The following is a 72,089-nucleotide window of genomic DNA, read 5'->3' as shown; positions in this document are numbered from 1 at the left end:
CCCAATCAATCAATGATTCCAGAACCATTCCTGAGCATCTACAGTTCTTTCGGTGGTTTGTGCAGTGATCATGCTTAGTAATGTCACCCTCAGTGATAAGGGCAAGAACATTTTGGGTGTCTTAGTGGAACAAGGAGCCATGGTGATGGTTGTAGTTCTTATTACATGTGGACATTCAATATGAATGTAGAATGTGTCTTTAGTGGGCATGTGTTCTTTATGGCCATCCAGGGGTTACTTTTCAATACTTTCATCCATAAGATCAAAATGGATTTCTTGGTCACTTGTTAACAGAACAGCCACTCCTTTGCAGGACTATTCAGGGCAGAACCTCGCTCATTATTGATTGCTTCCTTTTTCTTTATCATCTTGTGCCCCTTTACAGTTTTTGCTTATTAACAAGACTGACAGTGTATTTCTGAGTACAGGCTTAGCTCTTTTTCAAATAACTATGTCCAAAAATAGCCTGACTGACAGGTAACGGGAACAGAGAAAGGGTTTTGTGCCTGTGGGCATCATGTTAAAATTATATACTGAATATGTGTGCAAGACCACAGTAATTTCTCTAACCTGAATTTGTCATCCATCAAATATATTCAGTTTGGTTGCCATAATTACCTGTACACAATCTCCTAGTCCCATTTAACACAAAAGTGGTGATTCTCGTTTCCCTTCATATCATAGATCCAATTAAATGTGGTGGATATTTTAGTGATCAAGGTATTATTAGATTTAGATGTGGGAATAAACTAGGCTCAAATACTATCTAATCAGGGAAAATCACCTAGTGGACTTAGGTACATCAATTAACCTTCTCAGCTTAATCTAATTTAGAAAGACATTGCCAAAACAAACAGTCTCTACTGCTGTTAGCCTTTGAAGAAAAGCTATGGACTTTCTGAATTAGGTAAATGGAATATTGAAATTGGCTATACTTAACAATTTATTTCACTTGTTAAAATGTATTATACTGTATTTACAAAGTAGAATTAATTTAGTGTAGTTTAGTGTAAATAATTTCCATATTCCACCCTGGTTTCTTTAATTTTTAATAGACAGAAAGACAGACAGACAGATTTAGTGTCAAGACAAGTAAGAACATCAAAGGTAAAGATATAAATTTCTGATGAGGAAGAATAATTTGCATTTCAATAATAATATCACTTTTGTTATAACCTTGTAAGAAAGTGAATCTGATGGAACTTACAGGAGATTTTCATGGGCATCATATGTTCTGGGACTCTAATGCTCAGATTTCTCAGCCAATATAATTACTGACAAGTCCATTTCCTACAGCCATTGACCCAATTTATTTGAAAGATATGAGATTCAGAAAGGCCAGGTTTGGTGTTGTCAATCAGAGTCAAACTGTACATTACATTAGAAATGTAGCCATGACATTGCAAAAATTGTGTGTGTGTGTGTGTGCGTGCGTGTGTGTGTGTGTGTGTGTGTGTGTGTGTGTGAGAGAGAGAGAGAGAGAGAGAGAGGCATTAACTATGCTTCTCTTTTTTTTAAGCCCATAGTTGTACAGGGAAATAAGTAATTATTAGTATGACTTTTTGTAAAAAGGGAAGTACACAGTGGGAAGCCAAATACAGATGTACCTTTACCAATTGTTTTTAAAATACAGTTCTTAAGTCAGTTATGATCCATCATATAAGGCAATAGTTCTGTATGTAAAGTCTACCAAAGAATCTGGGACTCTCCAGAACAAAATCTATTCTCCCTCTACCCCTCATATATACTGATTCCAGGAGACACATATTATTTTTTATTTAAATATTTTCAGCATTGAGCTTCAAGGGCTTTACAGGGTTGCATCATAAGAGTTATAGATTATCTTGTAACTATGCAACTTTAAACTTCTGTCCCTCAATTAGGTTTTGTGAGATAAAGTGACTACCCTAGGAGAATATTTTAAAAAACTGAATAATGAGAGGTTTGTACATTTGTTGTTGTTTCTTTTCCTTTAACATGCTGTAAGTTTGATATAAGCAACTTCCTTTTGAAAAATTGGCTTGCTTTTCACAAAATGACCCATGCATTCAGTGCACTGAAAAATAAATAAATCACTAGCAATATTACTTAATGCCCCATTCTTATGAAGTCTTGCAAGGGCTATCATCACATACCAATCATGTGAATCCACTATAATCTCATTTTTCTAAATGTTGATTTGTCCATTAATGCAAAAGCAATTCAGTCTTGCAAGTTGTACAAGAAAACAATAGCATTGCTGCTGGTGACTTACCAGCCGGCATGGGTTGTGGCGTGGCCGGGGAAGGAGGCCGCCATGTTGGGGCGGAGCCTGCGGCCCCCACGTCATCCCCAGGGGCCGCAGTGATGGCGTTTGGGTGCGCTGGGCACCAATTGGACCGGGCAAGAGGGAGGCAGCCCTATAAAAGGGGCTGCCTCGTGGCGCAGTTCCTCTTGCCTGGCATCATGGGACAAAGCAGCAGCCCCGGAGACAGCGAAGCGTCGAGCACAAGGCCTGAAGGCCGAAGATCGAAGCGGACGGCCAGCCGGCATTCGGCTTTTCCACTGAGACCGGCAGCGGGCCGAGGGCGAGCGGTTTGGAGGCTATTGGGTCACATTTAAGGGTGGCTGCTGCGATGGCAAGGGGCGGTAGGGCAAAGTCGGCCCAGCGGCGGGCAGCGGGGGAGCAGGCGGGTGAGCAGGGCACCCCCCCATCGAGCCCCGCCGTACGGGGAGAAGGAGGGCTCCCAAGAGGGCTTGGATAGAGGCCCCTGGGGCCAGGCAGGCCCGGACGCCTGAGGGAGAGGGCAGCTCCCGGGGGGAAGGAGGACACAGGGGGCGGGCAGCAAGCCACCGGGGGCCGACCTCGGGGGCAAGAGGCCGCCGCCAGGGGCGGGCCCCATCAAGGGGGCCACGTGGTAATTTTGCTGAGGTCTCTGGAACGGAGGAAGGGGAGCCCAGCGGCTCTGAGCTTAGCAGGTCTGAGGATGGGGCCCCTGCTGTGAGGACCGCCAGGAAGGAGGGTGCAGGGGATGGTTCACTTTCTGTTTCCTCACAACTGTTATCTGCTTTGCTCGAGAAACTGGATAAGAGGCCGAGAAAGAGGGGCAGGCCCCGGCATGAGGGTGCCACGGGCGGCCCAAGCAAGGAGGGGACACGGAGCTCCTCGGAATCGGCGGAGAGGTCCCAAATGGACCGAACGGAGTGGCACGCGAAGAAGAAGCACAAGAGAAAGCGGGTCAGCAGGACAGCTTCCTGCTCTGAGGATGCTGACGACGACTCTTCGCATTGGGGTGAGTGCCCTGTACCTAAGCATCGTTGGTCCCGTCCAAGGGGGCCACGAGGCAGATTACAGGCAGCTAAACGCACAACACATAGGGCACACAGGACATGGCGTTCGCGCATGGCTGCCCAGGTTTGGGGGACGGGGCGCAGACGGGAGGTGGCAAGACGGGGCAGGAAGAGAAGGGACAGGTCGAAAGATAGCTCCGAGTCATCCACAACGGAGTCCACTGACCCTTACGAGGGTGACAGTGACAACCCTTTTGCCCCTGGCCTCCCTGACACCCCGCTGAGCATGCATATGTCGCAGGCCCTTAAGCGAAAAATTTGGCGCGGGGCTTATGTGGACATCTTTAGTATATTGTTACCCGAAAAGTCCAAGAAGGACAAGGACAAGGAGAGTAAGAAGGGGTCTGACGACCCAAAAGACACTAAGATGGATAAGGGGATATTAGCGTGGTCATATGCCTTTTTGGCTTACCATTCAGTGGTAATAGAGGATGATGTACACAAGACCCACGAGCTTATTCTATATATGAATATGATTTTGAAGGCGTACCAGGAGTTTGGGGGTGAAGCATGGAAACAGTACGACGAGACATTTCGTAGATTCACCGCACGCAATAGGCATTGGCCTTGGGACATGAGACACAACGATCTGTGGCTTCAGGCTACGCAGCAAGCAGCTACCCCGGCTAGCGGGCGGATGCCCACTGGCCACTTGCTGCTGACACAGGGAAAGGAATCCACCCTCCCCCGCCCTGCAGTGGGTTCAGGGACCCAGGGCTCTACACAGCGTAGTGGGTCGGGTTCGTCCTTTCGGATCCCGCCGTACTGTTACGAGTACGGCGCTAGGGGGGCCTGTTCAAGGCCAGTTTGCCGTTTTCGCCACGCCTGCACTTTGTGCAACGGTAGGCACCCAACCTCAGCATGTTACAGGGGCAGGGGAGGAGGCGGCAACAAGGAAGCTGGGGGCGCCTCCAAAACCCAGCCAGGAGGAGCTCAGAGTAAGGGGCCCAACCCCCATTAGGTTGGACAGGTTAAAGGACAGACTTACCGGCTATCGACCTAAGAAAGGTGCTGAGTTTTTGATCGCAGGTTTTTCCGAGGGCTTTAGGATACCATATGAGGGGCCTAAGAACGCCTGCCTTGCGGATAATCTGAGGTCAGTAGCTAGCATGGGGCATGTGGTACGCGAAAAGATTATGAAGGAGGTGCGGGAGGGCCGGGTGTTGGGCCCCTTTACGGAGCCGCCCCTGCCCTCCTTGCAAGTATCCCCCCTGGGGGTGGTGCCCAAGAGAGCAGCCGGGGAGTTCAGGCTCATTCATCATCTGTCCTTCCCTCCGGGTGAATCAGTAAATGACCACATCCCTGAGGAACTGTGCTCAGTGCGCTACACACCCTTTGAGACGGCTGTCTCGATGGTCCGAGAGTGTGGAGTGGGGGCCCTGATGGGCAAATGTGATATTAAGTCGGCCTTTCGACTTTTACTGATTCACCCCGAGGATTTTGATCTCCTGGGTTTTCAGTTTGAGGGGGGCTTCTTTGTGGACAGGGCCCTACCGATGGGTTGTTCGGTGTCATGCTCTTTATTTGAGAAGTTTAGTTCGTTTCTCGAGTGGGCCCACGTGAAGGGCACAGGGATTCGGTCAATTGTCCATTATCTAGATGACTTTCTCTTCGCAGGGCCGGCTGGCTCTGACGAATGTCAGCGGGGGATGGCAGGATTTCAGGACTTATGCGTTGACCTGGGCGTGCCTCTAGCCCATGAAAAAAACGAGGGGCCCACCACCAGGCTCACATTTCTAGGCATCAAGGTAGATTCGGTAGCGCAAACATGTAGGCTACCTGAGGACAAGCTGGCTAGACTTAAGGACACGGTGAAGGTTGTTCGAGCCGCCAGGAGGGTGACTCTCAAGCAGGTTCAGGAGCTAGCTGGACTGTTGAATTTTGCTTGTCGAGTGATAGCGCCGGGTAGGGCATTTATGTATAGACTTTACCAGGCGACGGTTGGCCTGAGCAAGCCGCACCACAGGATTCGCTTGACGGCTAGTGTTAGGAAGGATCTAGGGGTGTGGCAACAATTTTTAGACACATACAATGGGGTATCTTTTGGGAGACAAGACATGCTGTTGAAAGGGGACTTGCAGGTGAAGTCTGACGCGGCCGGGACGGCTGGTTTTGGCGTCATATGGAAGGATAGATGGTTTCGGGCAGACTGGCTGCAGGAGTGGCGGGGTACCGCGGTTTGCAGGGATCTGACATTCCTGGAACTGTTCCCGATTGTCGTGGCCATTGAGCTTTGGTCCCCTAGTTTCACCGGGAAGACGGTACACTTCTGGTGCGATAACATGGCAGTGGTACATGTGGTCAACACACTTTCCTCCAAGAATGAGCGGGTGATGGGGTTGGTCCGACATATGGTAGTGAAGTGCCTGGCCCATAACATGCTCTTTCGTGCGCACCATGTCCCTGGGATTAGGAACGGGGTGGCTGACGCATTATCAAGGGGGCAGTTGGCTAGGTTCCGGCTGCTTGCCCCACAGGCCGAGGAGCACCCGGAGGCAGCCCCCCATCACCTGTGGCTGATTGGAGGGCCGATGTAAACAGGGCAATGGATATGTCCATAGCAGCAAGCACCAGGAGGTCATACCAGCGGGCAGGTAGGGAATTTTGGGCTTTTCGTCACCTCAGGAGATACGAACAGTTATGGCCAGCCCCGGTGGAGCACCTGCTTGAGTTTTGTGCGCTTAGCAAATACCGGGGGTTGACAGCCCGAACAATACAGGGCAAACTGGCAGGCTTGGCTTTTATAGCCAAATCAAGGGGTTTCTCAGACACCACTGGGGATTTCAGGGTTAGGAAAACACTGGAGGGCTGGATCAGGGAGAGGGGTCCGGTCCAGGGTGACAGCAGGCGTCCCCTTAAGCTAGTTCACCTAATGGGGCTGTGTGACTTGTGGGACGGGCTGTGCCGCTCTCAGTACGAGGCAGCACTTTACCACGCGGCTGCGGTTACCTTGTTTTTTGGGGCTTTTCGTATCAGTGAGGTTCTTGCGGCATCCAGGTTCGATAGCTCCGGCCGTGCCTTGACGGTGAGGGATATTAGATTTAGGTGGGGCTCGGTGTTCCTGCGGCTGAGACGATCCAAGACCGATCAAAAGGGACGGGGCGTTACGGTTAAGCTTTCCCGGACTAACAACAAGAGGGTGTGCCCCGTGGGGGCAATCTCAGCATACTGGGCCCTTAGGGGCAGAGAGCCCGGCCCGTTTTTCTGTCATTCCTCTGGGGAACCTCTCACCAGGTACCAGTTTTGGGCAGTAACGACTAAGGCCTTGTCCCGGCTGGGCTCGGACCCCAGGCGTTATGGGACTCACTCTTTTAGGATTGGTGCAGCTTCCTTTGCAGCTGAAGAGGGTTTCAGCACACCAGACATACGTGCAGTGGACCGATGGAGATCTGCGGCCTTCCAGACATACATCCGCCCTTAGGTGAGTAGGGCAGGACAGGGTGCAGTCTGCGCCGCCACTTCTGACGCTGATTTGTTTCCTCCCTTCCTTTAGATAACATACAGGGTGCGCACCACAGGATCCTGATCTGTGGCCACAGCATGGTATACTGGGCCGAGAGGAGGGCCCAGGAGACGACGCACGGCACGCAGTTGGAGCTGGACCAACATGTGATTGTCCAATGGTTGGGCCGTAGAGGACTACAGTGGTTTGATTTGCTTCCCCTGTTATTCAACAGCGGGAAGGTGCAGGGGGTGTCGGGATGGTTGGTTTTACATGTGGGAGGTAACGACCTGGGATCAATGACGGGTGTCGATTTGTTGTGGCACATTTGGGATGGCTTACAGGTGATTTGGAATCAGTGGCCGGACACACGCGTGTTGTGGTCCAATATCATGCCACGAAGGTGCTAGAGGCATGCCATAAACCCTAAGGCGGTAGATGGGGCCAGGAAGAGAGTCAACAGAGCAGTTAAGAAGTGGGTACTCCAGGCGGGGGGTGGAGTGATAGACCACCCCGACATCAGAGCATCCCAGATAGAGTTATATAGACAGGACGGGGTACATTTGACAGACAAGGGGAATGACAAATTCATAGCGGACCTGCAGAGGTGCCTGCACATTCATGTGCAGGGCGGGGAGCAGGGGGAATAAATTATAATTTCACCCCCTGCTGTGGCCGATAGGGGGCGGAAATGGGCGTAAGCAGCAACTGTGTGATCTCCTTTAGGGGCACCTCTACTGAGGTGAGGGGCGATCTCCTTCTCGGATTACAGGGCTCGACCGGCTTGGGTTCGGGGAGGGGGTCGCTCCTGTGGCTCGCTGCCTGGGGCTTATCAGAGACCAGTGGCGAGCCATCCCACACACTGTGGGGGCGTGGCAAGGGGCAGGGGGCAGGTGTAATTTTACCATGACCCTGCACCCAGGCAAGGAGCTTTCGCCCTAGAGTTGCTCAGTTTAGGTTGTTGGAAAGTTAACTCCGCCCCCATTTGATTTATGCACCCCTGCAGGTCACATGGTTTAATTGGTTAAATAGTTAATTTGAGTTTGGTTTAATAAAAGTGACCCTATTTATACCCATATCTTTGTGTCCGACTGTTACTCCGCCTGCGCCGCAATAAACAATTGCTCTTTTTACCCTTATCACACTTTGCCAAGATATGTGTAAGGCACCTTTATTCCTTACTTATTAATATGAAAGTGGATTATTCTATCAAATCATAAATACATTGTTTGGCAAATAGAGGCTTTTAGATTTAATTCTTGTATTTCCTTACAGGAATAAAAACTGATTTGGATAAAGGAGGTATTGGAGACTGAACTAAAGAACTTGACATTATGAACTAAGCCTGTGATATTCACCTACATTATTTCATGCTAGATGATTAATTAGTTTCTCCATACATTTGCCTCGATTGAAAAATACAAGTATCAAGTATATGTAAAAGGGAAAAGAACTCATAGCAATTAAGTAACACAATATTTATGTCCACAAAGGTAGAATTGGAGATGCCATTAAATCAGCATCCTGTTCATAGAGATGTCCAAATTGAAGCATTCTTGACTTGTCAGAAGTTGTGGGAGTTTCATCACTGGGGGCTTTCACCACGAGATTGTACTGCCATTTGTGAATGTCTGAGGTGTGTGAGAGCTACTGGAATTGTTAGGCAGGCAGGCAGGAAGCCTTGACTATTCAGCTGGTTTGTAAAACTCCACAAAGCATTAACAAACCATTCTCCTGAATTGTTGAGAACCAGCTGAATCCCAAACCTAGCTATGTATATCCTACCAATAGAAGAGGGTTTTTTTAAAAAAAAGAAAATGTGATTTGTTTGAGCAGAAGACAATTATTTCAGAGTAGCAATCCCTTAGACAAAGAACAGAGTGAGGACAAAGATGAAATACAGAGTAAATCCATAACTATCCATCTGCACTTTATTGCTCCTTTGTCGCCACTAAGTCATGTGGTATAAAAGAGGCAATGCTATTGGATTTCAACCTTCAACAGTTTCTATAGTCAAGAGATCTTTCTTTTCAGAAAAGTGGCTATTTCTAAAATTGATACATAGCAAAACAAAACCAGTACAAAAATAAAGGAAGGGAGGGAAATAAATAAAATGCCTCCCTTACCAAACAGAAGAGTGGCATTGTCTTCCTATCCTTCTTAGATGAAAGCAATTTTAGTTTAAGTATTGCTAAGTAATTCTAGTCAATTTAGTTTTATGGTTGCTTATCTGGATTAGTGCACAAGGTTGGAATAGAAACAGAGAAGGTTAGACAAAAGTTGGCTAGTCATATGAGCCAGAATCAATCTCAGTTTTTCTTGTGGATTGAGAGTTGAACTGAGAGTTGGGGAAAAGAAAAGCTGTTGATTTGACTATGCTGTAAGAATTAACATAATATTCTGCAATCAAAGACTATCCATTTTAATTGGGCCCACTGGCCTGAATCAAGGATCTCTGAACAACCTTTCTTTTGACTCATAATCTTCAACCATTTTCACATTGCTTTAACTCCAAAGCATGAAAAAAGTGCAAATAGAGTCGCAGCCAATTAAACATGAACCCAACCGCACTGTGAGTTGAGGAAGGCCATCTGTTTATCTGGCTTAAACTGCTTTGATTGATTCTGTCTTCACTACAATAGGATTTCTTTATTTAGAAGGCACATCCAGCTACTGTCACACAAACTTTAGTGATATTTGGATTAGGCTATTGCAACATGCTTCAGTTAGGGCTGCTTTTGAAGAGTATGGAGCTTATTACCACAATAAACTATTATGTTACTGGTATCTATTTACATGGTGCATCTATTACTGAATGATTTTTCTTATACATATTTTAAAGGAGCTGAATAAGATCTTTAAATCTTTAATAGTTTGGCTCAAAGGTATTTAAATTACCGGTAACTGTTATTATAAACTGATTTCTAAACTGCAGATTCTAGCTTGCATAGATTTGTGTGAACAGACTTTGGGTAAAATTAGTCGGTAATTGTACCAACATGTGCTGACACTGAACGATACTGTCATTGTTATTCAGGCATATTGCATATAACATGGATGTGAGTAAGCCTAGTAACAGTCTATACCTTTTATACCTACAGTATATCTGACTAAAAGATTTAAATAGGCAGTACTTAAACCTGTGCTTTCCAGTGACTTGTGATAATAGAAGAACATGAGATAAGATTTAGTTGTTTTTAAAAAAAATCAAACTTTTTTGAAATATGTGAACCAGCCTGGGTGAGGTGGGAGAGATTATTGAATTAGGTGACATGAATGAGAATGAAATGAGAAAATATAAAAAATAATAACAACAACGATTAGATTATTAAGGCACTATGAAATGAACAAGAAAAATGATCATTTGGTGAATATCTGCTTAGAAAATGGTATCTTCCTTTCAAGTAACTGGTTGAAGGAACTCTGTTCATTCCTACATATGGCAAAAATGAATAAAAACCTATGATTTATTTCACTGTTAAACATAAAAGAGTGAGAACATTAGAGAAAGATATAAAGCCAATCAGAGATTATGAATCTGAGGCAGACTACTTTTCTTTTATTATAGTTTTCCCTTAAGTTCCAATTTTGATTCTACTGAAAAGAAAGTGAAAATAGAATGACTACAGGAATAAAAAGTATAAGTCCTCTATGAAAAAGTAATACAAGATAAATTAATTTCCCAGCATGATGAATAGAAAGTAGATATAAGGAATGACGGTATGTGAACAGCTTAAAACTGTGACAAAGAGAACAGTGTGTGTGTGTGTGCGCACGTGTGTGTGTGTGTAGGTCTTGGCATATTCGAGTTTCTTCCCGTGTACGTTTCAGAGATTCCTGACAATGTTTCAACGATTCCTGACAATGTTTCAACAAGGTCCTAGTCATCATCCTCAGGTTGGTGCCTTGTGCTTTGTGTCCTTTGTTTACCCAAGCACAAAGCCAAAGGCACCGCCCTAAGGATGATGAATGGGACCTCGTCGAAACATCATTGGGAATCTCTGAAACTTACATGGGAAGAAACCCGAATATGCCAAGGCTTACATACCTGTACCTGTGAAAATCTGGAAAACACACACACACTCACTCTCTCTCTCTCTCTCTCTCTCTCTCTCTCTCTCTCTCTCTCTCTCTCTCACACACACACACACACACACACACATATGTAACATATTTTGCTGATAATGAAAAGGAAGGGAGACTACTATAGATCTATTTTGGGCATATAGTAGTCTCCCTTCCTTTTCATTATCAGCAAAATATGTTACACTTATAGATTATAGTTGTCAACTATAAAAAATATATCTGCCTTGGAATATGGCCCCTGGTGGGGCTGAGAGGCAAAACATACATACGGCACTATCTAACAAAATGAAATTCAATGATGAAAAAAGTAAGGTTCTACATTTAGGCAATTAAAACAAAACACACAGGTACAGTATATGTGGTACATTGCTCAACAGTAGTAATTGTGAGAGGGATCTTGGAGTCCTTGTGAACAACCATTTAAATATGAGACAGCAAGGTGCAGCAACTGCCAAAAAAGCCAACACAGTTCTAGGCTGCATTAATAGAGGGATAGAATCAAGATCACATGAAGTGTTAATAACATTTTATAAGGCCTTGGTAAGGCCACACTTGAAATACTGCATTCAGTTTTGGTCACCACAATGCAAAAAAGATGTTGAGACTCTAGAAAGAGTACAGAGAAGAGCAACAAAGATGATTAGGGGTCTGGAAGCTAAATCATAGGAAGAACATTTGCAGGAACTGTGTATGTCTAATTTAATGAAAAGAAGGACCATGATAGCAGTGTTCCAATATCTCAGTGGTTGCCACAAAGAAGAGGGAGTCGTCTATTCTCCAAAACACCTGAGGGTTGAACAAGAAGCAATAGGTGGAATCTAAACAAGGAGAGAAACAACTTAGAAGGAGAAATTTCCTGACAGATAGAAGAATTAATCAGTGGAACAGCTTGCCTCGAGAAGTTGTGAATGCTCCAAAACTGGAATTTTTAAGGAGATGTTGGATAACCATTTGTCTGAAGTAGTGTAGGGTTTCCTGCCTAAGCAGGGGGTTGGACTAGAAGACCTCCAAGGTTCCTTCCAATTCTGTTGTGGTTGTGGTTGTTAATTTTATTGAATGTGATGAGAGATGCATGCATATGATGAAATAAAGCAAGAATGAGAATAAATGGAATGCTTAGGAAATGGTTTAACAATGAGCAAGAAGAAAACAAAAGATGTGATGTTCCTTGGTTGTTTAATTTATTTATGGACAAATGCAGAAAGAACGTGGCAACATTAAAGGTGTATTGATTTGGATGTCAATGTTGTGTACTTTTCTATGCAGACAATACCTTGTGTTTGGCTAGAAGCTGGATAATGTGCAGTGAATTGATTGTACAATGCAATTGGAAGAATAGATCTGAAAATTAATGTTTCAGAGATAGTTATACTGGGGAAAGATAACGGAGTGAATGATTTGCCAGTTATTTACAAAAAAGCAAGAAAGCTGAAACAAATTGATAAGTGTGTATACCTTGCTCGAATGTTTACTGAAAAAAAACTAAGTAGAGAGAAAAAATTTAAGATATACAAATACTATTAGAAACAGTATGTGGTCTGTTGAAAAAAATGAATGGTCGTCAAAAAATTATAAATTCCCGTATAGAGGTGATTTCTTCTACTCATTGTTATATGGAAGTTTAGAGCTGGGTAAAGCAGGAAACAATAAAAAGATGGGACTGATTACTTACGAAAATGTGTCATAAAACAAAATATAGGAGCAAAAAGAATTGATACTAAAACAATGTAGATCGAACACAAAAGTGACTGATCAAAACAATTGAAATGTTGTTTCTATTGAGGTGCTTTGTCATATTGAATTTATTAGAATGAATAAGGTACAGTTCATACAACAAATATATGAAAGAAAAGTGAATGAGTTGAGAGCAGTGGTGGGATTCAAAAATTTCTTACTACTGGTTCTGGGGGGTGGCTTGGTGGGCAGGGGGTGGCTTGGTAGGCGTAACAGGGGAAGGATACTATAAAATCTGCATTTCCTTCCCACTCCATGGGAAGATTACTGAAAAAGCCCTGTTTCCTCCCAATGAGCTGGGACTCAGGAGGCAGACAACAGATGGCCAGTCAGACATGGAATTTACTGGTTCTTCAAATTATTCAAAATTTCTGCCACCGATTCTCCAGAACTGGTCAAAACTGTTGAATCCCACCTCTGGTTGAGAGGAAATGGTTCTCACAAATCCTGCTGACTTCCCTCTGAATGCATCCTCTGCAGGCGGGAGAGGTCTATTGGATCCACTTTCTCCCCAGGGAGGATGATTCAGGAAACCGCTGCTGGCCCAGGATTCACAATTACTGTATTCTGCCCTCAACTACAATTGTCACCTTTCTTACCACAGATCACCTCTCCTATAGAAGCTGAAATGCAGTCTACAAGCCAGAATTCAGATGCAGTTCTCCCTTCAAGAGCAGCACTGACTCTCCAGCCTTTTCCAATTTCCCTCTCCCCAAACTGCTTCTCTTTTTCCTTCCCTTGGGTTGATGGACCCTGCAGTTGTACTTCCTGACACTTTGATTCAATCCTTATTTCCTCCATCTTGCAGAATCCCACTTCGTATTCAGAGTTGAAAGGAAAGATATCCAGCCAGCCAATCAAAGGCTGCTGGTTGACTGGTCTATCAGAAAACAGCTGGTTGCAGTGGACACAGAGTAAGCACATGGACACAGAACTGGGATTTATGAGTCACTTAATTAATTCTACCTGGACTTGCAGAGGTAACCAAAAGGGGGCGGAAAATCCATTCCAATCATTCCTGGGTAACTATTGGGCGAAGGCTCCCTGCTGAGCAAGGGAAGGGTCCCTTTGACCTTGAATTTGAACTTGACCTTCCCTTGCTCACCCACCCACCCAGGTTGACGTCTCTGGGCATGCGGTGGGTGGCTCATCCACCCAGGTTGACATCTCTGGGCATGCGGTGGGTGAGCCCCAAAGGCATTATTATTATTACTTATTAGATTTGTATGCTGCCCCTCTCCAAAGACTTGGGGCGGCATCCTGTCTCCATAACCCCAGTCGGCACAGCCTTGTAATCCTGGCAAGGAGTGGCCCATCACCTTCCAACAGGTGTCCAAAGGAGATCACATAGTTGCTGTCTTCCTCATTTTCTGTCCCTTACCGCCTATTCCCAATGACCAAAGGGATACGAGCATGAACTAATCTTCCAAATTTTAGCCAAATTAACCTAACCCTATTGTAATGAAATGCTAGACACCCTTTAACTATCCCCTCCCCAACTACCAGTGTGGAGTAAGTGAAAAAATGGCCGGAATCTACCAGTCACACTGTGGCTAAGGGGAGGGCAGATGGGTGCCTGTAAGCCAGGCCAGTGATACTTGCAAGAAAGGGCAGGCCAGTTAGCTTGACATCAGTTATAGTTAAAATGATAGAGATTCTAGTCAAAAAGAGGATAAATCAGCACCTAAAAACCAATAACTTATTGGACCCAAACCAGCATGGCTTTACTGAGGGCAAACCATGTCAGACTAATCTCATTGATTTCTTTGACTATGTCACAAGGTGTTGGATGAAGGTGGTTCCATGGATATTGCCTATCTGGACTTCAGCAAAGCCTTTGATACGGTTTCACATAAAGAGCTGATAGATAAATTAGTGAAGATTGGACTTAATCCCTGGATAGTTAAGTGGATTTGCAGCTGGCTAAAGCATAGATATCAGAGGGTTGTTGTTAATGGCAAGTATTCTGAGCAGAGACAGGTTACAAGTGGTGTGCCACAATGGTCTGTTCTAGGTCCTATTCTTTTTAATATCTTTGTGAGTGACATAGGGGAAGATTTGGTGGGGAAGGTTTGCCTATTTTCCAATGTTGATATTCCTGGAGGCGTCTGTAATATGGCAAATGATTTAGCTTTACTAGATAAGTGGTCAAAGCAATGGAAACTGCAGTTTAATTTTCCAAATGTAAAACAATGCACTTGGGGAAAAAGAATCCTCAATCTTAGTATTGTATTGGCAGTTCTGTGTTAGCAAAAAACTTCAGAAGAGAAGGATTTAGAGGTAGTGATTTCTGACAGTCTCAAAATGGGCAAACAATGCGGTCAGACGGTAGGGAAAGGAAGTAGAATGCTTGGCTGCATAGCTAGAGGTATAACAAGCAGGAAGAGGGAGATTGTGATCCCGCTGTATAGAGCGCTGGTGAGACCACAGGTGGAATACTGTGTTCAGTTCTGGAGACCCACCTACAAAAAGATATTGATAAACTTGAACAGGTCCAAATACGGGGTACAAAAATGGTGGAAGGTCTTAAGCATAAAACCTATCAGGAAAGACTTAATGAACTCAATCTATATAGTCTGGAAGACAGAAGAGAAATGGGGGACATGATCAAATCATTTAAATATGTTAAAGGGTTAAATAAGGTTCAGGAGGGAAGTGTTTTTAATAGGAAAGTGAACACAAGAACAAGGGATCACAATCTGAGCTAAGTTGGAGGAAAGATTAGAAGTAATGTGAGAAAATATTATTTTACTGAAAGAGTAGTAGATGCTTTGAACAAACTTCCAGCACACATGGTTGGTAAATCCACAGTAACTGAATTTAAACATGCCTGAGATAAACATATATCCATCCTAAGATAAAACACAGGAAATAGTATAAGACAGACTAGATGGACCATGAGGTCTTTTTCTGCCATCAATCTTCTATGTTTCTAAGGGGGCGGTGAGCAGTAAGCCATACCCTTTATACTGGGGGGTCACTGCTCCAGCCCCTTGAGCATGTCGTGCCCTGTGACCAGCGCAGGGCATGCTGGGGAGGGGGAGTGCGCTCCCTCACATGCTGACATCCCCCCTCCCCTCACACCCGGCTGACTGACTGCGCCCTCTGTGTGCTCCCGCCACCACAACAATCTCCACCAGCCTCTAAGCGGCTGGTCAGTCCTTTGCAGCCAGTTCAAGAGGTTTTTACCTATATAAAAATACTTGGTTGGTCAGGGAGATCAACAAACAGCAGCAGCTGTAAATCTTTCTGTGAATTTCAGGTATGAGAAAAAAAAGCTGCTGAAAGAACAGGATTACATTTACGTATATCTTATGGCAGAAAAAAAAAATTCAAAACACTTTCTCCCTCCTATTTTTCCTAGAACAACAAACCTGTGAGATGGGTTGGACTGAGTGTGAGTGACTGTCCCAGAGTCACCTAGCTAACTTTCATTGCTAATGCGCAACTTGAATTCATGGTGTTCTGCTTTCTAGCCTAGTGTCTTACTATGAGACCGAACTGGTTCTAAGTTATGTTATATAGTAAGGCTTATTTCTTTTCAAATGCTGATCATTATGGGGTATAGATACAATTTATTCTGCTTCATGACCTGGTTTCAAGCTCTGCAAATGGTAGAAACTATTCAGCACTTTTTTTGAAAGCACTGTTTTCTGATTCAGTTCTCAGATCAGAAGCTCTATCCTCCATTTATTTACTATGGGTAAAAAATTCATAGCTATAATTTTTGTTGGCTTGATTATCAGAATAGAATGACAGTTGTGGGAAAGTTATATAGGAAAGAAACAAGTCAGCTTTCATAGCGGATTTCACAGCACAAAGGTTTTCAACCCACATGCCCTTTAAATTTGCTTTTAAAGTGCCCGTAACACTTTTCTCCCCCCAGTAGAACACAATGAATTTCAGAGGGCAGTTAAGTCACTTGTCACTTTGAAGGAAGAAAGTGTCACCAAAGTTCAAAGAAACTGGTGCTGGTGTTTTCAAGCTGAACTCCTTTAAATCTAATTTTTGAAGGTGCCCATTTTTTGTTTGTTAGTTTTGCTTTGAGAAGAAGTGTACTGACAAGTGTAAAGAAAATGGATTTTACCAATAAATAAGAAAATAATGGTTCTTTTTGTGTAAAGTGGAAATGGTGTTGATAAAGAACATTTATTCCCCTTCCTGAGTGTGGTCAAACTCTATGTTGGAGTGATTAGCTAAAATGTAGAAAAGGAAGGAATGGGGGAAGGAAGGAAGGAAGGAAGGAAGGAAGGAAGGAAGGAAGGAAGGAAGGAAGGTTGAACTCATTTCCTCTGCCTCAGTTAAAGAAATATCTGTTACAAATCATTCCAATCTGCCTCAAGTTTTCCCACTTCTATATAACACTGCCTTATTAATCAAAGCTGCACATTGTGCTGTCTGAGAAACAGTATGGCATGTTAACTACCCAACATGATATAATAAAATGTGATTATATGTGGCATAATACGTGCTATGTTGTCAGGTTAGTATGCAGAACTGGTAGAAAGATTTTGATTTTTTTTTCTTTTTTTTTCCTTCTGGGCTCTGGATATGTTTTTCCTATTACAGTAAATGAAGTTGAATGTGTAGAATTTTAGAAGATCTGTGCGTGTGTGTGTGTGTGTGTGTGCACGCGCATACATAAACTTTATATAGTAGACAATGTATATTCTTGTGTGTCTGTGTGTAATATGTAGGTACATATATAGCATATATGCATAGTATATTTTTAGTATATTTTGGATGTTCAGTAATAGTAAATAGGGAAATTTTATCTCTTCGAGGTGAGGAGAGGCCAGGCACTCTAACCTTAACCCAAACCCTTGATATGAGTGATGTCAATTTGGCCACCTTAAGCCAGTCACATGACCTTTAAGCCCCACTCATATGGTCACCAAGCCACTCCCACCTGGTCACATGGTCAGCAAGCCACACCCACAAAATAAGCCACGGCCAAAGTGTGGTATTAAAAAAAAAATCAGCCCTTCACTGGTCACAAGAATTGTTAAGTGTGGTGTTCTAGTTCAGGTAGTATCTATATAAATTGAGCATTCATGTCCCAAGTTCCTTTGCAGTATACAAAGATTTAGATATTCTCTGGGAGTGGTTGAAGTTTTCCCCGGAGAGAGTAAAAGAGAGAATTGCATAGTAGCTATCAGCATTGTTAAATAATGAATGTACAGTTTGATCATACTATGAAGATATTCCCAGAAGAACAATGCTTTAATTGCGTAAAATGCTCATATTTTGAATTAATTAAGAGCCACAAAGAAAAGTGAAGTAGCTTCTCTTTTCTCTTTTCTTACTCTTACTCTACATTTCACTTCTATTACACACCTATGTATCACTTACACAATGCTGTTGGGAATTCTCTCAACTCACAATGATGGATCACCTAGATATTTGTTAAGAGAAAATGTGAGAAAAACTGTATTTGATCAGATTTATACCAGCAATCTCTTAGATAATAAGTGGTTGTCAAGTTTCCTGACTTTTCTTGAACTCTTCTCACTTCTTCCTTCACTATGTTCTTGAGACTTGAGTATAAATGACAAAATCCAACACCAGTATTAAAATCAGGAAATCATAACTAGTATTCTATAGCTTTGTGTAATTCCCAAAAACTATTAAAGGAAGTTGAGAGAATAAAACAGCTGATCAAGTATTTAATGAACTGTAAGACCATGAATTTGCCACAAACGTTTCTCCAAAAATAGGGGGTTGCTCATTCTTAAAAAAAAAAAAATTAAACTTTTTTATCGTCTTGTGGACAATAATGTTTTTAAAATGTCCATGATTATTTAGTTCCTAGTGCTTCTGAACAATCCAAATTACTTTCTACTATTTCAATATTGTGTCCAGCCTGATTAAATTTAAATAGCTTTCACTGCCCTAATCTTTGCTCTTTGCTGTTTGAGAAGTGCATATAAAAGTGACCAGTGACATATTTTCCAGAATTACCCATAATAATAATTATCCATAATATAAATGGCATCTGCAAAATCTCTTTTATATGTGTGATTTCATAAGGGCTACTAGATGTTAGGTTGAAGAAAAAGGCTTCTAGTTGGCAGCAAAGCCCCTAGATGGCAGCAAAGAGTATATCTACTGCCATCTAATAGTCAACCAGATTTTTGCACCCCAAAACTGGTATCCCTTGGTATAGTTGATACATGCAGTATTTTTGAAAATTAATTCTTCTGTAAAATAATAAAAAGAAATATTAACCATTCATGGTTAAGATTAAGGCTGTAACCAGCTCCAATCCAATATGATTTAGTTCAGATTATCGATCTGATCTGATTCAGAAAAATTGTTCCGTTTAGAAATTTGATCAAACAACTTAATTATCCATTTGAATCAATGCTTTGGGAAATCTGAAACAGGGTGTTATTTAAAATGCTTCTGATGTTAAATTGAAAAAATATAGCACAAGAATGCTGTATGTGCTATAAAAGCCAAAATAAAAGATTTATTTATAAAATTTATTGACTGTCCATTTTACTATGGTAACTCTAGGCAGTATACTGTCAAAAGATATATATGCACTAATAAATAAATCAATTAAAAGTAAAAATTAAAAACCAAGATCACATGAGAAGGGCAGAGGCAGAATGGGGAGAGTGGGAAAATTCAAATAAAGAAATATTTTATTATATTATTATTATTATTATTATTATTATTATTATTATTATTATTATTAATTAGATTTGTATGCCGCCCCTTTCCGTAGACTCGGGGCGGCTCACAACACAATAAAAACAGTTCATAACAAATATAATAATTTACAATTTAAAATATTTAAAAACCTCATTATTAAACAGACATACACACAAGCATACCATACATAAATTGTATAGGCGCAGGGGAGATATCTCAGTTCCCCCATGCCTGATGACAAAGGTGGGTTTTAAGGAGTTTGCGAAAGGTGAGGAGGGTAGGAGCAGTTCTAATCTCTGGGGGGAGCTGGTTCCAGAGAGTCGGGGCCGCCACAGAGAAGACTCTTCCCCTGGGGCCCACCAACCGACATTGTTTAGTTGACGGTACCCGGAGAAGGCCCACTCTGTGGGACCTAATCGGTCGCTGGGATTCGTGCGGCAGAAGGCGGTCTCGGAGATATTCTGGTCTGATGCCATGAAGGGCTTTAAAGGTCATAACCAACACTTTGAATTGTGACCGGAAATTGATCGGCAACCAATGCAGAAAAGCCTACATTTTAATGTATCCACTTGGTTTGGCTAGCATAAGCTATCAACAAAAAGAACAATTTCTAGCCATCTCCCCCTTTTTAATACGCCTTATAACTGTCAATTAAAACGTACAGAAACTTCATTAGCTGTTGTTTAGCATGCTGCCCACAGACATTATTAGTAGTGCTCTCTACAAATATCAAAACGTACTATTTAGCGATCCAGGTAGATGTCATTCATTATACTGAATTCATATCCATAAATCAATCTCCTGGAAACTACATATTTAGATTATAACTGGGGAAGATGTGGAAATGACAAGCCATTTAAAACATAAATGGAAAAGATGTCCAAGCAAGGTTGCAACATAATATTTTTGTTTTAGAATATCTAGAAATCAGGAGGAAACAAAAGTTATATCTGACTATAACGTTTGGGATCTGGCAAAGTGATAAAAATGAACTTAGCACCTTATCTTAAAATTATTTCAACTCTTTTGAATTAATAGTTGAAATCAATATAAATAATCATAATCAGATTTGGTAATTCTTGGAACTTTCATGAAAGCTTATAAGGTATAAGCTCCTATATAAATGTTATGATGCATACATGCATTAAACTTGATAAGAAAGTTTTTAGCATATCTTTTCTAACAGCTCTTTGAAACTGTTGTCAAGTTTCTTCCTGAGATTTTTGTCAGCTTTGGCTTCTCAACTTGGCAAATTTCACAGTTTGTTTTGACATCCAATTTCCTTTCTTCTCTTTCTTTATCTTTGACAGTCTCTACACATTCATCCTTAACAACTCCTTTAAATTCATTCCACAGATCTTCTAGCTTTTTATCAATGAGGTTAAGACTCTATTGCAATTCCTGATGCTCTCCTTGAAAACTGTGGTTATGTGAGTTAGATCATATTGTAGAAACTGGTTGACATTCTCCTTTAACTTAACTTGAAACTTGCAAATGAACAATTGATCACTTTTGAAGAGAGAAATTGGTGGAATGTAAATTTAATCTATGATAGCTAGACAGAGATATATATTTGTGATTGGTTCCACAGTCTGTGGTGACATGACTGAGTTTCCGTTCCTGTACTTTGGATATCTTATTTCAGCAGTAATTTATTTATTAGGCAAATTTGAATAGCCACCCATCTCACAAAATGTGACTTTGGACAGCATGAAATAATTAAACAAGAAATATAAAAAATAAATACAGTACAAAAACAAAATATAGTCAATTTGATTTTTATTTGGTGACATTTAATTACAAAATATCAACTAAATACATTTTTATTGTAGCAAAATACTGTCCTTGCTAATGATAAAAGTAATGCTGTTTTTCCTTTACTATTTTTCCCTTCAGTAGTAAACTGAAGGATCAATCTCAGTCCACTAATTGATGCCTAAGATGTCAAGGTGAAGTTGATAATGCCATCTTTTACTATGGTAATCTTTCCTCTGCTCAAGCTTCTAATGTTCTGTGTTCCAAAAGTAATTTGTTCTTAAGGTTCAGATTTTCTTTTCCTGTATGATAATATCAGCAACTAGATATCCCAAAGGTTTTAGTTGTGGCACATCATAAGCACTTTTAGTACCCAAAAAGATTGTCAGTCTTTACTCACTGCATGTTGAGTGCCATCTGACTGGAGGGACCATTATGCACACCCATGTTATTAATTATTTTGTGTTTTATATCTATGTGATTTTCTTGGTAAAAATACATTCCACTATATTCTCCTGAGCAGTATGAATTGATGACTTCATCACTGCCACCAAAACTTTCCTGTATTGCTGCTGCCCAATATAAGTTACTCCTGGGCAGTTAGGATGACTGGGCAGTTGGGATGACCATTTCCGCTACTGGAACATTGTCCCCCCCATAGAGGGCAGGAGTGGGGCCCACCCCTGCCTGGAGCTGACAATATCATATATCCTCAGATAGCTGACCTTGCTGGTAATATATATTCTTGGCATATAGCATTCCTCCCCCATTCCTGTAAGGAACACCCCACTGCTGGAATGTTAATGGGAGGACAGATAATGACATAGTAAAGACTGCTAAAATTATATTTGGTGCTTTCTTTAAATACTACATCAGTGATGGTGAACGTATGGCACGTGTGCCACAGGTGGCACATGGAGCAATATCTGAGGATATATGATATTGTCAGCTCCAGGCAGGGGTGGGCCCCACTCCTACCCTCTATGGGGGGGACAATGTTCCAGTAGCGGAAATGGAGCAGTGCTACGTACACACCACATGCTCCGGTTGCATGGCTTGCTCTCTGCCCTCTGGTGCCGCAGGCATCTCTCAGCTTATGTGGCAATGGTACCCCGAGCGACTCATGGCCTCTATGCTGAGAGATGCTTGCGGCACAGGAGAGCACAGAGCAGGCTGCATGGCCAGAGCTTGGGACCCCCTGGCCTGCGGACTACATGCCATATTCATGGTGTGGTCCCTTTGTGAGCAAGATGGAAGATGCCCCAAAAGGTAAGGGGCAGGCCATGCAGGCTGTTAGCAGTGGAACCACTATGAGCAGCAGGGCAGGGGGGCATGAGCAGCAGAGCCGCTGTGAGTAGCAGGGTGGGAGTACACAAACAGCGGAGACACTGCGAGTGACAGGGTGGGGGCAGCAGTGGAGCAGGTGACTTACCTTATTTTCAAACTTTTTTGCTTCTGTGCATGCGCGGAAGCAAAAAAAGCCGGAAATGGGCAAAATCTCACATGCGCGAGTGTCCTCACATGAGATTTGGCTTCTGTGCATCCAGAAAGGTACATGTGTGTGCTAGCCAGCTGATTTTCAGCCTTCTTTTTGGCCGTTTTTACTCTCCCCAGGATTCAGGGAAACCTCCTGAAGCCTCAGGATGGTAAAAAATGGGTCAACTAGAAGTTCATTTCGAAACTTCTGGTTGGCCTATTTGGTTGTTTTAGCCATTCCCAGGCTTCAGGAGGCTTTGCTGAATCCTGGGGACAAAGACAATGGACCAATGGGAAGTTTGTTCCCGAACTTCCGGTTTGCCTGTTTGGCCATTTTTTCCTATTTCCTGGCTTCAGGAGGCTTTAGGAGCAGGGCGGCAGGTGGTCAGGGAAATAGTGCAGGAACAGGCAGAAGTGATCCTACCAGTACTGCACTGACCCAGGAGATTCAGATTGGCAGACCTGGTGGCTCTTTCCGTAGTATCCCCTTGTAGGACCCCAATGACTGAAAAGTTGCTGTCGCGGGGCTCCATCTCGCATCCTGATCCCAGCTGGTGCCTACTGACCGCTTGGTGCTTGAGCGGCTCACACTAAAGCTACACAGGGCTCCAGAGGACTTCTCTAACATCAGACTGTCAGCCAGAAGGCCGTCCACTGAGTGCATAGACTCTGCAACCTGGAGGAGCCTCTGTAAGTGGTACGCAAAGATGGCTCACTCTCCTTTCCATAATAGTCATTCCTAGATTCCTAAATGGGGCGTAGGCTTAGACCTATCCATTAACACATTCAGGCGTCAGATAGCGGCACTGTCGATAGTTCTGAAGTGTCGCCCGCTGGAATCACTGGCAGGTTGCGATTCCCTTTAATTAAATAAAAATAAATTTAAATAAATAAAGGCATCTCCAAGCTACGCTCCATCCCATGGTGCACAGATTCCCCATCTGGGACTTGTCACTGGGGCTCATGGCCTTCACCAGGGTCCTGTTCAAACCGGCAGAGAGTACACCAATAAAGAATCTACAGTCAAGGTGGCCTTCTTCGTGGATATCTCCACTGCCTGTGGAAGTTCAGAAGGGACCTCTGCACATCCTATTCATAGAATGGATCCTACGTTTAGACCCCACCTTCTCCCTGAAGGTGGACTCCTCCTTTACAGAAAGCAGAAGGGGATTCTCCCCTCCTTCTGCGGGAATCCGAGATCAGAACAGGCACTCCCCTGACACATGCTAGATGTAGGTGGGCCTTATTTATATATATATAGACCGAACAGCGGCCTTCCATAAATCAGATGCGCTGTTCATTTTCCTTGGCCCGGCCTCTCTGGGCCGCAAGGTTTCATCCACTTCAGTGGGAAGCTGGCTGCAGAACACTATTTTCCTTGTATACCAGCTGGCGGGGCACCCCCCCGCCGCAGGGAGTCAAAGATCACTCAACTCATAGTACTGTCACCTCGGTGCCATGGCTGTCTAGCATCCCCATTGAGGAGATCTGCAGGACAGCTGTGTGGACATTATCCACGCCGTTCATCAGACACTATAAGATAGATGCCTTTGCTAAGAAGGACTCAGGATTCGGCCGTGGGGTATTCCGACATGTTTTTTTTCCAATGAGGCGTCACTTCCAGGCCCTAGTATCCCACCCATAGAGAATCCTTAACTTTGGTATGTCCCAATCTATTGGAGGATAGCTCCGCCCACTGGAGAAGGGGCATTGGTATACACTGATATGCCCTTTCTCAGGGGTGGAGCTATTCTCCAAGGCCCACCCTGATCTAGGGCCAGCCGTGGCACACGGTTTTCGGACTTTAAGTCTGGAGTTAGCATGCAGAATCATTACTTCCCTCATCAAAAAGAGGGGTTGGTCTTGAGGGGTTTTCCCTTTTAAGTAATTGATTCAGTCTTATCACGTCACAAGACTGTCATAACCCAATCTATTGGAGGATAGCTCCGCCCATGAGAAAAGGCGTATCAGTGTATACCAACGCCCCTTTTATCCTTCTTTTCCTTCCTCACTAGAATTCCTGCCAGCTTTTCAATTTACTTTACTTGTAGGATGTTTGCACAAAGTCAGTAGGGAAGCCAGCTGGGATTTGCAAAGCCAACAGGCAGAGGTGGCTGGTGCCAGATTGGGGAAGGGCAAGGTACAAGCATCCACAGTCAGGAATGGAATATGATGTGTATCAGAAATGCTGCATGGACCATGGACACCAGCACAGATTGGGTTAATATGCCAGGAGATTGTTGTGTGGGTTGGATAGAACATACGGGAAGATGGTGAAGATCAAGAAGAATGCATGCAGGTCACAGTTGTGTATAACTGATGCAACACTGGCAATTCTGTTGGGGGGATGGTGTGCATTGAAAAGTGGTGCCTGGGGGTATATCAGAATGTGGAATATGCATCATGCAAGTTGGGAAAGATTTGTGGGAAGGCACAAGAGATATACCTTATAGCAGGGATGGGTTCTGGATTCTTCTACTCCTGGTTTGCTCAGGGATGCACTGCGTGTGTGGGTGCGCATGCACAATACTAAAAAAAAGAGAACTGGATCGGTGTGTGGCAGGCCTGGGTTGCTGGCAATTCCAATGACCCAGGTTGCCAAGTTACTAAAGGTTTTATAAAACTGATCCAAAATGGTAGAAACCCACCTCTGCCTTATAGATTCAAGAAGGCACATCACAGGAATGCATTTTGGTGAAGGTGCACAAGAAATGAATAAATGAAAAATGAATGAACATCTAGATTACTAAAGATACTACTTTCATTTATAATCTTGAATGCTTGTTTTAGCAAAATTATTTGCCTAATAGTAAGTCTCACTGAATTTGAATGGATTAATTTTGGGGTAGGCTGGTATAGAATGGTACACTAAACAAGTTTAAAATTGCTCTCATGTAGGAACATAAAAGATTTAAGTAAAATAATTTATTGCATATAATGGAATATAAATATATGAGGCATAGGGGAAATTGTGTAGAAAGTATCAAACAGCATGCATCAACAATTTGGCATGTGTGACTGAAACCTGGCTGGGCCCAGAGGGAGGAGTTCCTCTCTCTGAAATTTGCCCAGCCAGGTTTCAGGTATGGCATCAGCCTCGACCGCAGGGAAGGGGGGGGAGGAGTGGCTATAATAGCCAGGGAGAGCCTTTGCCTGCGTAGACTCGTTGCTCCAGAGATTGCGGGTTGTGAGTCCCTTCTGGTGAAGTTGGACTTAGGGGTTCAGGTGGGCTTGTTACTCACATACCTGCCTCCCAGCTGCTTATCAATAGCCCTGCCTGTGCTGCTTAAAGAGGTAGCCGGGCTGGTGGTGGGGTTCCACAGACTTATTGTCTTGGGGGACTTTAACCTACTGTCGCTTGGTGAAACCTCTGGGCTAGCGCCGGAGTTAACCCTGCTGTTCTGTTCGGGTCTGTGAGACCCGAAATCAAGGTTTGAGACCCTGTAAAAAATTTTCCCTGCATATCTGAAACTTGAAATTTCATGACTTTTCATCATTTCAGGGGTTCTCTCTATGAGAATTTTTTTTGGGGGGTGGGAGGTTTCTTTCTTGCTGAAAAAAAAAAACTCCCTAATGTTATGTTCCCGGGTCACCCTGACCCGGACCGAAAACTCTTCATTTGCAGTGCTTATGTTTGGTCTTTTTGAAAGCTTTTTTCACTTGGAAAGTAGTCTGAACATTTCTTCACACAATGGAATGAAAATTGAACTGAAAAAATTAATCCTTATTGGTTTATTTTGCCCATAAATGTGCCTCCCCCCCCATTTTTGTGAAAGTGTTTTCAATTTATGGATAGTTTTGCTTGCAAAATGCAGTCTATTTTACTGGAGTTGGTGTGGGAATGGTACCTTGAACATTTCTGAATATAAGAAAAATATAAAGGAACTGAAAAAAATGATTCTTACTGGTTTTTTAACATCAGAAATAAGGCCTCCCTCCCCCCCTCGGCTGCTTGCAACCATTTTCACTTTATATTTACGCAGGCTTCAAATCCAAAATATTTTTAATATCTTAGGCATTCATTTACTCAATTTAACAATGCTGATCATCAAAAAAATATTTGTGGGGGTGGGGAAAATTTTTTTTTTCTGGGCAAAAAATAAGTCACGTTTAGTCTGTTCGGGTCATATAGACCCGGACCAAAATGATTTTTTTTAGGTACTTGAATTTGGTATTTTTGAAAACTTTTTCAACTGGAAAACTAGTTTGAACATTTATGAACATAATGATATGAAAATTGAACTGGAAAAATTGAGACTTATATTTTTATTTTGATCAAAAAGCCCCTCCCCCCATCCTTTCTGAATTTCGTGTCAATTTCTATTTTTTAAGGCTACAAATCCCTAAGGAATTTTCCCCCAAAAGGTTTGATATACTAAATTGAACATTTCTGAATATAAGAAAAATATAAATGAACTGAAAAAAATGGTTCTTATTGGTTTATTTTTGCCACAAAAGGGACACACCCCCCCCGGCCTTGCTGTGTGCCATTATTGTCACTGTTCATACATATTTGTCTAGAAATATTTGGAATATCCTTTTGAAAATCAACCACATTGTAGCCAGATAACTAATTTTATGAAAGAAATCCATTTTACTAAAAAAAAGTATGTAAATTTGAAATTAACAGCATAAATTTTATATAAATTGAAATAACTTTATATGCAAAATAAACCAATATGCATCAATTTTTCCACTTCAATTTTCATATCATTATGTTCAGAAATGTTCAAGCTACAAATCCCACACCAACTTTAGCAAAATTGAATGTATTCTGCTAGCAAAACTATCCATAAAGTGAAGACTATGTCACAGAAACGGGGGGGAGGCACATTTATGTGCAAAATAAACCAATAAGGATTAATTTTCTCAGTTCAATTTTCATATCATTGTGTGCAGAAATGTTCAAGCTACCAATCCCACACCAACTTTAGTAAAATAGAATGGATTTTGCAAGCAAAACTATCCATAAATTGAAAAAACTTTCACAAAAACGGGGGGGGCACATTTATGTGCAAAATAAACCAATAAGGATTAATTTTTTCAGTTCAATTTTCATTCCATTGTGTGCAGAAATGTTCAAACATGTTTCCAGGTGAAAAAAGCTTTCAAAAAGACCAAACATAAGCACTGCAAATGAAGAGTTTTCGGTCCGGGTCAGGGTGACCCGGGAACATAACATTAGGAACTTTTTTCGAACAGAACAGAAGGGTTTGGCCACCATGAAAGCCATGGACCTGACTCAAGTAGTACAGGGTCCGACTCATGAGGGGGGCACACACCCGACATGGTATTCCTCTCTGAGCAACTGAGCAATGGTCTGAGACTAAGGGGCTTAGAAGTGTTGCTTCTATCATGGTCAGACCATTTTCTATTGCGGCTTGACTTCCTGGCTCCAATCCTTCCCCGCAGGGAGGCGGAACTGACTAGGTGGTTCTGCCCCAGATGCCTGATGGACCCAGAGGGCTTTCAGAGGGCGCTTGGGGTTATTCCAGATGCACTCGTCCACAGTTCGGCAGAGTCTCTTGCTGAGGCCTGGAACAAGACTGTAGCGGAGGCTCTTGACTGGATTGTGCCATTGCAACCTCTCCGTGGCACTAGACCCCATAGAGCTCCATGGTTCAACGAGGAGCTCCAGGAGTTGAAATGCCAAAAGAGACGTCTAGAGATTATCAACTCTCCTTTGGGGAGGGGATCCTTTCCGGATCCCTACAAGGAGGCACTTGTGTGCCCCCTCCTCAAGAAGCCTTCCCTGGACACAGCCATTCTTAACAACTATCGGCCAGTCTCCAACCTTCCCTTTATGGGGAAGGTTGTTGAGAAGGTGGTGGCGCTCCAGCTCCAGCGGTCCCTGGAAGAAACTGATTATCTAGGCCCTCAGCAGTCAGGATTTAGGCCCGGCTACAGCACGCAAACTGCTTTGGTCACGTTGATGGATGATCTCTGGTGGGCCTGGGACAGGGGTTTATCCTCTGTCCTGGTGCTTCTCGACCTCTCAGTGGCTTTCAATACCATCGACCATGGTATCCTTCTGCGCCTGCTGAAAGGGTTGAGAGTGGGAGGCACTGTTCTCCAGTGGTTCTCCTCCTACCTCTCTGGTCGGTCGCAGTCGGTGTTAGTGGGGGGTCAGAGGTCGACCTTTAGGCCTCTCCCTTGTGGGGTGCCTCAGGGGTCGGTCATCTCCCCCCTGCTAATTAACATCTACATGAAATCCCTAGGTGAGATCATCCAAGGGCATGGGGTGAGGTATCATCAGTATGCGGATGATACCCAGTTGTACATCTCCACCCCATGTCCAGTCAACAAAGCAGTGGATATGATGTGCCAGTTCCTGGAGGCTGTTGGGGTCTGTATGGGTGTCAACAGACTCAAACCCAACCCTGATAAGATGGAGTAGCTGTGGGTTTTGCCTCCTAGGGACAATTTCATCTGTCCGTCCATCACCCTGGGGGGGGAATCATTGACCCCCTCAGAGAGGGTCCACAACTTGGGCATCCTCCTCGATCCACAGCTCACATTAGAGAAACACCACCTTGAGGCTCGACTACTGTAATGCTCTCTACATGGGGCTACCTTTGAAAAGTGTTCGGAAATTTCAGATCATGCAGAATGCAGCTGTGAGAGCAATCATGGCCTTCCCTAAGTATGCCCATGTTACACCAACACTCCGCAGTCTGCATTGGTTGCCGATCAATTGCCGGTCACAATTCAAAGTGTTGGTTATGGCATCGGACCAGAATATCTACGGGACCGCCTTCTGCCGCACGAATCCCAGTGACCAGTTAGATCCCACAGAGTTGGCCTTTTCCAGGTCCCACTGACTAAACAATGTCATTTGGCAGGACCCAGGGGAAGAGCCTTCTCTGTGGCGGCCTCGACCCTCTGGAACCAGCTCCCCCCAGAGATCAGATTTGCCCCCACCCTCCTCACCTTTCGTAAGCTCCTTAAAACCCACCTCTGTCATCAGGCATGGGGGAATTGAGATATTCCTTTCCCCCCAGGCCTATACAATTTATGCATGGTATGTTTGTGTGTATGTTTGGTTTTCAATAAGGGTTTTTAGTTATTTTAAATATTAGATTTGTCATATGCTGTTTTATTATTGTTGTTAGCTGCCCCGAGTCTACGGAGAGGGGCGGCATACAAATCTAATAAATAAATAATCTTCTTCTGGTAAGAAGTCATCCTTCTTATTTCTGAGATATTTATTATTACCTAATTTGATATGTTTGAGATACAATTTCTCCAAACATATTTAATTTAATTTATTTAAGACATAGAGATTGAGGACACATTTTCCCCAGAATGCATACCACTAAACCCATTTCTCACTTCCATAATAATTCAAATTGAAGGACTCAATAAATTGAAGCCCTTCAATTGCTTGGCTTCTTTATTTCTCAAATTCTCTGTCCCTGCTGGACAAAGAATCATAAATATGTATGCATAATCATTTAGCAAGAGTGAGAATATTTTTCAAACTTTAGTAAAAGCATCCTCTTTCATTTCCAGTTTCAAAGAATGAACAAAAAGCAGGCATCTCTAATCTCCTGATGTCTGTAAAAACATTCAGAAATCTAAAAATCTATATAGGCATTACCATAAAATGATTGCCGTCTTCAGGCATCTTAGTAATAAACCATATGTGGTCTACAGCAAAGCAGAACCAGGCTTAACCAATACGACCATGAAGAGTTCCAGCTGAATTCCCTTTAACAAAAGAGAATTCTTTGATCTGATTTATTTGAACAATAGTCTAGCCAAAGCCCAGGTATGATTGTCTAAAAGTAGGAAGCTGTAGCTATTTTAATGGACTAGAGCTGGATGTTATATAGCAGCAAAGTTTGGGCTGATCAAATTTTGTCAATTTTGAAAGATTTATAGTTACTGCAGGGAAGTAATTCAAGATAATTAAATCATCCACTGAGCTTGGATCCTTGGATAAAATTTCTTCCCTTTTCCCAAACTAATAGAAGCGAACTGGGCTGTGGTTTATAAAGGAGATCCACTTCATCTTTGCTTCATTACTATGTCAGGTTTACTTTGCAATTTATTAAAATCCTAAATTCTATAGCTGTTACATTATGCAGAACTTAGTGAAACTGAAATATTTTTAATTTTATTTTTTAAAATCAGAATTAGCCCCATCAAGCTTTCTGCAATATACAGTATTTTTTGAATAGAGACACAGTGAATTTTTTATCAATCCCATTAAATTTTCTGGGACTTATTTCTGATATCTCTGCAACATGTAAAAGTAAAGAGACTGAGATTATATATAGGTTGTTTGTATTGGTTGTTTTATTTAAGATCAGTATGTGCCAGCTATTTAGGAGATAAATGACAAAATCAAGACTTTATAAAATCTTTTTGATTCAAGCTATGCAGACAAAGTAAAAACACATGATTTCTGAGATGAAAATAGGCAGTCCCTAAGAACCTAATTATATGGGTGTTAAGTTTAGAAATTCACTGTTAAGGTTTTCATTTCACTTTTATAAAACTATATACAGACTAATTTACATCATGTGATTGAGCTTCTTCTCCCTTGCTAATAGTAGTCATTATAAAGACCAATGCTAAATGGTTAGTTTGTTGAATATGCTTTGCGCTCAGAGAAAATGTATGCAATTCTTTTCTTACCAGGGTATTTTCTTATTAAGAAATAATTACAATATTATGCAGTCTGCACTTCTATCCCAAACCAGAAAGAAGTAAGAGCAGGCACTCTATAGATCAAGAAAAATAACAATGATCTACTGCTGATTTCTGTGGCTTCAGCGAGTCATTAAGCAGGCATGCCTGCTGCAATAATGATTAGTATGAATCATCACAAGAAATTCTACTTTCATGGTTACTGAATCTCTTACAGCAGGCTTTCGCAGCATACAACATTCTTCTAACAGGAAAATTTTGTGCCCTAACAGAGTAAATGATTTAATGAAACCAGGAGGGTCCATTTTATTTAACTGTTCCACTTTCAAAGGTAAATTTTTCATCTGGCAGAGTTAAATTTGTTTTTTAATTTAAAGAAAAATCTATAGGAAAAGTCACATAATTTGCCCAGGATACAGATAGCATATTTTAAAAAGCCTGACATGTTTATAGAAATGTGAAATTCTTTAAAATTTAGAGCTTCTTCTAAGCTATTTTTAACATGATCATATAGATAAATATATATCATACACATACCCAAATATTATTTGGACTTCATTGGTTTTTCATTCTGCCAAGCATGAAAGTATAGCAGTAAAATTGCCAACTTGCAGCCATGAGGATATGTGACGGAATTATTTTTTATTTATTTATTTATTTATTTATTTATTTATTTATTTATTTATTTATTTATTTATTTATTTATTTATTTATTTATTTATTTATTTATTTATTTATTTATTTATTTATTTATTTATTTATTTATTTATTTATTTATTTATTTTATTCATTTTGTCCAATACACAATGAGGATTTTAGTGGGTATATATCTATATGCACATAGTAAAATACATGATGAAGGTTATAGAGGAGATACTCATAGTAAAATATATCTAAGAAATAATAGAAAAGAAGGTATAGTAATAGAACATATCAATGAAAGAATAGAAGAAGAGATATAGGAATACAAGAAAGGTATAGGAGATATAGGAGAGCAATAGGACAGGGGACAGAAGGCACTCTAGTGCACTTGTACTCGCCCCTTACTGACCTCTTAGGAATCTGGATAGGTCAACCGTAGATAATCTAAGGGTAAAGTGTTGGGGGTTTGGGGATGACACTATGGAGTCCGGTAATGAGTTCCAAGCTTCGACAACTCAGTTACTGAAGTCATATTTTTTACAGTCAAGTTTGGAGCGGTTAATATTAAGTTTAAATCTGTTGTGTGCTCTTGTGTTGTTGTGGTTGAAGCTAAAGTAGTTGCCGACAGGCAGGACATTGCAGCATATGACCTTGTGGACAATACTTAGATCTTGTTTAAGGAGTCTTAGTTCTAAACTTTCTAGGCCCAGGATTGAAAGTCTAGTCTCGTAGGGTATTCTATTTCAAGTGGAGGACTGAAGGGCTCTTCTGGTGAAGTATCTTTGGACATTTTCAAGGGTGTTAATGTCTGAGATGCGATATGGGTTCCAAACAGATGAGCTGTATTTGAGGATGGGTCTGGCAAACGTTTTGTAAGCTCTGGTAAGTAGTGTGAGATTGCCAGAGCAGAAGCTACGTAGGATTAGGTTTACAACTCTTGAAGCCTTATTGGCTATATTGTTGCAGTGGGCTTTGGCACTTAAATCTTTTGTTATTAGTATGCCAAGGTCTTTAACCGAGTGGGGATTATCTGTGATAATTTGATTATTCAGTTCATATTTGGAGTTCAGATTCTTCTTCCCAATGTGTAGGACAGAGCATTTGCTAGATGAGATTTGGAGTTGCCATGTGTTAGACCACTCAGAAACAGTGTCAAGGTCTTTTTGGAGAGTAGTTGTGTTATCGGTGGTGTTGAAGAGTTTTACATCATCAGCGAAGAGGACACAGTTGCTTATGATGTAATCGTAAAGGTCATTGATGTAGAGAATGAAGAGCGTTGGTCCCAGTACACTACATTGGGGAACACTACTTTTAACTGAAATGGGGGTGGATATGGTGCTTCCTATTTTGACCACTTGTTGTCTGTTTGACAGGAATGCTGTAATCCAGCAGGTGAAGCTAAGCAGAATCACATCAGTAGCACAGGGGTCCATTAAGGCTGTGTGCTCTCTCCACTTCTCTCTATATACCAATGACTGCATATCTAACAATACATCTGTTAAACTACCGAAGTTCACAGATGATACAACAATGATTGGACTCATTTGAGACAATGATGAATCCACATATAGATGGGAGGTTCAACAACTAACCTTGTGATGTGATCGGAACAATCTGGAACTGAATACACTCAAAATTGTAGAAACGGTGGTAGACTTTAGGAGAAACCTACTTCCACCTCTTACAATACTAGACAACACAGTATCAACAGTAGAGACCTTCAAATGTCTAGTTTCAATCGTATTGCAAGATCTAAGATAGATACCTAATATCAAAAACGTCATCAAAAAAGCATAACAAAGAATGTTCTTTCTCTCCCAAATCAGAAAGCTCAAACTGCCCAAGCAGCTGCTGATACATATCTACGGAGGAATTATTGAATCTGCCATCTGCATCTCTATAACTGTCTGGCTTGGTTCTGCAACCCAACAAGACAGACACAGACTTCAGAGGATCATTAGAACTACAGAAAAAACAATTATTGCCAACCTGCATTCCATTGAGGACCTGTATACTGCACAAGTCATAAAGAGGCTATGAAAATATTTACCAATCTGGATACAAACTGCACATCCTGGCCACAAACTGCTTCAAGTCTACTCTCAAAACGATGCTATAGAATACTGCACACCAGAATAACTAGATACTGTTCTGGATTCTGGTTGGAACTTTGGTTAATTGGAAATAATGCTTACTGGATGCAGAGATTTATAAGTAAAAACTCCATCTTTATTCCTCCTCTTCTCCGTATTCAAAATGCATTACAGGCAGTCAAATTCCTTCCTCTCCTTTCCTCATGATCAGAGCACACTACAGCATTTCTCCGAACCTCCTCCCTTATCGTAAGATTTATGGCTAGTCAGCTGTAGTTCAAAGCAATTACAAAACAGCTGTTAAATAGCAGAGAAAACATTTGCTTACTTCATAGCTGTATCAGCACACATCCATGATGGATTTACAACATTGAGAATTCCGCCCTTCTTCCCCGCTGGCACCTGGACATGACAAATAAATCACTTCAGTAATTAACACATTCCTCCCCTTAATATCTCTTCCCTAACACTTGTTCTCTGCATCTCTGTACCCTTCTGAAATGCGAATTTAACCATCTATTATCTGTCTCTTCTTCACTGGAGTCTGGGCTCATAGCAACGTCCTGTGGCTGGCCTCCCACCTGTTCTGACACCTGTAACCCAGGACCTGCCACTAATTAATAAACACTATCTGAATCAGAATCTGCAAACTCTTCACAATTTTCCAACTGACCAGGAGTATATACAACAGACACAAGAACAGTTTTTCCCCGAATGCCATCACTCTGCTAAACAAATAATTCTCAAACTATTTCCTAAGTCTGCACTACTATTAATCTTCTCATCGTTCCCATCACCCATCTCCTCCCACAAATGTCTGTATGACTGTAACTTTGTTGCTTGTATCCTTACAATTTATATTGACAGGTTTCTAATATGATCCTGGCCTTTTGTAAGGTCTAAAAACTCATCTTTGCCGGCAGGCTTGGGGCTGTTGAGCACTAACATCTTGCACCGACCAATGATATGAATGTAGGACTGTGATTGAATGTATGAATGTCTGGTTTTAAATAATTTTTGGGTTTTGGCACTAGTTTTATGTTTGGGTTTCTCTTGCAGTATCTTGTATTTTATTCCTGTTTTTGTAAGCCGCCCTGAGACTACGGAAAAGGGTGGCATAGATATCCAAACAAATAAATAAAATAAATGATTTGATTGCTTATTTATACCCAGACTATTGTTAAGCATTGTACCTTATGATTCCTTACCGACATATCTTTTTTTATGTACACTGAGAACATGTGCAACAAGACAAATTCCTTGTGTGTCCAATCACACTTGGCCAATAAAATTATATTCTATTCTATTCCGTATGCTGATTCCCATTAAAAAGAATCTAAATTATGACAAAAGGAAGACTGGGAAAGACAGTTGCTTTTCTACCTTTCTGTTGGCCATAGCTGATATGTTTGTTATTTGGTATTAACTGTGGAAGTCCTTGAACCAAGTCTAACATTTTAATTAAATTGAAACCCATTTAAAAGCTAATGACTGGAAAGAAGAGGTGGAATATGCAAGCCTTGCTTACTTTTCTTCCAAAATACTTTTGTACTATAATGTCTTATAGATCTATCCTGTAGATAATGGGAGATATTATGCACAATGTATTTATTTTCGCATATAACTTGAACATTCTTGATAGTCATGATATTTTCTGAGTTATATTTAAGACAGGCCAGTGGGATATTGAAATCAATATTTTTTAAAAAAACAGATGATGGATTTCAACAGGCAACCAAACCTGTCAAAGCATGTATCTTCCAGTCAGGTGTAAAATGATAATAGCCCCCCTTCCAAAGAAACCCCTTTATAACAAAGCCAGGGAAATGCTAAATAGCATTCAACAATCATTGTTAACAGCTTTGACAGATAGAAAAATGCATTCTTCTTGCAATTGTTTTCAGCCATATACTGTAATATAAACTTTCTCCATAGTGCAGGGAATCTGTTGCTATATAGCAAATTAAATATAAATATAAAACTGTTTGTTTCCAAAATCAATTGCAGATTTTAATGCAAAACTACTAATATGTATAACGGGTCTTTTGAAGCAAGGTCCAATTTCAGTTTATTCACATTCATAATACCTTCAAACAATTTATTTGAATTGACTTGGCACTTGATGATAATTCTTTTATTAGTGATATCTTTTTAATTAAAAGACAATGGTAGTATTAAATCTGATTAGGAACATTTAGGGTAATGTTGGATTTCTTTTAATAAACAGGATACTTTTATCTTAATCCTTCTATGGAAAGTATCCTTTGGACTTGCTATATTCTGTTGTATTAAAGTTTCATATTTTAATTTAATTATGCATAGAAGATTATTTCCAAAGGAAGAAGAACTGGAAATTAGAACTTCTCTTTTGAAAATAGTGCTATTTTAATCCAATGATCATTTGTAGTTTTTTTTAAAAAATGGACTGTTTTACTTAATGGTCACAAAATGAATTGTCGTAAGTCGAGGACTACCTATAGACTCACTGCAATTTATACATACACACATACATACATACATACATACATACATACATACATACATACACACCTACAGATATGTAGGTCTTGGCATATTCAGGTCTTTTCCCATGTAAGTTGATAAGACTCCTGGCAACATTTCAACAAGTTCCCACTTGTCATCTTTAGGCTGGTGCTTTCGGCTTTGGCTCAGTCAAACACCTTTGCCCGAGCACAAAGCACAAAGCAAAATGTCAAAATGTTGCCAGGAGCCTATCAACCTTGTGTATGTTTTCTTAAATTATGGGTTTTTAGTTTTAATTATTAGATTTGTATTGTACATTGTTTTTTTCTATTACTGTTGTGAGCCACCCCGAGTCTACGGAGAGGGACGGCATACAAGTTTAATAAATAAATAAATAAACCTTACACAAGAAAAGACCCAAATATACCAAGACCTACATACCTATACCTGTGAAACTCTACAAATGTATGTATGTATGTATGTATGTATGTATGTATGTATGTATGTATGTATGTATGTATGTATATAGCATATTTTTGCTGATAATGAAAAGGAAGGAAAACTACTATAGATCTATTTCTAGCTTATTTACCTTCATCAGGTAGCCACACCTAATGGTGTGATTTGAACACCACCAGGGATCTGAACCTGGGGCTCTGCCTTGTAAGGCAGTGGGCTTATCCTCTAGGCTACAGGTTCATCTCCTGTATCAGCTTGTACCAGGGAAGGGTTAAGTGTGATTTTCTGTCAAGTCACTCTAGTATATTGAAGGAGCATCACAGCAAAGGAAGCTGTGATGCTCCTTCAATATAACAGGGTGATTCAACAAAATATCACACACACACACACACACACACACACACACACGTAACATATTTTTGCTGATAATGAAAAGGGAGAGAGACTACTATAGATCTATTTCTGGCTTATTTGCCCTCATCATATAGCCATACCCTTACTGGGTTTCGATATATATATATATAGGAGATGGACGGCATTATTATTATTATTATTATATTATTATTATTATTATTATTATTATTATTATTATTATTATTATTATTATTATTATTATTATATCCATAGACTCGGGGCATACAAATCTAATAAATAATAATAATTCCTTCAATACACCAGGGTGATTCGACACAAAAATATGTAACCCTTCCCTGGTGCAAAGCTGAAGGGATTGGATACTGTAGCCTAGAGGTTAATTTTCTGCCTTACAAGGCAAAGGTTGCAGGTTCAAGTCCCATTGAGGGTATGGCTAGCTGATGAGGCCAAAATAAGGCCGAAATAGATCTATCCTAGTCTCCCTTAATTTTCAAATTCAGCAAAAAAAAACATGTGACACATATATATTTAAAGTCCTATGACTTTTTTTCCAGTTGCTTGTTCATTCATCAGTGAAAAGTCTCTGGTTTCAGTTGTAATTTACCCTTCAAAATCAGAGAGTAAGAAATAATTTTGTGATTATATTGCAATGGAAATCAGAATTTGTTTCTTTTAAAAAAAATTGCCCTTTTGCTTTTCTACCTTTTTTTCTATTTCATTTTTATTGCTTTTCTTTTTTAGGTTGTATGTGTTTTATAAAACTTTAATAAAAGTTTATGCCCCCCCCCAAATTGGACTGTTTTCACAAATGTAGTTGTTCAAAATTTTGTATCTGCTTCTATTTTTCCTTCTTTCTTTCCTTCTTTCTTTCCTTCATTCATTGAAAAACGTGACAGCCTAGATTTATGGTATTTAATTTATTTTCTAATTTCAGCAATCCGATCCAGCGTCTTCAATTTAGGAATGGTGCAATCTGTAGATTATATAACTTGTCATAGGTTTTAATAGTGAAATTTGAAAAGTGTGTAATCATCAATTTTATCTTACCACTGACATATGTTCTTGAAAATAAAGATTAGTTGGAAAAACATTGTGACTGAAAAACCTGTCTAGCAACCTTCTGATGCTAGAAAAAGTAATTTCTGTGCATGGAAGCCTAAGTACTTTTCCCCCCTGCAGCTTCTCAGTGTAATTTTTGTTATCCATGCTAAGAAAGTCCAATAGCGTGTCTTCCTTTTCCCATCTTTGTCCTCCCTTCCAAATGTCTATTTGGCTGTTCAGATATTTGGTAGCAGTAGCACTTAAACTTTCAGTATATGCTACTTCACAGTGCTTTACAGCTCTCTCTAAGCAGTTTGCAGAATCAGCATATTTCCCCAACAATCTGGGTTCTCTTTTGGAAGGATGGAAGGCTGAGTCAACCTGAAGCTGTTCAGAATTGAATTCTTGGCAGTCTTCATAATTAGCCTGCAATACTGCTGTTTAACCATTGCAGCACCATGGTAACTATATTTATGAGGCTTATGTCATGGAGACTATTTTGACATATAGATATGGCATTGGTATTTTTTAGTTTGCATAAATATATGCTGAAGCATAATTTTTGTAAATCAAAACCCTAACCCTAACCCTATCTGAAAAAATTATAAGGAAATATTAAATGCTAAGTCTTCCTAAAATTGCTACATTTTATTTCATTATGTGTTCTCAAAGTATCATTAGAATGATGATAGATAAATAAGAGAAAGAACATTTCTTCCCTAGTCTATATTGAAGGAATGTCTCTAAGTATTTATCACTTTTTCTATAGCAAATTAAAAAAGAAATGCTTCAGCAGTGTTCTGTCTGTGCCATTGTTACTAACTTTAACTTCATCTTACTTGTTTGCTTAAACCTGTGGACAAACACCAGTAAAGAATGTTTCCTGGGTAAGCTGATATCTAACCAACTCTTTTATGTTGCATTTGCAAGATATCTCTCTCTCTCTCTGTTGAATCCTATGTAAATAGTTGGTTCCATGAAAAAATGCTGTCTCTGTGCAGAAGCGGAAGTCGCGCCTGATTGGCTCAGACGCTGACTGTTCTCTTTTGGCGGGAGCCGCAAAAGTATAAAAGAGCGGCTGCTCTCCATGTAAAGCGAGACGTGTTCCCGCTGATTGTCACTTGTCTTTAAGAGCTGAATAAAGGAACCGTCTTGTTTAAGCCTTGTCTCTGGACTCTTCACTGGCGACGACAGACGGAAGAACCACGCGTGCAAGATGAACAACCTTCAAATCGGCCGGGCTCCTGAGTTCTTCCTGAATTACTGCGGCCCAGAGATATTCGACCTCGCCCAGACTCTCACCGATCCGCTTCCAGCCAAATCCGTCGCTTGGGACGTCCTGCAAACCAAGCTCGCGAGCCATTTCAAGCCTACGAAACCAGCTGTCGTTTTCCGGCACCAGTTCTCAAGAATGGCCCAGCTCGAATCCGAATCCATTAACCAGTTCGCTACGCGTCTTCGAATGGTGCTGTCTAAATGTAAGTTCGACAGCCCGGAAGCTCGCCTCACTGATGCCCTAATCTTCGGCATGAGAAATGCCATGGTCCGAAACAAGCTCCTCACCGAAGATGAGCCGTCTCTCCAGGTAGTAATCAAGCTGGCACAAACCGCAGAGGTCGCCGACGCTGCTGCCAAAGAGCTGAAGGAGCATGACAAGCGGGAAGTCGTTGCCAAGATCGACTCCATGGTTTCCCGCGCAGAGGCCCCAGACGACCTCAGCCCACCAGCCAGCCCTCAACGAGGACAGCTGTTTTCTGCTGCAACAGGACCAGCCGAGACAACCCAGATACCCTCGCTCCGTCGCCCCCTGCTCCGGCTGCCGAGGAAACCATCCGCGCCAACGCTGCCCTTTCCGGGACGCCATTTGCTGCCGCTGCAACCGACGCGGCCACATCGCCGAAGCCTGCAGAGCACCCTTGCCTGAGGAATCTTTTTCCACACCTCGTCCTTCTCGTTTCCAGACCCAAACACCTCAACCGCGCGAAAACCAGTTTCCTCGGTTTTCCGGCCGCAAGAACTACTCAACCGCTAACCGCGACTACTCAAGAGGTAACAATCAATTTTCTGTAAATAGCACGGCAACGAAAAATGGGAGCAAGATTTTAATCTCACTGCTCCTAAACAACAAGCCATGCACTATGGAACTTGACACGGGGTCTAAATACACCATTATGCCATGGGAAAAGCTTATAATGTACATGCCTAGCCTGTCAAAGTCTGACCTTTTACAAACTTCATTGGTAATTAGAGATTTTCAAGGGGGGATAATACCTGTACTGGGCCAAGTGAATGTACCTATTATGTTTAAAACTGTTAAATGTACTCTTCCTATGGTTGTTGTTGCAGGGGCTAGACACTGTCTCCTGGGGTTGGCTTGGATGGAACCATTGGGAATTGAAATTTCTGGTATTTGTACTGTTAACTCTGATAGCATTCCAAATTTCTTACAGGAATTCCCAGAGGTATTTAGCCCCACCTTGGGATCGTATAAAGGGCCTCCTATCTCCTTTTCTATTGACCCCAAGGTTCCTCCTGTCCGGCTCAAACCACGCAGGGTACCCCTCCCACTCCTTCCCAAGCTTGACCTACAGCTAGATAAGCTCATAAGCCAAGGCATTTTAGTTCCTGTAGAGCAGGGGCCTTGGGAAACACCCATAGTCACGCCTCTTAAGCCTGATGGCTCTTTGAGGGTTTGCGCTGACTATAAGTCAACGCTCAACAAAGCCCTCCAACATCACCCTTACCCCATTCTAGTGGTACAACAGCTCCTTCACTCCCTGGGGGAAGGGAAAGTATTCGCAAAAATCGATTTAGCCCAAGCTTACCAGCAACTCCCTGTCGATGAACCGACAGCACTCGCACAAACCATTGTCACCCACAGGGGTGCGTTTAAATGCACCAGATTACAATTTGGGGTAAGCATAGCCCCTGGGATTTTTCAAAGCATAATGGAACGTTTGTTGTCAGGAATTAAAGGGACCATTCCCTATTTTGATGACATTTTAATTTCAGGAGAAAACCAATCTCAACTCAACAAAAGAATAAGAGAAGTATTATATAGGCTACAAGATAAGGGGCTAAGGATCAAACCTGACAAATGTGTGTGGGGAACCAGCAGTGTAGAATTCTTAGGATATAGAATCGATGGGGAAGGCATCCACCCCACTACTGAAAAATTAAAAGCCATCAGGGAAGCCCCAGAGCCCCAGAATAAAACAGAATTGCAGGCATTTTTAGGCCTTCTAAACTTTTACTCTGTTTTTTTAAAACAGAAGGCAACAGCAGCAGAGCCTCTACACCGGCTGCTTCAGAAAGGAACCCTTTGGACATGGGGGAGAACTGAGCATGAAGCCTTTTCACAAATAAAGCAGTTGTTAACTTCCACAAGTATAGTAGTCCAGTATAGCACTTTGCTACCCGTCAGGCTTACGTGCGATGCGTCCCCATATGGTGTGGGAGGGGTCTTGGCACATGTTTTGCCGAACAATACAGAGGCCCCAATTGCTTTCTTTTCCAGAACAATGACCAATACTGAGAGAAATTACAGCCAACTAGATAAGGAGGCTCTAGCGTTAGTGGCTGGGGTGAAGAAGTTTCATAACTATCTTTTTGGCAGGAGCTTTGAATTGGTTACCGACCACAAGCCTTTACTTGGCCTCCTAGCCCCTAACAAACCAACTCCCCCATTTATGTCTCCAAGACTAATTAGGTGGGCCTTGTTTCTCTCAGAGTACCAGTACGAGCTCATTCACAAAGGGAGTAAAACCATCAACCACGCAGATGGTCTTAGTAGGTGCCCAATGGCAGAGTTAGTAGAGGACCCTACCCCATCTGCTGATGTTTTAATGATAGAACTCGAAGATAACCCACTAACAACAGCAAGGGAGGTGGCTGTGCACACGTAGCAAGACCCAATTTTGAAAAAGGTGGTAAACTGTGTACTCAAGGGATGGCAAAATGACGCTGTAGAAACAAACTTAAGTGAATTTAAAACCAAAAGATTAGAATTGTCATATGTTAAAGGTTGCCTGTTGTGGGGTGATAGAGTAATCATTCCTGAAAGTCTAAAGACCAAAGTACTCACCATGCTACATGTGGGCCACCCTGGTATTGTCAGGATGAAGGGTCTAGCTAGGGGGCACTTATGGTGGCCAGGTCTGGATACTGATATTGAAAAATGGGTAGCCAAGTGTGATCCATGCCAAGAATCTCGGCCAAATCCCCCCAAAACAACTCCAGCTGAGTGGGAGCAACCTGCAGGGCCTTGGTCCAGGGTCCATATTGATTTTGCAGGGCCAGTGGGGTCACAATATTTCTTAATAGTGGTAGATGCATTTTCCAGGTGGGTTGAAATCATTGCAATGAATAATATAACCACTAGTGCTACAATTAAGGTTCTGCGCCATTTGTTTGCCACCCATGGCTGTCCGGACATCTTAGTGTCGGACAATGGGCCCCAATTGACAGCCAGGCAATTTGAATTGTTTTTAGATAACTTGGGGGTCAGACATGCTCTCATCTCGCCTTACTCGCCCTGGGCTAACGGGTTGGTAGAACGGTACGTTCGGGTTGCAAAAGAAGCATTGCGCAGGTCAGGCCCTGGAGATGTACAACAGCATCTGGACCAATTTTTGTTAACACAGCATATTACACCAAATTCCCACACACACATAAGTCCTGCTGAAATACTAATGGGAAGGAAACTTAGATCCCCACTGGATAGATTACACCCAAGGTATTGTACTCATAATTCTATGTATGTAAATCCTGAAAGACAATTGTATTTGGGTCAAAGTATTTTTGCAAAGAATTTTGATGGGGGTTTGAATTGGATGAAGGGAACAATTGTACAACAAACTGCTCCTAAAACATATATTGTGAAATTGGAAGATGGTCGAATGTGGAAGCGGCACATTGACCATTTACGAAAGCGCATTGAGACCTCCCCTGCGCAAACCGCTAATACAGACTCTTCCCCTCTAATAGACTTTAACGCGCAACCCGCTTTAATGGACATTCAAATGGACTTATCGAGCCAGGAAAGGTCCTCCAGCGACGCCGAGCCATCTTCGTCCTCAGAGGCCGGTGTTGTGCCTGCCCACTCGACTCAGCGGGCCGGAGCCCAAACTCGGCCCCAGCCGCATTGTGGAGGTACAGGCGAACCGACCTCCACCGTTGGAAGCGAGGACTCAAATGATCTGCGCAGGTCGGAGAGAACCCTGCGTAGACTGAGCAGATTGGAGGATTTCGTCACATGGCTTACTTGATTGATGTATTCCTGACTAAGGAGGGAGGGGTGTTGAATCCTATGTAAATAGTTGGTTCCATGAAAAAACGCTGTCTCTGTGCAGAAGCGGAAGTCGCGCCTGATTGGCTCAGACGCTGACTGTTCTCTTTTGGCGGGAGCCGCAAAAGTATAAAAGAGCGGCTGCTCTCCATGTAAAGCCAGACGTGTTCCCGCTGATTGTCACTTGTCTTTAAGAGCTGAATAAATGAACCGTCTTGTTTAAGCCTTGTCTCTGGACTTTTCTCTCTCTCTCTCTCTCTCTCTCTCTCTCTCTGTCAACTGAGCAAATTGTGTGCATGCATAGTTAGAAGTTACCAAGGAGATCAATAATTTTTTGCAAAAAACAATTAAGAAACAAGCAGGAGTCATCGTTTGCCTCCCCAGTCTTCATCAGTTTGTCTATAGTACAAGCCCTTTGTAAGCTGAGCAATCTGTTTGCATGGGAATGGAGAGAGCTGCAGATAGCACTACAAACTTGATCAATGTTTTGTTGCCAATCTTTGGAAGAACTGGAATTGATTTTGGGATTATGAGATCATCTCCTTATAAAACAGGAGGATACTAGGACCACTTACTATCCCAAATTACCTCTATGGAGAATAACAAGCAAATAGAAGAATTGGAATTCTAGAGAGAAAATTGGAGGTTCGAGAAAAACTAGAAATTGGAACCAATGAATTCTAGCTCTTCCTTAGCCATGGAATTTGTTAGCCTGACATACCTCACAAAATTATTATTGTGTGTACACAGGAGTTACAAGTGTTAGGTTTAGTTTCTTGAATTGTACAAAATAAATGACAAGAAATGAAGTAATAATAATGACAAGAACCAGAAATTAATAGAATAATAAATAGATCCTACGGCTGGATCATTTTATGGCTGGATCACTTTTGAAAATGGCGAGAATTCTGAGCAGAGACTGGTTGCAAGTAGTGTGCCACAAAGGTCTGTTCTGGGTTCTATTCTTTTTAATATGTTTGTGAGTGACAGAGGGGAAGGCTTGGTAGGGACTCTAAAGTGTGCAATAGTGTTGATATTCCTGGAGGCGTCTGTAATATGGCAAATGATTTAGCTTTACTAGATAAGTGGTCAAATGAATGTAAATTGCAGTTTAATGCTTCCAAATGTAAAATAATGCACTTGGGCAAAAGGAATCCTCAATCTGAGTATTATATTGGCAGTTCTGTGTTAGCAAAACTTCAGAAGAGAAGGATTTAAGGGTAGTGATTTCTGACAGTCTCAAAATGGATGAACAGTGCAGTCAGGTGGTAGGGAAAGCAAGTAGAATGTTTGGTTGCATAGCTAGAGGTATAACAAGCAGGAAGAGGGAGATTGTGAACCTACTGTATAGAGTGCTGGTGAGACCACATGTGGAATATTGTGTTCAGTTCTGGAGACCTCACTTACAAAAAGATATTGATAAAATTGAACAGGTCCAAATATGGGCTACAAAAATTTTGGAAGGCCTCAAGCATAAAACTTATCAGCAAAGACTTAATGAAATCAATCTTCTGTCTGGAGGATAGAAGGGAAAGGGGCAGTGAAGGGCTACCACAATTTTTACTACCACACTGTAGACGTGGCTTATGCAGGATGCCCTGCATTTTCTTTCAACGTCTTTCAGTGCAAATTGGGTGCTCTGGGGTGGAGTTCCATTTTCGCTACGACACTGCATTCCCCCCTGCCCAGGCAGCAGCCCACCCCTGGAAAGAGGGGACATGATCGAAAGATTTAAATGTCTTAAAAGGTTAAATAAGGTTCAGGAAGGAAGCGTTTTAATAGGAAAGTGAACACAAGAACAAGGGGGCACAATCTGAAGTTGGTTGGGGGGAGTTAGTTGGGGCAGATGAGATGGACCATGAGGTCTTTTTCTGCTGTCAATCTTCTATGTTTCTATGTTTCTGAAGAAGCATCTTCAGGTACAAGAAGATATGCCCCCAAAATTACATTTGAAATAAACAAACATTCTGGTATTACTAAATGTTCTGCCAGGCTCTCTGGTATGAGCCTCCTGAAAATTCAAGGGTACAAATTTCAGACACACACACATTTGAAAATTCAAAACAATGTTCTTTATCCCAAAATTCGAAATAAACTAAGAACTCTTTTTGTATTGCAAAGAGCACTCGTCCCAAAACAACCTGGTAGTCTGTACAATTCCCTTAATCAATCCTTAAGTACTTAGCTTGCAGCTGTGAAGAAACGTCACAGCCCTTCTTCTTCCACAAAGTGAAACGCACACACACACTTTGCTCTGCTTTGGTTTCAAAGTCGTGAAAAATCAACAAACAAAGTCCGGAAACAGCAAGGCAGTCCTGAAGAACAACGATCAGATAATCTTCCACAATGGCTAAACCCATACGCTGCTATTTATATCAGCAGCACTAATTACTGGAGCCCCACCCAAACACAGGTGGCTTCTCTTATATCCTGTAATATGTCCTCAATAGGTCTCTTCTACGCATAACTCTGTGCCTGCGTGGGTCTGAATCGACCAAAGATAATGGAGATTAACTTCCTGGGCTGTGTGCCAAGCCCCCCTCTTCCAAGTCACTCCCACCTTCTTCATCTGAGGAAACTGAACTACCTGACTCTGTCGGCAATAAAACAGGCCTATGGCATGTTGAAGTTTCCCCTGCATCCACTTCCACGTTCCCTGGGGCAGGAGCTGTGCCAGAGCCAACCACAACAACTAAAATTCCCATATATTGAAAGGTTTCTAAAAATAAAGATAGCATAATTATACTGGTAGTGATTACTATCAGGTAATACAGGTGAAACTCAAAAAATTAGAATATCATGCAAAAGTTCATTTATTTCAGTAATGCTACTTAAAAGATGAAATGTAATATATGGGAGAGACTCATTACATTCAAGGCAATAATTTGTCATAATTGTGATTATTATGGGGTACAGCTCATGAAAACCTGAAATCCACAGTCTCAGAAAATTAAAATATTATATGCAATCAATAAAACAAGGATTGTACATAGAACAATATCAGACATCTGAAAATTAGAAGCATAAATATGTACTCAGTGCTTGGTTTGGCCCTTTTGCAGCAATTACTGCTTCATTGCGGTACAGCATGGAAACTATCAGTCTGTGACACTGCTGAGGTATTGTGGAAGACCAGGATGCTTCCTTATATGTAATGAGTCTCTCTCATATATTATGTATAACCTTTTAAGTTGCATTACTGAAATAAATGAACTTTTGCATGATATTCTAATTTTTTGAGTTTTGTCTGTAGTTACTTGCCTCAACTTCCAGCCACTTAGCAATTCAAAAGCATGCAAATTCAGGTAGATGCTTATTATTATTATTATTATTATTATTATTATTATTATTATTATTATTTATTGTATTTATATGCCGCTCACTCCAAAATGGACTCTGAGCAGCTAACAGTAGGAATAAATACAACAACAATAAAAACAGTTAAAAGTTAATAATAAAAATCAACAATAGTAATAAAATAGTAATAACGTAAAACATACATACTGTACTTGCAATCAACCTAATTCCAGGGCCGCTGGAATTAGGCTTTCCGGGAGACCGGTAGGGTGCAGATCTCGGGGGGTAGTTGGTTCCAAAGGGTCAGAGCTGCCACAGAGAAAGTTCTTCCCCAAGGTCCCGTCCTTATTGGCCGCAGCAAGGTATGAGGGAGGAGAAGGTCCCATAAATAGAAATGGAGATGAGCACCATCTATTGGAGTTGAACAAAATTGGAAGGGGAAACCTTTATTTTTATTTTGACCTTTTACCAGTAGTGTGGTATATAGTAGGGATTATTATTCACTTTTAACAAATGTTGCACTTTTTAGTTTTAATCATTTATGGGGGCAGTTTTAAATGTTGGTTCAAAATAACAAATTCCAGAGCCAATTACCAACTATCTTTTTGCCCATCAAATCATGAATTTTTTTTCTTCCATTTATTGCATATGAACAATAATTGAATATTTGCCTCCTACCATTTCACTCTGTTCTTTAAGCTAATTGTTATCGTCTCCTGAACATCCAAACATTGTTTCCCATTCCCACTCCTAAGAGAGCTAAGAAAATATAAAGACAATTTAAAAAAAAAATAAGTTTCATGATCCCAATGCAAATTTTACAGGTATAGGATGATCTCAGTATATGATTCTTGGGTTCCATGTGAGCAACTTACTATTTTTGAGGAAAAATTGCTGAGGAAGTAGTAAAGGTCCAAACCAATGAGCCATTTAATAATTTATTTCAACTGTTACTGCTTTGCCCCTTAATCCATCATTTTTGAAATGACAAGGCTGCTCACTATTTAATCTGTTAAATGTAATAACAAGGAAAAATTCTCACAAATCAATTTATACTTTATACTTAAGTATAAATTCCAACAAAAATAAAAAATAAAACATAGCAAATTTGAGAAATAGATATTATAAGCCATTCTTGAGACAAACCTGGATGTTTACCTTCTATTTCCTTTTACCACTTTAAATCCTATTTTCTTTTTCATTGTATTCAAGATAGAGGAGGAGATTGATTTGAGGATACAGAAAGAGATCAATATTTCTAAGGGAAAAATGTGTATTCTGTCTGTTTATCCAAATAGTTCAAAGACTACTTGTAATTGCTTTGAAATGTAGACTAAATCTAACATATAATTATTATTTATTTATTAGATTTGTATGCCGCCCCTCTCTGAGGACCCCAAATAATGTAGTTGGAGGGTAGTATACACTATTTTGCCAAATTATTGTAGATTGTGATAATAACATTTATTAAGCTCAACATAGGCACAGTTTTAGTATTTACACATTTGAAGAAAGAGCCTGTGACAATGAAAGCTTTTCTATTCACAGGGAAACCCCTTGCATCAGTGAATGGACCAATCAATCAAATAATAGTGCCTTGGACTTTAAAAGAGCTAATTTCAATAAACTTAGAGAGAAATTGGGAAAGATTCTATGGATGAGAATCCTCAAGGAGAAAACAACTAAAGAAGCTTGGAAGATTTTGAAAAGTGAGAGCCCAGACAATACCAATGAAGATGAAAAATAATAGCTCACAAAAGAAACCAGCATGGCTGCATAAAGAACTCCCTGACAAAATGAAAGACAGAAAGGACAAGTATAAAAAGTGGAAAGAAAAATAACTGAGGCAGAATACCAGCAAATAGCTAAGCTGAGTCTCCAAGGAGAAGGGCAGCCTATACATTTAAACAAACAAACAAACAAACAAACTAGCCCGAGCCTGTAAAGATGAAGTGAAGAAAGCTAAGGCTCACAATGAACAAAGGCTTGCAACAAAAATAAAAAGTTACAAAAAAAGCTTCTCCCAACGCTCTGAGTGTCCAGAGAGGGGCGGCATACAAATCTAATAAATAAATAACATTTTAAAAACAAGAAAAAAGTCAAGGAAACAATTGGTCCATTGCAGGCAGAAAGTGGCAAGAAGGTGACAAGCAACGGGGAGAAAGCAGAGCTACTTAACATGTTTTTTGCATTTGTCTTTACACAAAGGGGGAAAAAACAGTCTAACCTATCAAAAACTGCATCCCAAAAACATATTAGGAACACAAGTTAAAATAGGAAAGAAAATGGTAAGTGAACACCTGTGTACCCTAGACAATCTCAAATCACCAGAACCAGATGGATTATACCCCAAGGTTCTGAAGGAACTGCCAGATGAGATCTCATAACAACTGAACTATATCTTCCAAAGATCCTGGAGCACCAGGGAACTGACAATAAACTGGAAAAGAGCTGATGTAGTTCCCATCTCCAAAGATGGGGGGGGAGACAGATCTAGGAAACTACAGACCTATCAGTTGAACCTCAATACCAGGGAAGATTTTGGAAAAGATAATCAAGCAACGAATCAATGAACACCTAGAAGCAAACCAAGTAATAACCAAAAGCCTACATGAATTTGTCAAAAACAGATGATGCCAGACTAATCTTATTGCATTCTTTGACAAAGTGAAAAAAACAGTGGACTAGAGGAATGCTGTTGATGTGGTTTGCTTGGACTTCAGTAAGGCATTTGACAAAATAGACCATAACCTATTACTAGATAAAGTAAAAAAATGTGGGAATGGACAGCAACACCACCAAATGGATTCAAAACTGGCTAACCGACCACACTCAATGTGTAATGCTCAATGGAACTGCATCTATATGGAGGGATGAAGTATCCCAAGGCTCTGTTTTATGTCCAGTACTCTTCAACATCTTCATCAATGGCTTGGAGAGGGGAAAGATGGAGAATTCATCAAATTTGCAGATGACAGAAAACTGGCAGGAATAGCCAACACTCCAGAAGATAGGCTCAAACTACAGGAGGATCTTGACAAACTTGTAGATTGAATTGCTATCTAACGTGAATTGAAATTCAATGGTGAAAAAATAAGATTCTACATTTAGGCAAGAAAAACAAAATGCAAAGGAACAGTGTATGTGGTACATTGCTCAACAGTAGTAACTGTGGGAGGGATCTTGGAGTTCTAGTGGACAACCATTTAAATATGAGCCAGCAGTGTGCAGCAGCTGCCAAAAAAGCCAACATGTTCTAGGTTGAGAGGACCGACCCCTGAGGCACCCCACATGGGAGAGACCTAGAGGATGACCTTTGACCCCCCACTAAAACCAACTGCAACTGACCGGAGAGGTAGGAGAACCACTGCAGAAGAGTGCATCCCACTCCCAACCCCTCCAGCCGACACAGAAGGTTACCATGGTCGATGGTATTGAAAGCTGCTGAGAGGTCAAGAAGCACCTGGACAGAGGACAAGCCCCTGCCCCAGGCCCACCAGAGATCATCCATCAGCATGACCAAAGCAGTTTCCATGCTGTAACCAGGCCTGAATCCTGACTGTTGAGGGCTTAGATAACCGGCTTCTTCCAAGAACCACTGGAGCTGGAGCACTACCACCTTCTCAACAAGCTTCCCCATAAAGGGAAGGTTGGAGACTGGATGACAGTTGTTGAGAATGCATGGGTCCAGAGAAGGCTTCATTGTAGGGTGCCTCATTGTAGGGTGCCGGAAAGGACCCCCGCCCCAAAGAAGCATTGACAATCTCCGGGACCCAGCTCTGTGTCACCTTCCTACTGGCCAAAAACAACCAGGAGGAACACGGATCCAGTAAACAGGTGGTGCAACTCACAGCTCCAATGGCCTTGTCCACTTCATCAGGTGTCACCAGATCAAACTCCCCTCAGACAGGTGGACAATGACAGGCCCCAGTCACCTCAACCGACTCTGCTGTCCAATTGGAGTTAAGTTCCATCCGAATCTGAGCAATTTTATCAGCGAAAAATGTGTTAAAATCCTCGGCACTACCTTGCAACAGCTCCCCAACTCCCCCCTGATTAAGAAGGGAGTGGGTTACCCTAAACATGGTGGCCCGGCAAGATTCCACTGATGCAATCAAGATGGCATAATACGCGCATCTTGCCTCCTTGAGTGCCACTTTGTAAGTCTTAATATGAGCCTTTACAAGTGTTCGGTCAGATTCAGATTTACTTTTCCTCCATCGCTTCTCCAGACGTCTCTTCTGGCATTTCAAGACCCGGAGTTCTTCAGTGAACCAAGGAGCTCTCCGGGGTCTAGTGCCAGAGAGAGGTCGCAATGGCAAAATCCGGTCAAGAGCCTCCGCTGCAGCCTTGTTCCAGGCCACAGCAAGGGACTCTGCCGAACTGTGGATAAGTGAATCCAGAAAAACCCCAAGCGTCCTCTTAAAGCCCTCTGGGTCCATAAGGTGCCTGGGGCGGAACCACCTTCCCTTCAGACTTTGCTTTACTTCTGTTGCGTTCACCTCTTGTCCAGTAAAATTGCTCTTTGAAGTTCCTATGGAGTCTGAGTTTTATTTTCCTAGATTCTGAAGGGAAGCAGACCTGACAGAACAATTAATCAATAGAACAGCTTGCCTCCAGAAGTTGTGAATGCTTCAACACTAAAAGTTTTGAAGAAGATATTGGATAATCATTTGTCTGAAGTAGCATAGGTGTCCTGCCTAAGCAGGGGGTTGGATTATAAGACCTCCAAGGTCCCTTCCAACTCTGTTGTTGTTGTTAAATTTGGATGTATGAAGCTTATATAGCTTAATAAATGGCAAAATAGAATCCTTATTATATGAATATTATAAATAGCCTAGGAGTGAAGAAAAGGGAAAGCCAATTAAATGGATGGAAGAATAATAGTAGTAGTAATATTGTAAAACTTGAAGTCTTTTACAATAAATTGTTTAAAACATCATAAAAATAGCATTCACACTGAAAAACTATAATGATAGTAAAATAACATAACAGGGGATTCCATTTATTTTTCTTTCACAGATGTTAATCATGCATTTTGCAGAGAAAGCATTACATAATAAAAGTATTATCACATTATAGGACCTTCCCTAATAATCAAGCATATACTACTAGTAAGGCAATTTTTCAGACACTTGATCTCAATTTCTATAGGGCTATATTCATTTTAAAAAGATCACCTGAACTTGACTTATTAACTACACGTACTTCAAAATAGAATCCCATCTCTATCAAATGATTCTGGACAGTTTACGATGTCATAAATAACAATATAAAATAATTAGAAGGTTAAGAACATTAAAACATTGGGCATCATGACTGAATTCAATTTGGGCATCAAACTGAAACATTAAAATTAAAAACAGACTAGATTTAAAAGTACTAGATTAAAAGTACCATACAAAAGATGGAAGTGGGATCTTCATCCATGATATTAACAGCCAGCTGCCCACCTCACAAATCTGTTCACCATGTTCTGGAATAAGCACACTGGAAATAGGTAAAAAAGTTGATTCATCTTTGAAAAAATTACAATTCATCCTCATCTATTCCATCACTCATTCAGAAATTGCTAAAGGACATGTTCAACCTGTCCCAATTTAGTTATTAGGAAATTAAAGTTAGCTATCATCATCCACAAAGCCAAGTCACAAACCTGCAGTACCACAATCAAAGACTGTTCCTACCAAAAGGATTAGCAACACCATAACAAGCTTTTAATTCCCATCTCATATGCAATCCAGAAGGGTACCATTGTTAACTATATCAAAAACTTCAGGCAAGCAATATCAACAGAAACAAATTTCAATTTGATTATCTTCCCAAAACAGGCTAGAATTAAGGCTGGAAAAAATAATAATAATTGGTGTCCTCCAGCATCTCTGCAAGTATCACCCAACCTTGCTACCAGACTACTTATAAGGCTACTTATTACTGGATTGTGGTGGGCAAATTTTTCAGGAGTGAGTGGGGGCTTTCTTAGAACCACAAAAAAGAAATCATTCTTTAAGCCTCATGACACCAGTCCATCCATAATTCTTTGATCCAGTATTCTGCTGTCCTGAATGAACCACAACAGGCAAGACTCTACAGAGCATGTGGAAAGCCTGGGATTGCCTAAGGTTTGGAAGTTAATCTATTCTACACAATGGATTAAACAGTATGTTGGACAGCTCAGTTTGTATTGTATCATAAGAAATATTCAAGTTGGCATGAAGACAAGCAATTTTATCCTCAAAGTGAAATTCTGGATCTCTGAGGGTTTCGGCTTGATTGCCAAACTCTAGGCAAAGAAACAGAACTTTTGTCTGAGCCAGCAAGAGAAAGATAAAGATAAAGCAGCTTAAGAAGAATTTGAGAAAGCAACACAGAGATTTAGAAGAGGAGAAAGAGGTGACAGTGATAATGAGGGGCAAGATCCAACTGGATTTGGAGCCAAAATACAACTAGCTCTTTTGTGCGTGTGTGTATGTGTGTGACTTATTATAGTTCTAAACAGCAAAAGCTATCTGGGTACATTACAAAGTAAGGTAAGGTAAGTCAATAAAGTATAATATAAAATAATATAATGAAACAACTTTTGGGGAGTATAAGTGACATAAAATTGCACAAGATATTGCTTGTTAGGTAAATATCAACTCTTCTTCCCAGGGAAACTGGTCATTTGGACATCCTACTGATTTTCTTAAACTGTTGGGCAGTGAATATTATAAACTTTGACCTAAGAAAGAGTTTGGTAGTTGTCATTCCATGTCAAGCATCAAAATGCCCTTTTATCACACAGAGGTTATTCTGACACCTGGAAATCATGGTGTTCAATCCAGCAATCATGAAAAACAACTTTTAAATGAATTTTTAAAATGCTTTTTTCAAATAACCAGAATGGAAAATTAGGAAAAGAGAGACAATGATCAATCCTGAAAGTGGATTCAGGGTATTCGTCTTTCAAGCAATAGCACTGAAACACATGAAGGCATACTACCACGCACCATCCTTACTATTAATGAGCCTCACTTAAAAGTACAATTTTGTAGGCTGGCTACTTTCTCAAACACTGAAGAGTTACATTTTTAAAGTTTTCCTATTGTTATTCCATGACTCCTTCAGAAATGCTTTCCTTTCAGCAAGCCCTACTGCCTGTCACTATGATTTAAAGCCTTCTATGGAATCTCTCACACAGACTATGGCTGCCTAAATTACTTTGAACGTAATTTTAGATAAACTGCTATAGAAAGTATTGAATAAATACATGAGTAAGCAAAGAAAAAGAAAACAGATATTTAACATTGGTGTTATTTTCTTAGAGAATTTGAATAGAAGCATTTACATTTGTTAATTATGTGCCATACTCATACACACATAAAATCATCTTCATGTTATATTAATCTTTCTTAAAAAGCCTGTTGGTACGTTCCAATTTGATAATTTCAGTATTGACCAGCACTTCTTATATTTCCAAGAATATTTTATTATATCCATAGAAATGTAAATTCTTAAGCATTGCGATCTGAATAAGTAAAATATACCACATAAAGCAAAACATATCAAACTGGTTACAAAGCTAAATTACATGATCCAAAATATGTAAAAAAAATATATAATTTAATTAAATGACTGCATTGATTTATTTTTAAAATGTATGCTATAATTAGCAGCTTGAAGTAAGATGAAAAATCCACTGATAAAGGTAATCATGCAGGCACCATTTAAACCTACAAAGTAAGTTCCATAACACTTCACAAAACTGAAGTCTATCAAATCTTGAATCTCCCACCTTGAGGAAAGGTGCAGGACATATTTTGCAAACTCTGAAATTCAACCCCCCAAATCTACACCTATTCTATCTTGCCTAGCTTCAGCCATACTTTATCACCTCCTTGAGACCTGATACATCTCTGAACTTATTATTTGCAGTATAATAATTAGCATAATAAATAATATAGAAAATAACATGGATCCTAGCAAGAATCTACAGGAAAATTCTCAATGATCAAACAAAATTCTTCAATGACAAATTCTTCTTTCTCTGAGGATAAACCAGCCACAAAGCTATATTTCCCACTTCCAACTTTTTAAATATAGAAAACAGAGATGCATAGATATCTTATTAGAGCATCTTTGATTTTGCTGAGCATTGGTTATATTAGGAATAGAGATAAGCAAGTATAGAGATACCTCGTCTTACAAACCCCTCTTCATACGAACTTTTCGTGATACGAACCCGGTATTTAAGATTTTTTTGCCTCTTCTTCCAAACTATTTTCACCTTACGAACCCGAGCCGCCACCACTGTAATGCCCCGAAGCGCTGGGATTTCCCTGGGAATCCCCACCTCAGAACGTCCATTGCCAGCCAAAGCACCCCGTTCTTGCATTGCTGGGATTTCCCTGAGGCTCCCCTCCCTGGGATTCCCTTCATTTTTGCCAGTGCTGCTTTGAATCCCAGTGACAAACTCCCCCATTCCAAACTGCATGGAGAAAATGAGTACAGTGGGGTGGACAAAAATGGGGGGCAAATACTCATAGAGCTCAAGAGAGGAGAAAGGTGTGGGGGAGATGAGCAGAGTGGGGGGGACAAAAACAGGAGGCAGGGAATCACAGAACTCCAGAGAGACTCTTTTTGCCTTCCTTCATTGGGATTGCCACCTCTTGCCACCTCTCACTGTCCCTCTCCCCACTCCGTTTACCTCAGCTTCGTCTGCCCGCTGCTTTTTTTTTTTTAAAAAAAATCTTAATGTTTTGGATTTTCCTAATGGGCTTGCACACATTATTGGTTTTTCCATTGATTCCTATGGGAAACATTGTTTCATCTTACAAACTTTGCACCTTACGAACCTCGTCCAGGAACCAATTAAGTTCATAAGATGAGGTATTTATGTTTCTCTCTTTCTCTCAAAAATGTTCCTATTCCAAAACTATTGGAATCCAGAACAAGACATTGCATTTTCTGTATCTTCTTTTTGGTACACACCTTACATCAGACAAATAAAAGTTGCAAATGTAATTTAAAAAAACATGTTGACAATGAGTCTCTACTATGGTTAGTTGGGCTTTTCGCTGATTCTGTTCCATGGAACATGCCAATCAAATGCCAGTTTATGTCTTGAAGTTTGAAGTCTGGTTGATAAAATAAGAGGTTATAATAAAATGGACATTATATTCAGTTCCAGATTGAGTCCCTTTAATTTCAGCAAATAAATTCAGGAGTAATAGATTATGACAAAATACCTGATGAACTGTCATTCATTATTGTCCACAGTGCACAAGATAAACAAGATCCAATGAGTAGAAACTTACAAAGAGATGTACAAAGAGATTTACCTAAGAACGGTTTTACTTAAGAACTTTTCTAGATAAGTACCGGGTGTTCAAGAATTTTTTGCCTCTTCTTAAGAACCATTTTCTACTTAAAAACCCAAGCCCAGAAAAATTTCCCAGGAAATTTGAGAGTGGCATGAAGGCCCAGCCAGTTTCCTGCCATTCCCCTTTTAATCCTGGCCATCTTGGGCTTTTCAGGGCTGCAAGAGGAGCCTTTTGGTGGCGTTTAAGCAGGCTTTGGCAGTCCGGAGCAAATGAAGCATTTTCCTTTCTCTGGGCACTTGGAGAGGAACAGCCCAGAGCAAATGGAGCGTTTTCCTTTCTCTGGGTGCTTGGAGAGGGAATAAACCACTTCACTGTGGTGACTCCCTCCTGCTGCCTCCCATACACCCGGCGCGAGGTTGCCTCCCAGAGTGTTTGGCTGTGGAAAGGCAAAAGGAGCACTTCACCCCGGCTGGATCAATTTGGCTTCAGCCAAACCAAGGAATCGCCACAGTGAAGGAAAGGCACCGGCTAATAAGTGAGTGAGTGAGAGGAGAGGGGATCCCTTCAGCATGGGAAGGAAGAGGAAGCAGGTAGCACCAGCAGCAGCCACAACATTTCAGTCAAAGGAGTGGGAGGTTTCCCCCTCTCGCCCGCCTGGGTTTCTCTCTCTGGCACATTGTATGGGAGGCAGCCTTGCGCCGGATGTATGGGAGGCATGTGCTCATCCTCGCCACCACAGAGTCCCTCTTTTTTTTTAAGCCTTAAAGTTTTGGATTTTTTTTATTTCCCTCACCTCACCTTCTTCCTTCAGCAGCCATTGTCCTCCTCCTCTTCTTCCTCCTTCTCCTCCTCCTCCTCCCATCCAAATTCCAAGCTTTCATTTCTTTCCTAATGGGTTTGCATGCATTATTTGCTTTTACATTGATTCCTATGGGAAAAATTGCTTCTACTTACAAACTTTTCTACTTAAGAACCTTGTCACAGAATGAATTAAGTTCTTAAGTAGAGGTACCACTGTAGTCTCAAAATATGGAGGACTATGGCCCATAAAACTATTAAACAATGGAAAAGGGTGCATTCTAGAGCTGTGAGGATTATAACATTTGAAATTTCCAAAGAAAGATTGGACAGTTTTTTTGTCTGGGATGGTGTGAGAATGGGCAGAGGAGGCAGATGATATTCCTTATTATAACCCTATTACTCTATTATTTCTACATCAAGCATTGTCCTTGTCCTTGGTGAAATATGCTGGAGGCTATGCTTCAAAAAGTTATGGATGAGCCACGAACAAAAGATAATTTGATTTTACCCCACTTACATATACATCTGATTAAAATTAAATATAGTTAATATGATTCATCTTACCCACTCATTATTTAATAATTTTCCCTTCTGCCACATTAAAAAATAGAACTTGTAACACTTGGTGATCTGCAGCTCAGAAGACAAACAATTTAATGATCTCTGAGGGCTGCACCCAAGACTGTCACAGATTGTGCTCTTTTAGAATCAGAAGGGAGGGGGATAGTATTTTTGTATACTTTCTTTACAACATGATTAATTTATAGCAATATAGAAATTGCTATCATCTCTCCTTTTTCAAAGCAACTCTAAAGCACCCTTTCCCCCCAAGGATGGTTATAATTCATATCTGTAATATTATTAAATAAAAGCTCATTACAGGATTATTCTACTGATTTATAGAACAATTATAGCCATGTATCTCTATTTCATTTCATTAAACAACTAAAAGCAAAAAAAAAGGAAAAGGAATATCTTTCTTGTAGTCCTGGCTAAAATATATGGCAAAATACAAGTAGAAGGCTTTTCATTTTAGTGACTTTCTAAAATCTAAGAAGTTCTAAGGCACTGTAAATTGTTGCTATTAAAATGAAATTCTGGCTATTGAGTGAACTAAACAAGTGGATCCTTCAGTATGGGACTGCTATTTATGACATATTAAAGTAAATAGAATAGAATAGAATAGAATTGAATAGAATAGAATTCTTTATTGGCCAGGTGTGATTGGACAAACAAGGAATTTGTATTGGTGCATATGCTCTCAGTGTACATAAAAGAAAATATAGATTTGTCAAGAATCATGTGGTACAACACTTAATGATTGTCATAGGGGTCAAATAAGCAATGAAGAAACAATCAATATTAATAAAAATCTTAGGATACAAGCAACAAGTTACAGTCATACAGTCCTAACTGGGAGGAAAAGGGTGATAGGAATGATTAGTAAAAAGTTTGACAGTGTTGAGGGAATTATTTGTTTAGTAGAGTGATCGTGTTCGGGGGAAAACTGTTCTTGTATCTAGTTGTCTTGGTGTGCAGTGTTCTGTAGCGACATTTTGAGGATAGGAGTTGAAACAATTTGTGTCCAGAATGTGAGGGGTTAGTAAATATTTTCACCACCCTCTATTTGACTCATGCAGTATACAGGTCCTCAATGGAAGGCAGGTTGGCAGCAATTGTTTTTTCTGCAGTTCTGCAGCATATTAGATGCCAATAGGTCCCCTGTCTCAGGGAAAGGTTAACTCTAGAATCTGAAATGTGATAATACATATAACGAGTGAATCAAAACTCTCCTATCTTAAGATGTTCTGCCCTAGTCCGGCGGAGCTGCAGCCACCTGCCTCCTCCTTGCTGACCCACCGGAACTGAAACTATATAAAATAGCACCGGCGGACTTACCTGCCGGTGCCTTTTGCAGGAGGGTCGGGACGACACTGGACACATGGCAGCCGCCATCTTGGATCTCGGCTGAAGTCTCGCAAGATTGCGAGACTTCGGCCGAGAATCAGGCCAAGGTGGCCTGATTGCTGACGTGTCCAGGCGGGGCTTGCCAGCCCTATAAAAGGGCGTGCAGGCCCGGGTTCGGCCTGTTTGCCCGGACTACGTCAGCAGAGCAGACATTCGGATTTCTGCTCTGGGAGCCTCTTTCGGCGGCCGCGTGGTCGGCCGTCTCTTTGGAAGCCTCGTCGGAGGCTTGTGGAGGCTGCAGCTCGTTGCGAGCAGCCGGCCTCGGGGGACTGGACTGCAAGGTCTCTTCCAACTGTCCATCCTAGTCCCCCTTAATTTTCCCTCTTCAGCCCATCAGAGGCCTGCGGTCTGCCCCTCTTCCACCTGGAGCTCTCGGGCAGCAACCAGGCTTCAGGTTGGAGTCCGCCCCCCCCCCCCTAGTAAAAAGCGGCCGCGTGTTGCGGTCGCCAATTTGAGAGCCTCATCGGAGGCTCGTGGAACGGTCTGGGGGCTTCGGGTCCGGCGGGAAGGCTGGGCCTTGTGCTGTTTCGGCTGTTGCCCCTCTATTTCGTCCGGGGGAGGGGATCGTTCTGGTCGCCCCCTCGGGACCGTGGGGGATCGGGCGGAGGGCTCGCGTGTGCGGCCCCCCCCGGGTTCGTGGCCCCTGTACGGAGGGCAGTTAGGCCCTTGGCGGCAGCTTCCTGTTGCTGCGCTGCCTGTTTGGGCAGAGGCCATTTGCTGCCCTCTTTTGGGGCCTGGGCGGCCCCGGTTTCATTAATGTGTAAAAATAAGAAAGATGGTGTAAAACAATAATAATAATAATAATAAGACTGATATTAATGATAATTATGGTCAAAATTAATTAATATATTTTATATATATCTTATAGTCAACATTAATTATTTAATATATTTTGTTAGCCCAGCCGGTAGCTGTGCCTGGGGGGTGATGAGGCCCTCGGCCAGGGCTAACCAGGAAGGCCCCCCACGGGGGGGTCTACTGGAGGGAATGGGGTTGGTGCCACCCGGTCCCAGTTTCTTGGGGTTTTTAGGGGGGGCACCTGTAACCAGGTTTGCCCCCCCCCGCCGGCTCCTACTGCGGGGGCACAGGCCCCTGGGGCAGCTTTTCTGCTAGGGCCTGGTGTGTTGGGGGCGGGGGGTTGGACCCCGCCACCACAGGCCGTAGTGCCTCCGCCCCCTTTGACGGCTTACCCGTCGGGGCCAGGGGTATTAGGTATGGGGGCCACCACAGTGTGGGACCCGTTCACCGCATGTCATGGGTTTGCTGCAAAGGGGCTTGTTTTCGCCCCTTTTGTAAGTACAGCCATGCGTGCGGGAAGGCGGGAGTTCCCATGCCGCTTCGGTGTGCCCCTGCCCCTAAAAGGGGACGGTTAGGAGGGGAGGGGGTCCATGGAACAACCCCCACCTACTGGGGGAAAAGGGACCCAGCCCAATTAATTTAAAAACACTTGAGGGTTGGTTGAGGGACTACCACCCTCGCTCGAGAGCGGCTGCTCTCTTGCTAGGTTTCTCAAAGGGATTCAGGATCCCTTACATGGGGGTTAGGCAAGCCTTCATGTCCAACAACCTCAGGTCGGTTGTAGGACACGAAGACATTGTTCGGTCCAAAGTAGCGAGGAGGGTGGCTGAGGGGAGGGTCCTGGGGCCCTTCCCGGAGCCGCCCTTCCTGAATTTTGGGGTGTCCCCATTAGGGGTGGTCCCCAAAAAGGCGAGTGGTGAATTAGGTTGATTCACCACTTGTCTTTTCCTAAAGGGGAGTCAGTGAATGATTTCGTTCCTGACGAACTTTGTTCAGTCCGGCACGCATCCTTTGATGCGGCCGTGGCCATGGTAAGGGAGTGTGGGGTTGGAGCCCTTGCGGATAAATGCGACATTAAGTCAGCATCCCGGCTCCTCTCCATACACCCAGACGGCTTCGAGCTGTTGGGCTTCCATTTCGAAGGTGGTTTTTATGTGGACAGGGCTTTACCCATGGGTTGCTCTGTCTCATGCTCTCTTTTGGAGAGCTTTTGCACCTTCTTGGAGTGGGCGCTCAGGAGGCGCAGTGGTCTGGGCTCGGTCATTCACTGCCTTGATGATTTCTTGATGGCGGGGCCTGCACGTTCGGAGCAATGCTTTGCTCTAATGCGGGACTTCAAAGCCCTTTGTGCTCAGTTGGGGGTGCCTTTCGCCTCTGAGGGGACCAAAGGCCCTGCCACCAAGATTACCTTCCTTGGTATTGAATTGGACTCAGAGGAGCAATCTTTTAGACTGCCCCTGGATAAGTTGATTAAAATCAGGGGTAAGCTCGATGCGGTTCTGGGCTGCAGGAAGGTCACTCTTCGGCAGCTCCAGGAACTAGCTGGGATACTTAATTTTGCCTGCCGGGTCATTGTGCCGGGCTGGACCTTTTCTAGGAGGTTATACGCTGCGATGAAGGGGCTCCGTTTGCCCCATCATCGTACCCGCTTATGCGCAGGGGTCAGGGCTGACCTCTGCGTGCGTCAGGAGTTTTTAGACCAATTTACAGGGCTGTCTTTTTGGAGGCACGAGCTTCTTTTGGAAGCTGAGTTGCAGCTCTGCTCTGATGCCGCGGGGACTTGTGGTTTTGGGGTAGTGTTCGGACCAGTGGTGCTGGTCGGTTTGGCCTCCGGAATGGAATGCCTCTTCATTGGTTAAGGAACCAATGAAGATGTTCCGCCCCAGACGCCTGATGGACCCAGAGGGCTTTCAGACGGCGCTTGGGGTTATTCCAGAGGCACTCGTCCACAGTTCGGCGGAGTCTCTCGCGGAGGCCTGGAACAGGGCTGCGGCGGAGGCTCTTGACCGGATTGCACCTTTGAGACCTCTCCGTGGCGTTAGACCCCGTAGAGCCCCATGGTTCAACGAGGAGCTCCGGGAGTTGAAACGCCAAAAGAGACGTCTAGAGAAGCGATGGAGGAAGAGTAGGTCTGAATCTGATCGAACACTTGTAAGAGCTTTTATTAAGACTTACAAAGTGGCGCTCAAGGCGGCAAGATGCGCGTACCATGCCGCCTTGATTGCATCAGCGGAATCCTGCCCGGCCGCTCTGTTTAGGGTGACCCGCTCCCTTCTCAACCAGGGGGGAGTTGGGGAGCCCTTGCAGAGTAGTGCCGCGGATTTCAACACGTTTTTCGCTGATAAAGTCGCTCAGATCTGGGCCGACCTCGACTCCAATTGTAAAACAGAGTCGATTGACAACAAGTCAGTCGAGGTGACTGGGGCACGTACTTGTCCACCTGTCTGGGAAGAGTTTGATCTGGTGACACCTGATGAAGTGGACAACGCCATGGGAGCTGTGAGTTCTGCCACCTGTTTACTGGATCCGTGTCCCTCCTGGCTGGTTTCGGCCAGCAGGGAGGTGACACGGAGCTGGGCCCAGGAGATTACCAACGCTTCCTTGGGGAGGGGAGTTTTTCCAACACTCTATAAAGAAGTGCTCGTGCGCCCCCTCCTCAAGAAGCCCTCCCTGGACCCAGCCGTACTTAATAACTATCGTCCAGTCTCCAACCTTCCCTTTATGGGGAAGGTTTTTGAGAAGGTGGTGGCACTCCAGCTCCAGCGGTCCTTGGAAGAAGCCGATTATCTAGGTCCCCAGCAATCGGGCTTCAGGCCCGGTTACAGCACGGAAACCGCTTTGGTCGCGTTGATGGATGATCTCTGGCGGGCCTGGGACAGTGGTTTATCCTCTGTCCTGGTGCTTCTTGACCTCTCAGCGGCTTTCGATACCATCGACCATGGTATCCTTCTGCACCGGCTGGAGGGGTTGGGAGTGGGAGGCACTGTTCTTCAGTGGTTCTCCTCCTACCTCTCTGGCCGGTCGCAGTCGGTGTTAGTGGGGGGTCAGAGGTCAGCTCAGAGGTCTCTCCCTTTTGGGGTGCCTCAGGGGTCGGTCCTCTCCCCCCTGCTATTCAACATCTACATGAAACCGCTGGGTGAGATCATCCAAGGACATGGGGTGAGGTATCATCAATACGCCGATGATACCCAGCTTTACATCTCCACCCCATGCCCAGTTAACGAAGCGGTGGAAGTGATGTGCCGGTGCCTGGAGGCTGTTGGGGCCTGGATGGGTGTCAACAGACTCAAGCTCAACCCGGATAAGACGGAGTGGCTGTGGGTTATGCCTCCCAAGGACAATCCCATCTGTCCGTCCATCACCCTGGGGGGGGAATCATTGCCCCCCTCAGAGAGGGTCCACAACTTGGGCGTCCTCCTCGATCCACAGCTCACATTAGAAAACCATCTCTCAGCTGTGGCGAGGGGGTCGTTTGCCCATGTTCGCCTGGTGCACCAGTTGCGGCCCTATCTGGACCGGGACTCATTGCTCACAGTCACTCATGCCCTCATCATCTCGATGTTCGACTACTGTAATGCTCTCTACATGGGGCTACCTTTGAAAAGTGTTCGGAAACTTCAGATCGTGCAGTATGCAGCTGCGAGAGCAGTCATGGGCTTACCTAGGTATGCCCATGTTTCACCATCACTCCGCAGTCTGCATTGGCTGCCGATAAATTTCCGGTCACAATTCAAAGTGTTGGTTATGACCTTTAAAGCCCTTCATGGCATCGGACCAGAATACCTCTGAGACCGCCTCCTGCCGCACGAATCCCAGCGACCGATTAGGTCCCACAGAGTGGGCCTTCTCCGGGTCCCGTCAATTAAACAGTGTCGGTTGGCGGGCCCCAGGGGAAGAGCCTTCTCTGTGGCGGCACCGGCTCTCTGGAACCAACTCCCCCCGGAGATTAGAACTGCCCCTACACTTCCTGCCTTCCGTAAACTCCTTAAAACCCACCTTTGCCGTCAGGCATGGGGGAATTAAGACATCTCCCCCTGGGCATGTTTAAATTGTGTATGGTATGCTTGTGAGTGTGTCTGTTAGTATATGGGGTTTTCTTTTAAATCTTAAATGTTTTAAACTTGCTCGGATTATTTATGATTTGTTTTCTCTGCTGTGAGCCGCCCTGAGTCCTCGGAGAGGGGCGGCATACAAATCTAAATAATAAATAAATTAATAAAACATAAATTTGACTTTTTGGAGTTCTTCCCCTTGATAGTGGCCCTAGAGCTTTGGAGTGAACAGTTTAGGGACAAGACTGTGCATTTTTGGTGTGACAACCTAGCGGTTGTCCATGTTGTGAATGCCCTGTCCTCTAAGAGTGACAGTGTCATGCGGCTTGTCTGCCATTTTGTGCACAGGTCCTTGTCCCTAAACACCTTGTTTTTGGCTAGGCATGTCCCCGGGCTGGATAACGGGGTCGCTGACGCCTTGTCCCGTGGTCAGTTGTCCAGGTTGGACCCTGGCCCCGTGGGCTCGTGCATTGCCAGAGGCTTTTCCCGACCACCTTTGGAGCCTGAGTGGGCTCCTGGGCAGTGGAGAGTAGTGGTCTGCTGGGCTACGGCCCTCTCAGTGGTGCCTGGCACTCTGGGGGGCTTAGCAGCAGGCAGGTGAAGAGTTCGGGGATTTCAGGCAGGATACGGGTTACCCCTATAGCTGGCCTGCCCCAGTTGTGTACCTGGCCATCTTTGTGTCCAGTTTAGGCAGCGCGGCCTTTAGTTAGGACTTTGAGGTCCAGGTTGGCCGGCCTCGCCTTTTGTTGAAGGCGGGGGTGGGTTTATTGATTTGTGGTGACTTCCGCATTGTGAGGATGCGGGAAGGCTGGGCCAGGGCCTTATTGCAGGCTGCCAGGTCATTCCATGCCTTCCTTTTCGTTGCCTTCGTTAGGTGGGTTCTAGTGTACAGGGTTTGGCCAGGCCAAGTATGGATCCCGCCGATTAGGGAACGCTCGTTCCGTAGCGGCGCTGCCACTAGTGCGGTAACGGCGTTCTCGATACGGAGGATTTGGGGACGTCGACCGCTGGCGGTCAGCGGCCTGTTTTAGGGTACGAGTGGCCGGTTGAAGGTCCGGGGTAAGATCTTAGGCCAGGTTCCCCTTTGGTCCCCTTCTATTCAACCCCACCAGGACGCGACCGGCGGTGTTGCTTTGGGTCATGGAGCACCCGCCGACCACTCAGCAACAAGGTACCGCCGGGGGGGGACCCTGCCATCGTGGCGGCTGGGTCATTGTTGTCTGGCTGGGGAGAAGGGGTGTGCGGTGGGACAGGTGTTTCTACCGCTATGGCTGGGAGGGCGGCATCCCATTGCTGCGCCCAGGTGGTACTGGGTGGGCGGCATCCCATTGCTGCGCCCAGGTGGTACTGGGAGGGCGGCATCCCATTGCTGCGCCCAGTTGGTACTGGGAGGGCGGCATCCCATTGCTGCACCCAGGTGGTACTGGGAGGGCGGCATCCCATTGCTGCGCCCAGGTGGTGGGTCTTGCACCTTGGTGGCAAGGACCTGTGTGGGTCTGGGGGTCTACTTTAGATCTGCCAGGCTCGCGAAGCCTGCGGTGGCTTCGCACTGTGGGGCCCACCACGTAAGTGGTGTGGTCGAGATCCTCCCGAGGATCCCTTGGTGGGACGCCATTTCCCTTAGGGCCCTTCACCGGGTTAGGCGGGGAGTTATTAGGGCCCTGGGTACGGTAGTCAGAGAGTTAGGCGGGGTGGTAGTGGCCCATCCCCGCATCACCATAGATCAGCTGTGGCTTTACCTGGCTGCTAGTCTTCCTCTGTCAGGACAGAGGAACACCATTTTTCTTACAGGACCTGCAGTGGTCTCTGCGTGAGCTGGCGCAGTTAGAGGGGGGAGTCTGGGGGCCAAGATAGAGATCTGACCCCCGCTCCGTGGCAGGTTAGGGGCGGAAAACTGGGTGGTGGTTTAGCAACTGCGTGTTCTCCGTTGGGCATCTTTGGGGATGATTGACAGGTTCTCTCCAAGCTTGTGGTGGAAGCGACCTGAGCAGTTGGGGGGAACCTGTCTTTGGGTCCCGCACCTTTAAGTCCCCTGTTAGGGGTTAGCCGGCGGGACCCCCCTCATGCAAGTGCATGGCAGGGTCTCAGGTGAGGGAGGGGTCCCTCACCTGGACTAGCATGGAGCTACGCCCATATGTTGCTCAGGAAGTTTATGTGATGTCATTTTCCGCCCCGGAAGCAATTGTTTGACCCTGCAGGTCCATTGTTGGGTCATAGTTAGATATGTTAATTTATGCTAATTTAGTTGAATAAATTATGCTAATTTATTTTAATAAAAATGACCCAGTTTTAAATCCAGCTCTTGTGTCCATGTCATTACTCCGTCTCTTCTGCAATAGCACCGGCGGACTTACCTGCCGGTGCCTTTTGCAGGAGGGTCAGGACGACACCGGACACATGGCAGCCGCCATCTTGGCCATCTTGGATCTCGGCTGAAGTCGAGATTGCGAGACTTCGGCCGAGAATCAGGCCAAGGTGGCCTGATTGCTGACGTGTCCGGGCGGGGCTTGCCAGCCCTATAAAAGGGCGTGCAGGCCCGGATTCGGCCTGTTCGCCCGGACTACATCAGCAGAGCAGACACCCGCCCGCCCTCCCTGTTTTGCAGTGTGGTATTATGGGTCGCCCTAGGGGGCCGAATGGGAATTTTTTGCAGCCTGGCCTTTTAGCCGAGCCGTTTTTTCGCCCATTCCACACTGGGGAAGGGGTTAAGCGGTTAGGGGGTGCTTGCACCTTTTTTAGTCTAATTGGCTTACCTTTGGTCATTTGGGTAGGCAGGTTAGGGGGCGGAAAACTGGGTGGTGGTTTAGCAACTGCGTGTTCTCCGTTGGGCATCTTTGGGGATGATTGACAGGTTCTCTCCAAGCTTGTGGTGGAAGCGACCTGAGCAGTTGGGGGGAACCTGTCTTTGGGTCCCGCACATTTAAGTCCCCTGTTAGGGGTTAGCCGGCGGGACCCCCCTCATGCAAGTGCATGGCAGGGTCTCAGGTGAGGGAGGGGTCCCTCACCTGGACTAGCATGGAGCTACGCCCATATGTTGCCCAGGAAGTTTATGTGACGTCATTTTCCGCCCCGGAAGCAATTGTTTGACCCTGCAGGTCCATTGTTGGGTCATAGTTAGATATGTTAATTTATGCTAATGTAGTTGAATAAATTATGCTAATTTATTTTAATAAAAATGACCCAGTTTTAAATCCAGCTCTTGTGTCCGTGTCATTACTCCGTCTCTTCTGCAATAAACTAACCTCTTCCTTCTTTTATTCACAAAGCAATTGTCTTTAAGAGATTCCTAAAATACAGAAACCAGGTTTGATTATCTTTAAGAAAAATAGCTCAGAAGACTGAATGTCTGAAATTGAGGTGCTCTTATGTTGTCTTGCTCAATTAAACCCTGATAGTACAGCACATATGCCACTCAAATCAATGGAACATATAAGACATCTCACTACCATAGTTGTACAATTAAACATGGAAAAAAATATTACTGTCTATTCTAACCTTTTATGTTTCAGTAAAGATCCAAGATTCAATAATCACAGCTATATATTAGCGCTGGAGAAATACTTTGCATGAGAAATCTTTCTCTTTGTCTCTCTATTTCACTCCCGCCGCTGCCCCTGCCCCTCACCGCCTCTGCTTAGGACACAGGCGCCAAGGACAGCCTGGGTGTAGGGGGTGGCCAGGGAGGTGGCTGGCTTTGCCACCACCTCCCTGGCGCAGTCCATCACCGCTGCCCAACTATTTGCCACCACCTCCCTGGCTGCCACCACTGCTGCCCAACTATTTGGTTATTTCTTCTTTTTCTTTTTCCTTCCTTTGATTAATTATAATTGAGCAGGAACATCTGAGTTGTGGGTGAGCTACTGGGATCATTAGACAGGCAGGCAGCCTTGACTATTCAGCAGTTCAAAGAAGAACCAAAAAGGGTTAACAAATTATTCTCCCAAACTGGTGCGAACTGGTTGAATCCTACCACTGGTGTTGTTTCCCATTGCTTTGGAAATGAGGAGGCTTTAGGAAGCAACTTGAGGAAAAAGTTATTCAAAGTGAAAACATCTCTCTGAAGGTTTGTACTTCTGTATTATTCACTTGTCTACTCAAGTATCACTTTCCCCAATGTTTTGACATCTTCACAAAGAATTATGTGCCAGTTTGAAAACAAGTCTGGACCTCTATGATCCCATCTGTGTTCAAGATATGAGCCTATTTTCAGCTCAGAGGTTTATTTGAAATCCCAATAAAACCCTAGAATCTTCTTTTTGCACAAAACTTGCTGATTTCCCTGGGGAAGTGCCAACTTCTTGTCCTGATCTCAAGACCGCTATTAGTTTTTTTTTCCTTGCAAAAATTTCAGTTTAGAATATAACTCCTTTTCAAGACAATGAATTAAATTGGGTAGCGTGGGGTGGGGAGAGATACTTGCTGAGTAAGAGGAGGGAAGCAAACATTTAACCATTTTTTTCCTTCCTCACTTCCCCTAGTTACTCCATGCCTGCAGAGTAGAGCAACAATGGAAATATTCTGGATGAATCCAATTTGCATTCACACATGCCTGCCACCATAGGAATAATCCAGTATGAAGCTATTGTGAAAAGCACCTGGTTTTAGCAGAAGCAAAAGATAGGCTGGAAGGCCTTCTTCATAGCAAGAACTCTGATTTCCTCTCCACCTCTCAACACACAGGAGCCAGACAAATGTCACAACAAACCTGTAATGCTTTGGAATGAAGAGAAGGAAGGGAGGGAAGGAGGGAGGATTTTTTTCTTGTTTGCTTGTTGTTGTTGTTCCAACAATTGTAGTAGTTCTGGGAAAAGGAAATAGATTGATTGTCATTCCTTTTTGCACTACCCAATTAGCACTAATTATCTATTCTGTTACCAGAATTTCAAGGTCACCAGAAGTGGATATAGTCACAAATTAGTTTCAAATTCTTTTTAAAGCAATGAAAATAGGAGGGTCTTATACATTAGCTATGTAGTCAAATTTGTAAGCCAATTAATTATTTGTAAGGCTGGGAGTCAGTTTAATAATTGACTTATTTAAACAGAATATGACATTCCAAAAGTTCTGAAATCATTCATTATAAACATATTAATTGTTAAAAGTATGGGCTAAGATAAGGTGACCGGATCTCCCGATTTCCACAGAACAGTCCCGCTTTTTGCCAATTTGTCCTGCATCCCACTGGGTTTTAAAAAATCTTGCTTTTTTGACATACCAGCCAGTAGCTTGAACGCCAGCTGGAGATTGCATTGGAGCTGCTTGCCATGCGATCGGGTGGCTTGGAAGAGATCAGCCGGCAAGCAGCTCAGCTTCCACCTGGGGAGCTGGGATGGGCACGGGGGACGTTGACACTGCTAAAGAGGCGCTGATGCCACTGCTCCTCAGCCTGCTTTTTTTTTAATGACTTCCCAGGGCAGCATGTGAAGATGGGATTATTAGAAATACTGTAATTGTTTAGACTCAATGGTACACATGCTGCCATTCTACAGCTGTTTTTAAAACAGGTAAACCATATCTATTGTTTCAAGTAATGTAGAAGCTGGTGCAGCTATTCCAAATTAGTCCTGTTCTCTTTGACAATCTGATATATGTGATATTTGGCAAAGGGTATAAAGTTCAACATCTGGGCAATGATTGGTTTAGAATTTGAAAAACCTCCAACAACTATTTATACTATTTATTATAACTATTATAATTAGAAAAATTGGGACCTCAGAAGTAAGGATCTGTAAAATGCTGTCTTTTATATTCATAGCATTTTTCAAGTATGATCTGGTAACAGTCTATATTAGTGATGGCAAACCTTTTTTTCCTCAGGTGCTGAAAGAATGTGGGTGTGTGCTATCACACATCCGCAAGTGCCTACTGAAGAGTCTTGAGGCAGCGAGTAACACAGACAGTTCCTTTATTTCAGCTCTTTTGAGAAAGTGACAATCAGCTGGAACGCGTCTAAAATTTTACAGGGAAAAGCGCTCCTTATATACTTTTTTGGCTCCCACCAAAACCGAGCTGTCAGCGCCTCAGCCAATCAGGTGCGACCTCTATTTTTAACCATTTTCCCTTAGCTACAGACATTTACATAGGGATTCAACACCCCTCCCTCTTTAGTTTAAAAAAATACAGTTAGTCAGAAAGCCATGTGATAAAGTCCTCCAATCGGCTTGGTCTGCGTACAATCCTTTCGGACCTGCGCAGCTCAGTTGAGTCTTCTCCGTCGGCAGAAGAGGAGGTCGGTTCGTCGGTACCTCCACTGGTAGTCCAGGGCCGAGACTGTGTCCCGGCCCCCAGTGTCAAGTCGGCTGGCACAACACCGACCTCTGCTGACGAAGATGGCCCGGTTTCGCTGGCTGACATTCTCCGTTGCGGTGAGTCCATTTCTAAGTCCATTAAAGTTGGTTGCGCATCATATTCTAGCGGGGAAGAGTCCGAATTAGAAGTTTGCCCAGAATTTGTTTCTGGGCGCCTCCGCAAATGGTCGATGTGCCTAGTCCATATTCGGCCATCGTTTAATCGTATAAGATAAGTCTTAGGCGCTGTTTGTTTCACAACTGTCCCTTTTAGCCAGTTCAGGCCCCCATCAAAGTTCTTAGCAAAAATACATTGCCCCAAATACATGTGTCTTTCTGGATTTACAGACATGTAATTATTTGAACAATACAGAGGGTGCAGTCTATCAAGTGGGGATCTAAGTTTCCTCCCCATCAGGATTTCAGCAGGACTTTTGTGGGTGGTTGCGTTAGGGGTGATATGCTGGGTCAAAAGGAATTTGTCTAGGTGCTCTTGCACCTCTCCAGGCCCAGACCTACGCAAAGCCTCTTTTGCCACACAAACGTACCTCTCTGCCAATCCATTAGCCCATGGCGAGTAAGGCGAGATGAGGGCATGCCTGACCCCCAACTGGTCTAGGAATAGTTCAAATTGTCTGGCAGTTAATTGGGGCCCATTATCAGAAACTAAAATGTCAGGACAACCATGGGTGGCAAAGAGATGGCGCAGGACCTTAATAGTCGCACTCATGGTAATATTATTCATAACAATTATTTCAACCAACTTGGAATAAGCGTCAACCACTATCAAGAAGTATTGTGACCCGATTGGGCCTGCAAAATCGATATGCACTCTGGACCATGGTCCCTTAGGTTGCTCCCAATCAATGGGTGTGGTTTTGGGGGTTTTTGGCCTAGACTCCTAGCATGGGTCACAATTGGCTACCCACTTTTCAATCTCTACATCTAGACCAGGCCACCAGAAGTGCCCCCTAGCTAACCCTTTCATCCTTACGATGCCTGGATGCCCCACATGTAACATAGTTAAGACTTTGGTTCTTAGACTTACAGGAATTACAACTCTGTCTCCCCACAATAGGCATCCTTTGACATAGGACAGTTCAAGTCTCTTACTTTTAAAATCAGACAGGTCCCCACCCAAGGATTCATTATGCCACCCCCTTAATACACAATTTATTACTTTTAGCAATACAGGGTCTTGCTGGGTATGCTCAGCTACCTCCTTGGCTGTGGTTAATGGGTTATCTTCTAATTCTATAATCAATACATCAGCAGAAGGGGCTGGGTCCTCTACTGTTTCTGCCATAGGGCACCTGCTCAGGCCATCTGCATGGTTTATTGCTGATCCTTCCCTATGCTTCAGATCATAATGGTATGCTGCTAGGAAAATAGCCCATCTAATCAACCGGGGTGACATAAAAGGAGGAGTGGGTTTGTTGGGGGCCAGAAGGCCAAGCAATGGCTTGTGGTCAGTTATCAGTTCAAACTTCCTGCCAAAAAGATAATTGTGGAACTTTTTTACCCCAGCCACTAATGCTAAGGCCTCTTTATCCAACTGACTGTAGTTCCTTTCTGTGCTGGACAAAGTTCTGGAAAAGAATGCTATTGGGGCTTCTGTGCCATTAGGCAGGACATGAGCCAAGACACCCCCGACCCCATAAGGGGACGCATCGCACGTAAGACGTACGGGTAGCAAAGTGCTATACTGTACTACTACACTCTTAGAAGTTAATAAATTCTTTATTAGTGAGAAAGCTTCACGCTCAGTTTTTCCCCATGTCCAAGGAATTCCTTTCTGTAGCAGCCGGTGTAGAGGTTCTGCTGCTGTTGCCTTCTGCTTTAAAAAAACAGAATAGAAATTTAGAAGGCCTAAAAATGCCTGCAATTCTGTCTTACTCTGGGGCTCTGGGGCTTCCCTGATGGCCTTTATTTTCTCCTGGGTTGGATGTATGCCTTCGCCATCAATCCTATACCCTAAAAACTCTACACTGTTGGTTCCCCAAACGCACTTGTCTGGTTTAATTCTGAGACCTTTATCCTGAAGTCTAGCTAATACTTCCCTTAT

Source organism: Erythrolamprus reginae, chromosome 6 (assembly GCF_031021105.1).
Source record: "Erythrolamprus reginae isolate rEryReg1 chromosome 6, rEryReg1.hap1, whole genome shotgun sequence".
Classification (NCBI taxonomy): Eukaryota; Metazoa; Chordata; class Lepidosauria; order Squamata; family Dipsadidae; genus Erythrolamprus; species Erythrolamprus reginae.
This window is presented reverse-complemented; position numbering follows the sequence as displayed.